General features: G+C 37.5%; 8 protein-coding genes across 11 annotated transcripts; 4 read left to right on the top strand and 4 right to left on the bottom strand.

Moving 5' to 3' along the window:
- Nucleotides 1-6,725: 6,725 nt before the first annotated feature.
- Nucleotides 6,726-7,238, bottom strand: LOC137728254 (uncharacterized). The gene has a single exon (XM_068467095.1). The coding sequence runs from the start codon at nucleotides 7,236-7,238 to the stop codon at nucleotides 6,726-6,728; it is 513 nt and encodes a 170-aa protein (XP_068323196.1).
- Nucleotides 7,239-14,790: 7,552 nt separating this feature from the next.
- Nucleotides 14,791-17,301, top strand: LOC137728923 (probable polyamine transporter At1g31830). 2 transcript variants are annotated; one of them, XM_068467727.1, is made up of 2 exons: nucleotides 14,791-15,005; nucleotides 15,708-17,301. In XM_068467727.1, the coding sequence occupies exons 1-2, from the start codon at nucleotides 15,003-15,005 to the stop codon at nucleotides 17,145-17,147; spliced, it is 1,443 nt and encodes a 480-aa protein (XP_068323828.1). In that variant the 5' UTR covers nucleotides 14,791-15,002; the 3' UTR covers nucleotides 17,148-17,301. The 2 variants fall into 2 exon arrangements, with proteins under 2 accessions (XP_068323828.1, XP_068323829.1); XM_068467728.1 differs by having other exon boundaries at nucleotides 14,791-15,120.
- A 5,925-nt stretch (nucleotides 17,302-23,226) lies between these two features.
- Nucleotides 23,227-25,461, top strand: LOC137728253 (serine/threonine protein phosphatase 2A 57 kDa regulatory subunit B' beta isoform-like). Its single transcript, XM_068467094.1, has 2 exons — nucleotides 23,227-24,315; nucleotides 25,108-25,461. Exons 1-2 carry the CDS (start codon nucleotides 23,227-23,229, stop codon nucleotides 25,450-25,452), a joined length of 1,434 nt encoding a protein of 477 aa, XP_068323195.1. The 3' UTR covers nucleotides 25,453-25,461.
- Nucleotides 25,462-31,025: 5,564 nt separating this feature from the next.
- LOC137727888 (uncharacterized) lies at nucleotides 31,026-33,701 on the top strand. The gene is made up of 6 exons (XM_068466749.1): nucleotides 31,026-31,178; nucleotides 31,675-31,715; nucleotides 31,813-31,916; nucleotides 32,011-32,165; nucleotides 32,322-32,403; nucleotides 32,580-33,701. Exons 2-6 carry the CDS (start codon nucleotides 31,676-31,678, stop codon nucleotides 32,691-32,693), a joined length of 495 nt encoding a protein of 164 aa, XP_068322850.1. The 5' UTR covers nucleotides 31,026-31,178; nucleotide 31,675; the 3' UTR covers nucleotides 32,694-33,701.
- Nucleotides 33,702-33,809: 108 nt separating this feature from the next.
- Nucleotides 33,810-46,567, bottom strand: LOC137727889 (transportin-1-like). The gene is made up of 29 exons (XM_068466750.1): nucleotides 46,203-46,567; nucleotides 45,378-45,665; nucleotides 44,571-44,660; nucleotides 44,256-44,333; nucleotides 44,087-44,167; nucleotides 43,790-43,840; nucleotides 43,348-43,433; nucleotides 42,472-42,538; nucleotides 42,313-42,369; nucleotides 42,192-42,221; nucleotides 42,043-42,102; nucleotides 41,767-41,880; nucleotides 40,906-41,019; nucleotides 40,205-40,303; nucleotides 39,150-39,275; nucleotides 38,985-39,059; nucleotides 38,799-38,870; nucleotides 38,612-38,722; nucleotides 38,070-38,153; nucleotides 37,063-37,170; nucleotides 36,622-36,723; nucleotides 36,333-36,395; nucleotides 36,178-36,252; nucleotides 35,573-35,644; nucleotides 35,367-35,491; nucleotides 35,048-35,099; nucleotides 34,887-34,955; nucleotides 34,741-34,800; nucleotides 33,810-34,531 (listed from the first exon to the last, which is right to left on the bottom strand). The coding sequence occupies exons 1-29, from the start codon at nucleotides 46,386-46,388 to the stop codon at nucleotides 34,442-34,444; spliced, it is 2,685 nt and encodes an 894-aa protein (XP_068322851.1). The 5' UTR covers nucleotides 46,389-46,567; the 3' UTR covers nucleotides 33,810-34,441.
- Nucleotides 46,568-48,806: 2,239 nt separating this feature from the next.
- Nucleotides 48,807-50,426, bottom strand: LOC137727407 (uncharacterized). The gene is made up of 2 exons (XM_068466275.1): nucleotides 49,353-50,426; nucleotides 48,807-49,258 (listed from the first exon to the last, which is right to left on the bottom strand). The coding sequence occupies exons 1-2, from the start codon at nucleotides 50,022-50,024 to the stop codon at nucleotides 49,070-49,072; spliced, it is 861 nt and encodes a 286-aa protein (XP_068322376.1). The 5' UTR covers nucleotides 50,025-50,426; the 3' UTR covers nucleotides 48,807-49,069.
- A 3,459-nt stretch (nucleotides 50,427-53,885) lies between these two features.
- Nucleotides 53,886-57,798, top strand: LOC137729580 (probable hexosyltransferase MUCI70). Of its 2 annotated transcripts, XM_068468555.1 has the most exons (9): nucleotides 53,886-54,060; nucleotides 54,169-54,283; nucleotides 54,412-54,518; nucleotides 54,679-54,855; nucleotides 55,477-55,554; nucleotides 55,643-55,842; nucleotides 56,154-56,569; nucleotides 56,657-56,841; nucleotides 57,018-57,798. In XM_068468555.1, exons 3-9 carry the CDS (start codon nucleotides 54,437-54,439, stop codon nucleotides 57,434-57,436), a joined length of 1,557 nt encoding a protein of 518 aa, XP_068324656.1. In that variant the 5' UTR covers nucleotides 53,886-54,060; nucleotides 54,169-54,283; nucleotides 54,412-54,436; the 3' UTR covers nucleotides 57,437-57,798. The 2 variants fall into 2 exon arrangements, with proteins under 2 accessions (XP_068324656.1, XP_068324657.1); XM_068468556.1 differs by lacking the exon at nucleotides 54,169-54,283.
- A 379-nt stretch (nucleotides 57,799-58,177) lies between these two features.
- On the bottom strand, nucleotides 58,178-63,489 carry LOC137727771 (V-type proton ATPase subunit B2-like). 2 transcript variants are annotated; one of them, XM_068466586.1, is made up of 15 exons: nucleotides 63,361-63,489; nucleotides 62,604-62,668; nucleotides 62,291-62,346; nucleotides 62,084-62,182; nucleotides 61,803-61,862; nucleotides 61,565-61,676; nucleotides 61,263-61,477; nucleotides 60,616-60,744; nucleotides 60,358-60,495; nucleotides 60,000-60,150; nucleotides 59,826-59,908; nucleotides 59,306-59,353; nucleotides 59,153-59,206; nucleotides 58,976-59,059; nucleotides 58,178-58,874 (listed from the first exon to the last, which is right to left on the bottom strand). In XM_068466586.1, exons 2-15 carry the CDS (start codon nucleotides 62,659-62,661, stop codon nucleotides 58,689-58,691), a joined length of 1,473 nt encoding a protein of 490 aa, XP_068322687.1. In that variant the 5' UTR covers nucleotides 62,662-62,668; nucleotides 63,361-63,489; the 3' UTR covers nucleotides 58,178-58,688. The 2 variants fall into 2 exon arrangements, with proteins under 2 accessions (XP_068322687.1, XP_068322688.1); XM_068466587.1 differs by having other exon boundaries at nucleotides 63,365-63,442.
- Between the last annotated feature and the right edge of the window lie 6,419 nt (nucleotides 63,490-69,908).

Below are 69,908 nucleotides of genomic sequence, written 5' to 3'. Positions count from 1 at the left end.
TATGAATCTTTAATCCCCATCTTTATTTCACATACTTAACAATTTTGTATTGAGAAGCATGCAAGTAATTCTCTTAATCATACCACCTTCATATCCAACGTATGAGTTTTCTGTAGTCATGAATAAAAACCTTTATGATTTGTAAACTGACTGGATTCACACGTTGATATATGAAGTGTTATGCCACTTCGAATCCAAGACATAAACAACTGAACTTCTTTAGATGATCAGTGTCAATGTTTCGAATCCTAGTGCCATTATTGATGTATATATATATTGGTATTGATAACACCTTCGTCAACACAGACAGCTTTAGCTGTCATGTGTTCACAGACAGCCTTCTCTGTACAATATATATATATATATATATATATATATATATATATATATATATCAGTTCTTTAATCTGCAACACAAAACAATTCTTGATGCTTTCTTCTTAGGGTTAATTGGTATGTGAAAGCTCTGATACCAAATGTTAGATTAATAAGAACATAGTCAGCGGAATAGAATAATCACAGTACCAAAAGTAACCACTAACCTGAAGAAGACATCTCTTGGAAACTAAGGATCTTCTGCAGCTCTCCTCTCTGAATGCAATCGCTCAATGAATGGGATATGAGTTTTCTTTATGTTTGCGTGATTGAGTGAGCGCAGGGACCCTTGTTTTTATACCGTATACGATGATGATTGATCAGGACTCTTCCCATTATGCAATCCTTATCAATCTAACCCTATCACCGATAAAACCTCACATTCACATCCATTATAAGTGTTTCAACACTATCGTGATTGTCTTTGCTGAGACCCCTATTATACAAAATCCTTATCAGCTTACAACCTTAGTTAATTCTAATCTCTTATATCCTCACGTTTCCAAACTAAAGATAATCAAGTGTTCAGCTCTCATTAGAACTTACAAGTTCTTGTTTCCTGTAGCCTCTCCATAATTTTCTTGTAACACCTCCTCAAAATTTTCAACCCAAGAGAGATATGAAGATTCATCAAAACCAGAACTGAAACTAAGAGAAGCGGAACTTTCTCCTACAACACAATTATGTCCATCCAAAACATCTACTGGATTGGGCTCAAATTCCATCTCACCATCAATAGCTACTTGTTTATTCCGCACTACAATTACCTTCTCAGCCATAGCATTTAGTTCAGACACCTCAAGCACACCAGTGTTGATTTCCTCGGGATCAAGAGAGGTAACTCAAATATAATGCGTTGTAAGTCATGAGGCTCAACTCCATTTGTTCCTTTACCTTCTTGGTCCATAGCATCATTTCTCACAACATTGTGGCTAGGCTGCAAAATATTCAGCACCATATCACTTTTGTTCCCAAATTTCATAATAAAACTCAAGTCATGCACATCAGCAATGTTTGCAGTTTCAAGCATTGGATAAATTCTGACCAAACATTTGATGTTGTTCTCAACACCATTTATTGCTCGATGACATGTTGATCCCTTATCACCTGTACAGAGAACCCTAAAATTCCCTGTTGTCTAATGAACATCATCAACAAAAAACTCAATAACAAGTTGTTCCACAGGGTCCTTATCAATTGATATATCTAAGAAGACACGACGGTTCTTTTTCTTGCTCTTATCTTCAATGGACGTTGACATTCCTTGTAATTTGATACCGTGAAGAGCCCCATCACCTCTCTGCAAAATCTCAGCAACCACAGCTTCATTACCATATGAATTTATAGAGCAGGCAGAGTACACCATTCTTCCACGGTCTAATGCACCCGAATGCCCGCATGCAGATCTTACACACACAACAATTTCCGCGTCTAAGTCATCGATAACCCAAGGTTGAGGTACAAGGTTTTGACAACTAACTAAAAAGGACATACCCTCCTTTGAGAGAACTTCTGCAAGCTGTGCATAACCGAGATCAAATATATTTCCAGCAAATATTCCTCTAATCGGATTCTCTACCCACTTGACTTCATCTTAAATAGCATCACTAAGGTCCACTACATTCTCAAACAGGGATATGACCATGGCATTCTCTTCATCCATATGTGATATGTCCCAACCGGTTCAAAGCCTTAATTCTTGACAATGCTGAGATCACATCCCCAAGAGTTGAAAGAGATTTATTGATGTTTTGAGCTTCCTTAAGGCTTTCCCCTTGAACTTCAGTTTTTGCTAGACTCTCACTGCCACTCAAATTCACAATCCAAGGCTTGCTCATTGTGGACCCTTCATCAAACTTAAGCTTAAGCTCATCCGACTCTGTAACCATCGCTGGAATTGCAGAAACCATATTGTTGAATTCAGAAATCACATCAGAAAATTTATGCACTGCAGAAAAGAGTTGAGAATAGCCTTCCTCCCTCAACTTGACTTTAGTTTCTATATTGTCAACAAGAAATATATAATATTCACGAGACGGAAACTAGTCAAGAGATTGAAATCTACCCTCACACATCAATCGTAAGGAAACTATCAAACTCAACGGGGAGGCTTCTTTTATTTTCTTGAGATATACAATATCAATGTCTTAATTGCAGTCTGTGTTGGCCAGATATGCAGCAACTTGTGCAGCAACCATTGCATCACTGGCAGATTTTGAAGCTGCTTCAGCAACTGATGTTGAGTCTACAAACTACATATGTCCTCCTTCACAACACAGCATGCAATTCGCACCACATCAGGGACGTACATCAATAGCCGCATATACAAAATCTTTACCATAATTTTCCTCAAAAATAGTCCTTAGTGAAATCAGTTCCAAAATCTCAGAATACCTAGAAGAGGCAAATATAAAACTAGCAATTCCCCCTTTGAGATTAGGCAGACACTCTCTTTGCTTTGTGATGATAGAAAGTCTGGATACTACTAATTCACAGAAGAGCTCAATGAACTCATTGGCGGCCAAAATTTTCTATTCTCTGAAGACAAGTTCAACCCGGATTCGAGTAGTGGCATCGTGACCAGATTGTAGGAGCAAGGCAATGTCATGCCTCATTTGCTTCACCACCACCTGCCTCTTGTTCCACAACATCTTTATTTGAGCCACCGCCATCTTCAATTGCATTTTGTGGAATTTAGAGCCTCCACCCTTATCCCGAATGCCATTGCAGTAGCACATGTCACGATCGAGAACAACATAGCAACTTGAATCTGGAATTTCATCAAACAATTTCCATGCACAAAAATACTTCCTCACAAATTTACCCACAAGATACCAATTAACCCATCCAAATTTATCTTTCAGGTATGCACCATAGTTATCAGTCAAAAGATAAGGGAATTTAGCCTCCGAAGTTACCTAAATGATAATCAATTTAAGAACTACCTTAGGTCCAGATTTCGTAGTATCGGAGAAAACATTCATCGATAGGAATGCTAATTGGGCTTCAAAGTTTAATTCTCGATAGGTGCGAAAACCTTGAGTTTGTCCCAGACAGCGTATACAGTTTAAAACATCTTAAGACGTTGAGCTTTGCTGGCTGCCTGAGTCTTAACAATTTAAATCTTTTAATCGGTTTGTGATCTTTAGAACTAATAAGCCTATGTTTCTGTGTTAAATTAGAAATCCCGGACCTCCTCATGTTTTTACCCTGGTTACGAGATTTAGATCTAGGAGGAACCGAAATTGAGAGCATACGTTCAAGCATCAAACGAGGTTGTCAATTGTCTCACCTGCAGTTAAACTATTGCAGAAAGCTTCGATCTTTACCAGAGCTCCCTGTACTACGTAGTCTTGAAGCAAATGACTACAGGTCACTGACGACAGTGTCAAGTTCAAGAAATTCACTCACACATTCACTGATGCACATCTAAGAATTATGCAAGTTGGATCATAAGGCACGGAGCAACATATTCACTGATGCACAGCTAGGAATTATGCAAGTTGCAACTGCACCAGCGAACTTTAAAGAAGAAGAATGTTATAAGGTTTCTCTGGTCTCACAGGTGCACACACTGTCTATTTCATTTCTTCCACTTTATTCAAGAGTTTACTAATTTTGATGTGCATCACTGTCGCAGGATATCACTAGTGGGACTTCAGTTAGCATTGTCTATGAGGGGAATGAAATTCCAAATTGGTTCAGCCATCAAAACAACGGATGTTCTATAACTATCAAGCTTCCTCTAGATTGGTATGGTACAGATTTCTTGGGATCTGCCTATTGTATGCCCAAGATGCTGAGAAATTAAAATTTGATCGTAAGCAGAAGTTATGTGCTTGATTGTCAACCCAATTATGGATATGATCGATTGATTCAATTGGGTATCGAGAATTTTGGCGGAGACAACTTCAAGAAATGAAAGATAGAAGCGTATATGACGAGCATGAAGTGAAAGATTTTATTTTATTTTTTTATTTTTTTTTATTTGGGTTATGAATCGACAAGAACGTCTAATTCTCAGTTACTTTGATCTTGGTAGGTACATGTATGGAGCTGATGCACAGCTAAGAATTATGAGAGTGGCAAGTGCTCCATCAATCTTTGAAGAAAAAGACATTGAAGAAGCAAAATTAAAACGCTCCACTGCTTTCTATATGAATGGAAAATAAGAGTCAGTTAAGTGTTTAAAGGTGCAAACAACGAGGAACCCTATTGGAGGGTGAGTCAATCAACAGCTATGCCATTAGACAAGGGTTTCCGCTCATCATATCAATTTGTATGGTGGTGCAACAACGGACATTTGGTCACCTAATTGTAAAAAACTTGATATCAAACAACTCGCATAATTTGTAAGATGCTAAAAATGATCTATCTAGGTGATTTTTATAGACCATTTTTAACTTCTCACATATTTCTCTTTATTTATGGTCATCATCAAATTGAATAAATCAAACAAAATTAAAGAACAAAATTAAACACGAGTGTATAAGAGGCTGAAAATGATCTTATGATCCCCCAAAATCTATAAATGGCACACCCGTGCATTGAATTGAAGTGGTGCATAATTTCTAAAGCAAAATTATATAAAGGGAAATGTTTAATGAGTAATTGTGCACTCAAAACACATAAAAGTATAAAAAAAATAAAATAAAATACAATTGGAACAAATGTACAATGATTTTTTTGAAGTGTCCTTTTAGCCCCCTTATATAAAATGTGCTGGGCTAGCGTGCCTAATTGGAACAACAGGTATCTGGTAATAGGGTTACTTAAAAAAATATTGGATCATAAGACGGATAATGTTAGGAAAATTATTTATTTAAATTATATTTTGTAAATTATATAATGTGATTATTGATGATTGAATGATTATTTAAGTGTTAAACAACATACTTATTTTTTCATTGATGATTGCTTATTTTTTGTTGATGACATATCACATGTTGTATAAATTTTTATTTGAAAAATTAGTCTACCTAACATTACTCTTACAAAAACCACACGTCTTTTCTTAGGTGACGTATGTGCATCCCTCACGAGTCGGTTAGCACCTAGAAGTGATCACCTCCGACAATCCTAGTCGGTCATGATGTTATTATATACTAGTGACTAAGCTCCCAAAAATGTCATAGTCGGCATGGTCCCAATACAATTAGTATGCATACTTCATGTTGGAAAATTTTCCATATTTGATACTCAAAATTCACTACCACAAAATTATTTTAAGTTTGTTTGGCATTCGAACCTTAGTAGGTTGCACTGTAACAGTGTAATTTTTATTTTATTTTCTTCTAGAGGAGTAAAAATACTGGTGAATTTCATGAGTGGCAATAAAATCTTATAATTATGTGTGAACGCTCATGTATAGTTAGTAATGAATGTGGTTCTATGTTCTTAAAATAGTCATGGAAGTTTGAATACTTGCTCAATTTAATAAGTTTGAATATTTGCCGGAGAAAAAGTTTAAATAAAATAATATTTGTAATTTAAGAGATTTGTTATTAGAGAGTTTTAACAAAAAATTCACGGTACTGTTCATTTTAACGAAAAACCACATTTTTACACTAAAAAGTCAAACCTGGTACTATTCACTTTACCCCTTATTTTGTTCTTATTATTAAAACTCAAAATTTTCAAACCATTTTCATTTGTTTTCCTTTGTTATTAAACCTCTAAAAATGTGAATATGCACTTCTTTTGTGTTTGTATTTAGATATACAAAGACAAATCGGTGCTGTCACTATGCAATAGAATCATCTTACTTCGGTTAATAACATTATCACCAAAATACTATAGGATTTAGATTACAAATTTAGTCTTCAAAGTCGAAAACCTTCATACTCTGTATTCTTTTTCATTCGATATCGCAGATCCATCTCCAAAAACTCCATCGCTAAAGCTACTAAGTACTCAACACGAAACTTTACTCACGGCAATCATACACCATAAAATAAATAGAAAGTCATAATCAAAATGTGTAAAAAAACAAAGCACAAAATGTGGTCACTAATCAATCTAGAAGCAAAGAATTCCACAAAATCTTAACTGACAGATCGATATATTACATTTGACCAAAAAATATATACAGCACCAAGAAAATAAATCTCAATAACTTTTTCTTGAAGAAGAAAAATCAAATTCTCTCCCACCAATCATGTGTTCGGTGATTAATAAACCGAGCACAATGTATATCTACTTACAAAGCGACCCATCAAAACTCAATTACAAAAAAGAAAAAAAATTAAATAAATTCTATATACAAAAGCAAGGTCTCACTCAATTCTCTCTTTACCATAATCTACCAGTCAACCCCTAACATTCCAAAAATACCCCTCTCCTTCACTCTCGTCAGTCAACTTTCAAGCACTCCTCCTCCTCCTCCTCCTCGTCCTCATCCCCAATCTCGCCAAAACTATTCGTACAACCACAAACGCCACCAAACACGTCCCTAACTGTCTTGAAAACGACGTCGCCGAACCAACCGAGACACCCGAACTCACAGTTGCACTTCTCCCGGATCATCCGGAATAATCCCTTATCGCCGACCTCTGGCGGCGAGGACATCGGCTGGAGGTACGCCAGTGCGGCGTGCTTGACAAGCGGGTTCTTGATCGGAATCTCGTCGTGCCAGCTGGAATTGTGAATCGGTGACATGATCGATGGCTGCGTCGACGCCGGGAGGAGGTCCCTGAGGCTGGTGTAGGTGACGGTCTGGATCGTGATCATCTCGATGTCAGACACATCGACCTCGTCGCTGAAGCCGTTGTGGAGGAGAAACGTCGGGGAATGGGAGTGGGAATGGGAATGCGAATTGGGCTTAGGGTTTTTAACGGCGGAGATCTCCATGGAAGGGGATTCCATCGACAATTCCGACTAGAAAAACATGAAAAAAAAAAAAAAAAAAATTGGGATTTTTCAGAGATGGAGTAGAAGACTGAATCGGGAAGGTTCTTGTGTTGCGTCGGGAGCCTTTGTGAAGCGGGAGTAGGAGATGGTGCACGCGCTTTTTGGGGGCTGGATCCATGTGGGGACGGCACGTGTCTAGTTATTATCGGATTGAGTCGATGAAATTTTTTGATTTTGTTAGATTAATCATCTATAAAATTCGAATCTACGCCGTCATCATACAAAATCTCAACTCCTTTTTATTTTTGTGGTAAATGATCACTTGCGAATGAAATTTCCTTTTGCTTTGCTGTTTTTGGGTTGTATATTCAATTAGATTCATGAACAGTCCACTATAAATTCTCCTTTTTAATTTCACTAAAGAAGAACTTAAATCATATTATTAATAGTTTATTATATGATTAAGCTTATTTTCTTTTTTAAAATAATTTCGTTTGTTACAAAAAAAAAAAAAGAAAAAGACGAATTAGATTTATATTTTTAGGTCAACAATTCTCACTTCAGACTCCATACAATGATTGCCAGTTGCAACCGATTTTTTTTTCCAAGCAGAAGAAAAATTATTTCTTCACCGAAAATTTTATCATATGAATTTATATTTAATAAAAAAAATATTTTATTAGCCGTTGAATTGATAGGCTTTTTTTTTTCATGGTTGGATTTAGATGAATGAATATCTTTTGCATTTTTGTTGTATAAAGTCATGAGAAAGTATAAAGTGTAACTTTAGGTTACACATGAAATTTCACTACCCAAAGACAAGTTTCCCTTATCATTTAGTACCATAATTTAGTAGTATTCTTTTTTACTTGTAAGTGAAAAATCTTAGGTTTAATTTTAGCTAAAAACGAATTTGAACTATATTATTAATAACTCATGGTGAGGCTAAACCCACCCCTCCCTCTTAATGTAATAAGATCGTTTGTTTAAAAAAAAAAAATTCAAACAAAAATTAAAAGACAAGTTTGCCCTTAATTATCCTTAAGCCATTTAAGGCCCCGTACTTTCAGTCCAAACAGGTGCCTTTAGTTTTTTACCCTGTCGCCGTTAATTCTATCCAGGACCGTCAAGTAGCATACGTGGTGGGGTGTTTCGGCCAGTTTAACCGCGGATTTGGATCCTCTTCTAAGCAAGGGGTCCGAATCCTCCTGATTCAATAACACAAGCAGTTAAATTTTGATTCAACGATTACAAATCTTTTAAAAATTATAATAATTGTAATCAAAATCCAACAACTCATGTTATTGGATCAAGAGAATTCAAACCCCCTGCTCAGAAGAAGATCCAAATCCTTTAACTGCACCATCTTGATGTAACCGTTTCTTGGTTGCCACATGTATACTGGCCCACATTTCTCCCTCCTTTTTTTTATTTTTTTATTTTTATGGATAAATTACATTTTACCCATCAGGTTTAGGGTCGATTGCAACCTCATACAACATCTTTAAAACATTTCAATTTCATACATTTACTTATCATTTTATTTCAATTTCATACATTTACTTATCATTTTATTTCAATTTCATACATCCGTTAGAAAATTCGTTAAGTAAACCATTAAGAGATGACGTGGCTAAGGAATTTATAAACCAAAAAAAAATATATATATATATATATATATATATTTATATTTTTAATTAGTTTTTTATAATTTTACAATTTTCTAATAATTTAAATTGTGGTTGAGCCTTGCGTCACATATGCAAGGTGCTAGGCCAGGTGATAATTGTCTGACTTCTCCATCTGGCTCGCCTTGAGCCCAATTGCTTGAGTGAGCTGAAGTGATTTGGGGAGGAAAAAGTTGATTGGGTTGCCCATCCCCCAAACAATAAGCAACCGTAGGGGTGGGCATAAAAACTGCCAAACCGCAAAACCGCATCGAACCGTAAGAAAAAAAACCGAAAAAAACCGTGTTGACCGGAAAAGTCAACTTTGAGTGAAAAACCGAACCGAACCGTTCAAACCAGTTTCGGTTCCGGTTTCGAATGACCAAGAACCGGCCGAACCGAATCGAACCGTTTTATTAATAATAAATAAATAAATTATATATACACACACATGTCATGGTATAATAGGTTGAAAAATTGTGTACAGGAGCTGCTGCTTCTTGCTTGCTCTCTGAAGTCTGAAAACTTGCAATTTGTTTCATCATTTTTTTGTTTGTTGACTGATTGACCAGTGCATATGTATTTTAATTGTCTCTTTTTGTTGACTTGGTGCCACTACCAAAGACATTTGCATTAAAAAAGATGTGTTGTATGCAACTTTATGTAATCAGTTTTAGAAGATGTATTTGAATGCATAATGATTTGGTGTTCAAATAATTTATTATTAGGAACCGTAAACCGGCAAGAATCGAATCGGAACCGGTGTAGACCGAACCGTAATGTTCTAGTCATAAATTTAAGTGGAACCGCACCGAATCGAACCGTTAATATATTTCGGTTCCGGTTCCAATTTAGGGGTGGAACCGCACCGAACCGCACCGTGCCCACCCCTAAGCAACCGTGAAATTGTTTTTAAACACAAGAAATTGCTCGACTCATAAAATATCTATGTGAAAGTTTAATAATTTCATTCGTCATCACAAAATGTTGCTCATAAAACTTACTTTCGTTGCCCTAAGATTAATGCAGGACATCCCAGGACAATATAGATAACAAAACTCCATATGGCTACATTTTGAGCTCCATCAGTAATTTTTTCTGACCTTAATTGTCCAAATGGCTTATACATTTTAATTATGGGAAGAGATCCCCTTCGGATCTCTCCCACAAAGTCCCAAGGATCTAGAGATCCGAATTCTTGAAATTTGGTTCAACGGCTACAGTTATTATAATTTTTAGAGGGGGCGCCCCCTATTTGTAACCGTTTGATCAAATTTCAAGAGTTCGGATATTCGAATTCCTAAAACTTGGTGAGAGAAATCTGGAAGGGATCTCTTCCCTTTAATTATGACATGCAAAAGATCATGTGAAACTCAATAGTATGCTGGGGCTTGCCTCCTTGTTTACTTTGACACATTTCTCACATAAATTAATAGGTTTTGTAAAATCTACGAATACCACCTTTCGTGGCATTTTTGTTAAAATTAATGTTGAACATTCCTAACACCATGTAATAAATGGAACTCTTTTCTAAAAACGTGATTGGTATTCGCCAATTCTTTCTTTAAATTTTAATTTTAAACGATTACCTCTAAATTTTTATAATTTGTTAATTTCTCGATCTGACATGAGATTTCAAAATTTTTCATCAATCTTAATCACGTGCACGTCATATGACAATTGTCTGAAGGCAAAAAAGTAATTTTATACCACAACAAAACCTAATCGTTGCTAGATAGAAGAGGAAGGCATGGGCGCCACAGAGAACGTATATGGGATTGGCGGTGGGCATTCTAGGGTTAGAATCTAAGATGGAATATGAAGCGGCGTAATCAACAAATTAGTAGAAAATTCGAAGGTATCTTGAGCTTTGAAGCTCATAACAATGGGTATCGTGGTAAAAGACGGTGGGCATCGTCCAAATCTCCAAGATACGGCAAGTCTTTACTTTTTTGGTTCTTTTCAGTTTGATTAATATGCAAAAAGGTTGCTTTGTCTGTTATTTTCAGCTTTAAAATTCTAATGATGTGTGTATATGGGCTCCCTTGGTTGTTTTCTATGAAGTATTATCTCTTACTTCAAGATTTCATAGTTTGTGTCACTGTTTGGACTCAAAATTACATCATCGATCTGAGTAATCGATGTTGTTGAATGAGTAGAATTTTAGACCGTTGAATGACAAAACGGTTGAAATGATTTTCAATTAATATTGTGATTTTAATTATGATATTATCTCTTAATATATATTAGGATATCTACACCTAATATTAGGTATATCCAGCTGGTTTTTTTGAAAAGAGATGATTTGATCCATAGTCAAAGGATTGCACGAAGACATTCGAATGTGCTCATCATATCAAAGCCCCAGGTGCATGCAATCTCCTACGTGGCTAATTATTATCAAAACCAAGTCCAATCTTTGATATTGAAGTGGGTGGTACAATTCAAATTGGCTTGGAATTCATGGGCGTGTTGGAGTGAATGGGGTTGTAGCACGTGACTTTATCTTGAGATATGGTATTATATTTCATCAATTAGAATCACTTTTCAGAGTTTAATTTGGTGAAGGAACTATCATGCATGTACATGGTCTTCGTCAGAGGAAATGTGCATTATGAATTCAATTAGTGACATGATTTGATGGAATTATGATAAGGTAAGAAGCCTAGGTAGGCTAGGCTTTTGGTTATGATGGGATAAGCCTGCCACGAATAGGCTTTTGGATGGGTGATGGGACAGGTTTTTATTTTGTTTGAAAAGTCAACCATCTGGAAGATAGGCTTTAACCTATGCCACGAATCAACCTTAATTCTACGAGTTTGAGTTTTGGTTGGTTTCTACGAAATTATTAGGCCTTGCCAAGAAAAAAGTATGGATGCTATAAATACAGAGTCGTAGGCAATATTGAGGCCTTCCAATTCAACACATAAATTGTCTTATGCAAAGCTTCTCAACAACCTTTGAGATTTTATCCTCTTTCTTTTTCTTCTCATCAACATATTTTCAGTTTGGATAAATAGTACTGTGAAGGCAACTGGCAACATCTTCAGTTTGAATAAACAACACTGGAGTCATAGAATCAACCAATCAAGGAGCACCTTCAATTTGGATAAACAGCACTGCTTCGAGACCGACTAGTTATTTATCTAAGTCTCAATCGACAAAGATTTTCAAGTCCTTTTTGGTAGATGTCATCTTATCGGCCTTCTCGGTGAAGTGAGGTGTTACAGGTTACTAGGCTCGACACGTTGAATGCCGAGTTGTTTTATGATTGGATATTTGCAAGTACACTTTAGAGTTCGGCATTCCGACGGCCGAACCACATTTACCATCAAGTCATACATCTCCTTCGAGTATTTGTGTCCATATAGTCTGGTGCTAGTTCGACGTGCTTATACTCTCATGGATATAATCACCGTGACCGAACTTGACGCTGACGATTTGTGAACTTTGCAGAACTAACAACCTTGTCTTCAAGCTCTAGAACCCGAAGGTCGAGACATGTTCCTTGCTCGGCCGCAATCGCAAGATTAAGAAGTCAGCAGTGCGCTTAACGCGACATTAGCATATTTTACTCCCCGGCCAAGCTCGGCCATCGAGTTGGCATGCCCCGTACACAATCGAAGGATGCAGTTAGCTTATTAATTACTCGACATACGCACCACGTAGGCTTGGTAGTTTTTAGAGTCAACAGGTACCAAAACATGTATTTTATGTATTTGGTTTGTTGCTCCTTCTATTTAATTTAATAAATACAGATATAAGGGAGCTAATAAACAAACAGGTATATTAAGTGGCATTAAAAATGATAGCAAAGCTTGAAAGAGATATCTAACAAACAAGCAAGTTTTTTTTTTATTTTTTATTTAACAAAGAGACAACTGGTGGCAAGTTATGGTTATCCACTCCTTCCGGAGGCCAAGAAGACTCACAAAGGCATTTCAACCTCCCCCTGGCCACAAGTTCGACTTCCACACCAACATTAGATTTTGAACCCAAGACCTCTAATTTTTAGTTTGAAGAAAACCTGGCAATCCGTTATTTACCACTGAACCACCAATTTGTGGTTAAACAAGCAAGTTTTTGATAAAACAAATAAAAAGAAACAAAAAATAAAAACAAGCAGATTTTACTAAAGCTAACATATGAGTGAATAAATAGAACTCATTTATGTACCATATTAACACACTAACATAAAATTTGATGAAAAACTAATGGAATGAATGACCAAATTGATATGTAGGATCCATTTTCAGGAATCAGATTAATTGATATTTTATTTAAGGGTCCATTTTGATTGGAAGGTCCTATTTCAAGATCAAACTGTGATAAGTATTCAATATTTTATTGATTTCTATTTTCCAGCTTAAAAATTCACTGAAATGTACTTATGTGACCCAATGAATCCTAAAGGGCGCCAAAACACCATCTTCGGAATATCCCGCATGAATTAGGTGAGCTTATAATGCAGTGACAAAGACACGATAATAAATTTTACATTCCGCCATTGGAATGTTTTACAGCCAACTAAAAATATAAAGGGATACTAGTTTCAAGGCATTTTATATATTTTTACTGAAGATGCTCTATACTAAATAATGAAAAGAATGAATTAACATTAAACTCGTCATTCACGAAATTCAAAATTACATCTTTCTTAAAAAAACACTAACTCGTGATACTGATGTCTAAGCATGAGCATTATTTAACAAACTATTATGCATGTTAAGCAGGTGGGGGATTATCAACCATGGATCATTATAAGACTCGTAGTTACTAACGGTCCAAAATCAACCACGTCTCGTTGGTAACCCGATCATCAGTAAAACTCCTTTTTCCATTTCAATCAAAAACGATAAACATGCTTTTGCATATCTGACATTCCATCTGCTAACGGTCCTTGTAATAAAACGCAACACTTCAAAATGGAAAATTTTATTTAAACTTATGTAATTTTTTTTTACACTCAACTTAAATTTTAAATGTTAATTGTTATTTTTACCTTATTGCATAATTATCATCAAGTACAAGATAAATTAAAAATAAAACTAAAATTTATCAATAAACCCACCCACTATGATTAAACCATACATCATTCCTTGTTATTCTACGTTTATTTTAGTTAAAATCCTAATAGTTTTTATAGAGAAAAATAAGTTTTTTTATCGATGGACGGTGATTTTGAAGTTTTGATTTCTTCAACTAAAGTATGACTCAATTTGTTGCCATGCTTGTTTGTCAATTTGTTACCGTGCTTGTTTGACAATTTGTTGTCGTGCTGGTTTGGTTGGTCTTATGGCTCTTCTTATACTTGCATCTGTAAGCACTTGGTTTTGCAGCTTCTAATGGTTGCAGCTTCTCATTAGAATTTACAATTAACTTCTTCATCCATTTAAACGATCAATTAACTCGTTGATTATAATCCAACAAATTGTAGAAACAAATTGATCAGAAAGTAAGGAAAAGATGAATTGCCTAATCCCAGATAATTAGTTCCAGAGCTAGGAGTGCTTCAAATTTTTGAGAAAACAATTGATCAGGCAAACAATGACAACTTACATTAACAGTAGAGTTGTTTTTTTTTTTTTTTTTTTTTTTCCGAAAGAACAAAAATTTGCGGAGAGGAAAGTTGGTTTGATAAGAGAAGGTGATGGGGGTTATTTATTGTGGTGGTGTTGATAGCAACCCGCATGTGCCTTGGTTTGGTAAAGAGAGCAAATATCTTGGTTTTGTAGCAGAAAAAAACAGTAGCTATAACTTTACATTTTTAATTGAGTTTAAGGAGGTAATTTAGGTAATAAATTTAAATTTAAAAAGTTATTAATTTTTTAATAAAAAATAATATGAGTGTAGAAAGTAAGTTGAGTTTAGAAAGACGTTATATAGTTTCAAATAAAATTTCTCCTTCAAAATCTGTGTTTGTTTTTACCTTCAGCCGTGTCCAACTGTGTCGGCGATGCAGCGCTCTCACTCTGCAGCTGAATCAGATTCGTGTGTGTCCACTCAGACCGACGCGTGGTGGAGACGCAGATGCTCGCTTCTCTGACATCATGACGCATCGATAAAGCACCGCAAATCCGATTAGGCCACTTCTCTCTCTTGCCTCCTTTTCATGGTTAGCTCCTTCTTCTTCTTCTTTACTCAACGCCCCCGCCCCCCTTTTGGCCTTTTTTGTTTCTTCGCTGATTTGTTCTTGAAATCGGTCGGGGATTGTTAAGCCAGAAAGAGAGGTACATTTCCCCATTGGGTTTTTTTAATTGATTCATTGATGCTGTATTAATTTGGAATTTGCCCAATTGGGATGTGAGATTTTTGCTTTATATGGCTGCTTTGAGAGAACCCACATTGTTATTTTGTTTAGTTTTTATCAATTTGAAGTGATAGTTTTGGTCGGTGTTTGTATTTTGTGATTCTTTTGCCGGTTTGCCTGTATTTTGTGGCTGAAATTCATTGCTTGATGGAATGAGCGTTTGTGATTTGGGTAAACAATTTTGTATTTGTTGCATGACAAAGACTTAACAAGGAATTTATCTTCTTCCCAATGAATGGAATTCTGGAATTGTAGAAAATTATACTCTTTTTGTATAGTGTTTCTTAATCCTGTTGTGAATTCAGTTAAATTTATGTTTTTTTTTTTTTTGTTACTGTGAAAGTAATTGTCTTTGCTTGAAAGTTATGGCTTGGCAAGTGATGGCTTTAGATATAATAACTAGAACAATGTTAGCTTCTGCAGTATTCGGTTCCTTTTTCACTTTAACAGTCGAAATCTAGTAATCCATGGCATTTCGTAAGAGTGTGTTTACTACATTATGCGCAGAAACATAGAAACTCACCTATTAGGCAAATGTTGGACAACAATATTGCTGAGTATTCTGGTTTGGGGGAAGGATCCTCTCACGACTTACATAAGTATCAAAAGGTTTCAATCATACCTCTTGTGTTCTTGATCTTCTACGAGGTCTCAGGAGGTCCATTTGGTGTCGAAGATAGTGTCCAGGCAGCTGGTCCCCTTTTAGCCCTTCTTGGTTTTCTAGTTTTTGCAATCATATGGAGTGTTCCAGAGGCCTTGATAACTGCAGAAATGGGTACTATGTTCCCTGAGAATGGGGGATATGTCGTTTGGGTCTCATCGGCTTTGGGACCGTACTGGGGCTTTCAGCAAGGATGGGTAAAATGGCTTAGTGGGGTGATTGATAACGCTCTATACCCTGTTCTGTTTCTTGACTATCTCAAATCAGCAATTCCGGCTTTAGAAAGCGGTCTCCCTAGGACGGTTGCCGTGTTGGTTTTGACAGCAATGCTCACTTACATGAACTACAGGGGTTTGACAATAGTGGGTTGGGCAGCTATCTTACTGGGGGTGTTTTCACTTCTTCCTTTCATATTCATGGGATTTATAGCAATCCCCAAACTAAATCCTTCAAATTGGTTTGTGGTAAACCTGGAGACTGTGAATTGGACTTTGTACTTGAACACGCTGTTTTGGAATCTTAATTACTGGGATTCAATTAGTACTCTTGCAGGGGAGGTGGAAAACCCTGGTACAACTCTTCCGAAATCTCTCTTTTATGCGCTTATCTTGGTTGTCGTTGGATACATTTTCCCTCTTCTGATTGGTACCGGAGCTGTTCCAGTTGAACGTGAACTATGGTCAGATGGGTATTTTGCAGATATTGCTAAAATGCTTGGAGGTGTATGGTTAAGAACCTGGGTCCTAGCAGCTTCTGCTTTGTCAAACATGGGTATGTTTGTGGCTGAAATGAGCAGCGACTCGTTTCAACTTTTGGGTATGGCAGAACGTGGGATGCTTCCTTCAATCTTTGCCAAAAGATCTCGTTACGGCACACCGCTTACCGGAATCTTATTCTCTGCGTCCGGTGTGATCTTGCTTTCCTGGTTGAGCTTCCAAGAGATTGTAGCTGCTGAGAACTACTTGTATTGCTTCGGAATGATAATGGAATTCATCGCGTTTGTGAAGTTGAGGATGAAACACCCAGCTGCATCGCGGCCTTTTAAGATACCGGTGGGTACAGTGGGAGCAATTTTGATCTGCATTCCTCCGGCGGTGTTAATCTTTGTAGTTTTAGCTCTTGCTACTCCAAAGGTAATGGCTGTTAGCATCGCTGCGGTGATCATCGGGCTGCTTCTGCAGCCTTGCATCGAGTACACGAAACAAAAGAGGTGGTTTAATTTCTCCACGAATTCTGACCTTCCAGACATCCACAATGCATATGATCAGTATAGTGTTGTAGCATGATTCCATCAATAAATGTAACCATTTGGTGTTTGAAATAATTGGTTGTCTCTGAATTTGACAAAAAGTTTAGAAGAGCTTTTAATTCATAGAAAGTGTTTTGAAAAGAAGCACTTGATAGATGTTAGTTTATGAAGCACTTCCAAGCGTTTTTCAAAGAGCACTTGAAAAGTGGTACAATAAAAAGAACAAGACTTGGCTGCCGAAATTTCAGCAGCCATTCCTACTTACAATGTGTCCACACGGGATTGGGTGTAAGTAGGAGTGGCTGCTGAAATTTTCAGCAGCCAAGTTAATTCCCAATGAAAATACTTTTGTACTAAAACTACCACACTCTGATCTGCTTTGCTTGCCAAACAGTCCCTTGGAAGGAGAGTCTGCTTGTATTTTGTTCCTACACTGTGGACTCCACACAAAAATGTTGAAGACATAGGTTGGTGAGGCACATGCGAATTGATATGGAGGAGGATTCTCTCCCTCCTACTCTTCCTCCCCCTTCCTCCCCTCCTACTTGAACGGTTACGGTTAAATCACGTTAATTCTTATATTGATTATAAAGACAATAAAACAAAAAACAATGTGTGAAAGAAGGGGAGGGAAGATGATGAGAATAGGAGGGGAGAGAATCCTACTCCTTTGGATATGGGCGCTTCAGTTTTGAATTTTTTAGATCAAATATCCATGTCTTTTAGTGATTTGATTAAACTTTTTTTTTTATCATAATTTTGGTGCTATATGTAACAACCCGACCCAAAAATTTACGTTTTTATTGAGGGAATTGACGAAAATGCCCTAAAGGCAAGGATTTTGACTTTTGTTGACCATCGTCTAGAGGAACGTATGACTTATTCTTTCAGTGTAGTTGTGTAGTACTCGTTAATCCGAACGCATAGGCGAAAGCCGCTTGCGAGTCCGAATTATAACGATATAGTCATAGACGTTTGAAAATTTTTATTTAAAGTTAGTTAAATAATTGGAGCTCCCATTTTGGTGGGAAGGAAGCTAACCAGATTTTAAGGGAAGGTGAGGGGACCAATTAGGAGGAGGAGAAAGGAGGGAAAGGAGAGAGGAAAAAGAACAAGGGATTGGCCGGATCCCCTAACCCGCGACCTTGACCCGTTTTCACCATATTTTCCGGTGGTTTTCCACCAGATTTCTCATGAATTAGACAAAGCCACCACTCCCAATCATTTCCTAATCCTTCTTCCATTATCACCCAAATTTGGAAGGGATTTGAGGGTATTTGAAGGTAAATTCACGGGGTGCATCGGAGGTGGTGTGGCGGCGATTCGCCATTTCCGAAGTAAATCCCATTAACCACCACCACCATTAGACTCCCCTAGAACCCAGGAACAAAGCCCAGACAGTGGTGGAGGCGTCGAAGAAAGTTTGGAGGTCGAATCGAATCACACCAAATTCTAGGGTTTCGTACGGTTTTAGCAAAATTGGAGCCTTTCTAGGCCAAATTGGATTTGGCCACAGGTATAAAGTTTACTCTACTCTTTGAGATCTTCAATTCTGTAATTTTTGAGAATTTTTAAAAATAATTGAATTTTCCGGCGAGTCAGGGCGGCCCACCGCCACCCACTGCAGCGCGTGCGGCAACGAGTGGCCTATGGGCTGATTTCTTTTAAGTACTATTAGATGCCCTGGTTTCATATTTGATATCCGTATGACGTAATTTGATTGTTTGGACTTAGTTTCATTTCGATACGTGAATATGTCAAAATATGAATCGACGATCCGACCATTGGATCGTCACCAAACTTGAATATGTTATAGTACATAATATTTGAAGAATGTAGAAACTTATGGATTGGGAATCTGACGTACGGATCTTCCTGACTTAGATTTGTAATTTCGTAAGATAAAATGTTGACCGCCATTTGAATTGGCAATTGGCGAAGATCCAACCGTTGGATCGTAATATAACTTTAGTATGATGTTTTTGAAGCACAATGTGATTTTTTAGAAGTTACGGATTGGAAATCCGAGATGCAGATATTCCGGATTGAGTTACGTAGGGTTGTGGACCCTACCGTCGATCTTTGACCGACGGTTGACTTTTGATCAATGGGTCTTAAATCATTCTAGAACGTCCTTAGGGATATTTTTTATGTAAGTTACATGTTATATTGATACGAATTTTGAGATGTTATTTGGTAATTGTTCTAGGCGACGATGGTTCGTGATGCCTTGATTTTCGAGCTAGAGAATCGTAGCACATGCTTCAGGTGAGTGGATTTATTCTTTTTATTATCTGTGTGTGTGTATATATATCCATATGTTCTAAAGTACTATGAGATGATTGAGTTTAGATTATGTTATGGTATATCGATATGCTTGTCACCTACAAATAATGGATGTGAACTACGAATGGCTTGATCCCTGTTTAGGGTAGGTAGGCAGTCTAACGAGACGTTAGATGCATCCATACAATAAACGTGACTAAATAATTGAGACAATAGCCTTGTTTGAGGAATTGAATAGTGTGAAGAAGATTGGTAGAAAATGCGAGATATAACCTTAGGTTTTGGTAGTTAAATGCTGGTCATAAATTAAGATGTAAAGAATCAAGAAATTGAAGTAAGGAAAGGTAAGTAATGATAGTTAATTTAGTTAGTGTCTAATTGGACCTATCACTGATGATTACTCTCGAAAGTAAATAGTTCGGGAGTGGGGTGTTATAGTTATGCATTTCATGCCATTTGTATATATGTTTATATATCTAGAAATATTATGATATGGTTGAATTTCAGATTTACATCATGGCATATTCATATGTATATTACCTGAACCTAATTATTGTGAATGCTTTGAAGTGCCAAATGATGTTGCGGACGTCCAAGTAAGCTTCAGGTGAGTACATGTTGATGATAATGATGGTAGTGAGTACGATTGTGTTGAGATATGTTAGAGCTCATAAACCTGCACCCCGGTGTTAGTGCTCCCGCCCGTGGCCAGGGCCTAGCCTTCACGTGATCGTTCACCTCCCACACGACACGCTCACCTTGGATCCAAGGTAGGTGCCAGCCTGTTTTACAGACCACATTAGGTGGTTCCGACTCATAGGTGATTTGCGATACTTCGCACAGCCTTCACGTGATCATAGCACTTGAGCGTATTTATTTACACCCAGCCTGTCGTACAGACCACTTTAGGTGGTTCCAACTCGTGTGCAGGAATTGATTGATGAGCTATATGTGCTAGCAATGATTAATGAGATATGGATAAGTCGTGCAGGTCACTATAGGTGACTCCGACTTATATGCTAGCTATGAATGATGAGATATGTGATGGGATATATAATGAGATATGGATAAGTCGTACAGGTCACTATAGGTGACTTCGACTTATATGCTAGCTATGATTGATGAGATATGTGAGGATATATGATGAGATATGGATAAGTCGTACAAGTCACTATAGGTGACTCCGACTTATATGCTAGCTATGATTGATGAGATATGTGATGATATGTGATGAGATATGGATAAGCCGTACATGTCACTATAGGTGACTCCGACTTATGTGCTAGCATTGATTGATGTGATATGTGTACAGTTGTACAAGTCACTATAGGTAATTCTGACTTGCATGCTAGTATGGTTTATTAAGCACGTGATTATTTGTAGTGCTAATGAGATGCTGGATAGTGGTATAATTCCGGGTTTACTATTAGTATACTTTTGATTTAATACTTTTATGTAGTATGATTTGTTGGAAACTATACAGGTCTTACGGCGAGGGGTTACTACCTTTGATAATGGAAATGATTTTGAAAATCATTGTTTCGACCACTCACTCTTTCTATTTTTTTTGCACCCCTTCAGGTTCTAATAGCAAAGTTCCGTATTGACGAGGACTTGTAGCACTCCCAGTTCAGGTGGCTCCTTATGATGGTATAATCATTATCTTACCTTATTGTGCTTACTTATGCTCTGTATCACACGTAAAATGGGTTTATACTCGCTCACCGAGTATTTGTGTATATAGGCACTTTTAAGTTTAAATTTATTCACATTTTACACATTATCACATTCTATGGCTTCGTCACCTTCCAGGTGTCGGCCAGCACAGCTTGATTCGAAATCCTAGTGGACTTTCCCGGTCGAGATGTGTCATATATGCACATTATATTGTAACAAATTTCCTATAATCTAGCTTTTTTATTACACTCTCCTCCATTAGAGATAATTAAAAAAAAAAAAAAAAAAGTTGGTTAGATTCAATTTATTTTCACATTAATGCTACAATTTAGCAATAATTATCTACAATTTAAGATATTTTCTTTCCAAAATAGTTTAAAATATTTTTAAATCCCACAAAATCGAACATACTGAAATAAGTTTTTCTTTTGGTATGTTAAGAGAAAATAGGATTGAGAAAAATATTAATGTGTACAAAATAAAACGTACCAGAATAAAAATAATGTACCAATATTAACAATATGTATCAAATCAAACATACCAAAATTTCAAATAAACGTACCAATTAATGACTTTTGTAAATTCAAACGTACCCGCATATAATATATACGTAATGTATTATACCTAATAATAATTCGTCAACAACTATACATAAAAAAACAGCAAAAAAATATAATTTCACAAAAAATTGAAAAAATTACACGGAGCTTTTATGTTGATCACCAACTATTTGAAAATAAAAAACCATTTGGAAAAAGATATAATATTAAATGTGTCACATCTCGGCCTAGGGTCCACCACATCCCAGACCCGCTCCACCACCGTAGCACAATATTGTCCGCTATGGGCCCCGACCACGTCCTCACGGTTTTGTTTCTGGGAACTCACACGAGAACTTCCCAGTGGGTCACCTATCATGGGAGTGCTCTCATGCGCTACTCGCTTAACTTCGGAGTTCCGATGGAACCCGAAGCCAGTGAACGCCTTGTGTTAGGTAGGGATGAGAATATACGTAGAGCGCTGCTTCGCTGCTGAAGTTTCAGCAGGAGTTCTTGCTGAAACATTCAGCAGCCAAGTATTTTCCATATACATATAAGGATCACTCCCCTGGGCGATGTGGGATCTTACAAAATGTTTTATAACAAAAAAAAAAAATGTGATCGAAAAAACATATCTGGAAGAAGATAAAATATAGTTTAATTGCTAATATCTCCACTAAATAAGGAAAAGTGCATCGTGAAGATAAAAGGATAAATTCAAAAATTATATTAATTAAAAAAAATATAATAATGACATGTAATTTAGCTTGAGGTGGCTATTGGTCAAAGCACTTTAATCAAATTTTAAAAAGGCACAAATGTTTAATTTAAATAATATAGAAAAACTGTAAGGGATTCTAATTTTCTCTAATATTTATGGAATAGGATCCTCTCTGGATCCTCTTTGTGAAGATGATCAGTTTATCCTATTCGTTCATTATATTATCATGCGACAAGAAATTATTTTGAAATTTTTATTTAAATTGAACACAAATAATACCTAACAAAAGTTAGCCGTACGTACGATAAACGACTAAGATAAATTGATCCTTAAGATCCTCACAAAGAAGTCCTGAAGAGGATCCTCATCCTATGTTTATGACATGTTGTCTTGTTGCTTAGCAGTAACATTATTCCACGTGGCACACACTCAAGAGCGAAGAAAGATCGGTAAACTCAATTAGTCCTTAAACAAGTTGTTAGTTAGCTCCTAACAACTGTTAATATTAGTGAGAAACACTTTGACGATCACATTGTAAAATCCTCTATCAACTTTTTGAGCTTATGTTCAGTAATCTAATCATTAAAGAGAGTATTCCGAGGCTTATTGTGAAAAATCCCTTAACATATGTTGGCTTAACCTTACCTTACCAGCTAACTAGGTTTATGTCAAAATTGCAGTCTTTTGGTTTTTTTTTTTATCAACAAATTGCGGTCTTTTATTAACCATCGGATTTTACAACACTTTGTCTATATAACACCGCTGTCGTTTTGGCCCTTGTTTCATCAGCTAGTGAAAAAAAAACTAACCAAAGAAGCACTTTTATAAGCAGTTTGGGATGAGGTGCTTTTCTGGATAGAGAAAAAGCTTTAGAGGAAGAGAAGAAAAAAAAAATGGGAGTTCAAAACGACGCTCCAAGAGTGTCACCAAGGGCTTCGCCAAGGGCTTCCCCAAGAGGAAAATCCGCAACCCTTCAACACCTATTTGATCTCGATGCCAAAAGCGCTTCTGACTGCGGAAAAAAGATTGCCAACTCCAATAGTACTATTGGCAGTCAATCTTCTTCCAGTGTGGAAAATGAAGAAATCCTATCAGCAATCTCCGTCTGCCATTTTATCTTCACCTTCACCGATCCAAGCGAATGCCCAACGCAACAAGAACTCAAAGGGCAAAAGCTTTTGCAGCTCCTCTCAATTGTCAAAACCTCGAAAAAGCCTCTGCATGATCATGTCATGTCGTCTCTCATTTCCATGATATCGTTAAACCTTTTCCGGCCTCTCCCTCCTCCTTCCAATCCCACAATCGCTACGGACTTTCCCGATGATGAGGACCCCATATCCTCCTTTTCCCCTGTGTGGTCGCACCTGCAGTTAGTCTACGACATCCTCATCCGCATCGTGATCAACAACGATCCTAAGTTACTCAGAGGATACATTGACCACCAGTTTGTTGTCAACCTCCTTGTCCTCTTCCAATCAGAAGACCCGAGGGAGCGTGACAGCTTGAAGAATGTGTACCATAAAATATATTCTCGATTCACATTCTACCGTTCCTTCATGAGGAAATCTATGAACGATGTGTTCTTGCACTATGTGTTTGAGGCAGAGCAGCATTGTGGGATCAGAGAGTTGCTTGAGATATGGGGAAGCATAATCAATGGCTTCACTGTGCCGCTGAAGGAAGAGCACAAGCTGTTTTTCATGAGAGTGCTTATTCCTTTCCACAAGGCTAAAGGGATGCAGAGCCACCACAGGCAGCTGGCCTATTGCGTGTCGCAGTTTGTGCAGAAGGAGCCCGTGCTTGGCGGGATAGTGGTGAGAGGGATTTTGAGGTATTGGCCCGTGACGAATTGCCAGAAGGAGGTTTTGCTGGTTGGGGTGCTGGAGGAGCTGGTGGAGAATATTGACCCTGATCAGTATAGGAAGTTGGCTCTGCCTTTAGGCCTACGGATAACAAGATGCTTGAACAGTTGGAACTCACAGGTACATAGTTTTAATTTTGCTTCTGGCTTGATGATTTTTTGAATAGCGCGATTCACAAATTCAGTGTTCTTTTCCTTTGCAAACAAACAGAAAATCAATGCTAATTCATAATAGTTTAGTACTATTTTTTTTTAAAATGCTTGACTAAGGAAGGTTTAGTTTTCGTGCTGACGATTTGGTTACATCCATTAGTTTTTAAGGAACTTGAAGAACATCAAGACGTTATATCTTGGATTGGAATTGCCAAGTTTTCAATCACATATCAAGATTCTAATATCTGTCTTCTTTCCTATGCTAACAGAAAATAATTAACAAATCCTAAAAAAATTAGTACTCTCTTCTTTCGAATGCTTGAAATTTAAATCGAAATGGTAAAGACTGCGTGTGCTGAATACTACTTTCTTGAGTCCTTTTTAAGGATGAAACTGTGCCCCTGTAAAACCCTCTTGAAATCAAGCCATTGCGGTTAGCCTAAGTGGTGAAGGCGTTGGTTGGCAAATGAGTTATGATTAGGCTATGTCAATTGCTCGATTCCCTCCATGTACTAGAGAAAAGAAATCTTGGAATTCTACTATGCTTTGAACGCCCTATTTGAATTCCCTTGGTAAGTATTATAATCTCCGAAATTAAGGAGACATTCCTCCTTATATGCAGAACAACGCCGCTTGGCTCTTTACAGTTGAGTTGTTCCTCTTTATCTGCCAATCATAGAAACCACATTATTCCTTTAAGTTTAAATGTCATGTCTTTAACTATGGTCTAAAAAGGTGCTATATTGTTTTGTACTCATAGGTAGCAGAGAGAGCCCTCTATGTTTGGAACAATGAGCACTTTGTGAAGATGATATCTGTGGCAATGGAGGAAGTGTTTCCGGTCGTGGTTGAAGGCATGGAGAAGAACTTGAAGTGGCATTGGAGCAAAAGCGTCCGGCAACTGACCGAAAACGTGAAGGTGATGCTTGAAGAAATGGATCCAGTTTTGTACTCCAAATGCCTTGAAGAAATTGAGCTAAGAGAATCCAAGGCCAACCAAGCAGAAATCAAGAGGAAGGAGAAATGGGACAGAATAGAAATGGCAGCAGCAGCCAAGCCTCAGTTCCTCCAACCACAACATTTCTTGTGTGTATACAACAAGTAGTCTCTACTGGCTTTTTTTGGGTTTGGTTTCATACCCATTGAAGAAGGTTTATTATAAACTCAGCTCCTTACATGTAAATAGTTATTCTTCGTTGCAGATCAATCAAATTACAACGTGTGGAGAAACTTTATATTTTGTGGTTAATGAGGGCTTTAGAAACAAGATACAACTATTCTATTCCCCACATGAAACCAAGCTAATTACTGTGTGTATCGCAACTCGATCGCATGATATTATCACTTCATGTATTATAATCTGAATTGGCAACAGATTAATACTTGAAAGTGTAGTATCATAAAATAAAACACATAAGACTTATATTAACGTGTAAACAAGTCACTTTACATGATTTCAAGGTGGTGGATGAGAAGGTGGTGAAAAATCGAAATTGAAAGACGAAGACAGGTCAAATTATATTAAAGTTATTACCTAATTGTTTGTTTGTTAATTAAGTGCAATATACGAAGACTGCTCAGACTGGCAAGGATATATTTTCTTTTTGTGAGGATTACAAGGAAGTTGGAAACAAGGCAGGCAGGGCGGCAGACTTTGAAGGTTTGGGTAGATGAACATACAACGTAACACGTTTTATCTTCTTGTTTTTTTTTTTTTTTCTTTTTTTTTAAATATATTTGGGAGATCCTGTCTCCGAACCTATACGTGTTTTTGTAGGTCTTATTGTAACAAGTTTGTCTGAAAATATGCGTACCCATATTTTTCCACCACAGCGTGCATTTTGTGTCATTGCTCACCACTCTGCTTCTATTTGTCTATAATTTTATAAGGATTTATATATGTGTGCTCTGCGGCTTCAAAAGAGATTAAACTTATCAACAAACTTTAAATCAAGTAATATATATATATATATATATATATATATATATGTATGTATGTATGTATGTTTTTTTAATAGAATAGGTTTCAAGTTCGACTCTCCTTTAGTTACTAAAAAATTCATAATTTTGACCTAATTCTGAGCATATATAGTCATGTTACACTTTGCTAAGCCTTTGAAACGTGCCTAAAATTTGCTCATGCTCTTTAGGTTTTGGTTTTGAAGATCTCTCCTGTATAAATAAGTGAAGGTTACATTAGGATTGAACACATGCTTATGTTAATGTGTGTGATATCCACACATATCTTTTTAATTCTCACACATCTCTTATTAATTTCTGTCATTTGATGTTCTTCAATTATTCGATATGATGGCCGAAAATTAAAAAAGTGTAAGGGAAGTAAAAAGGGGTGTGTGGATAGCATCCCCTATATTAATAACAATTTTTCCATTCTTGCTCGCTCTTTCTCATCGTTTAGGAAGTCCTTTTAGAGAAAATATTTTAAAATCAAAGCTTAGTAGAATTGCAAGTTAATCTTCGAAAAGCACTTGAAGTGCTTTTTGTAATAAGTACATAACTGGTTATTCGTAAGCATTGTATACATAAGGAAAAAGATGAATCGAAGTCGGGACTTTCAACGAAACATTATTATTATTATTATTTGACAATTTTCAATTGAGATCACTTATTCAAATAAAAATTTGAGATTTCACGGTACATGTGCATTTATTTCATACATTCATCATCTATCGATCATATTTGCAACTAAAATGAGAGAATATTATATATGATAGTTGGATGATGAATATATTAAGTATATGCATGCACAACTTGAATTTTAATAATACATAATCAACTTAATATTCACAAAAATCGCATTCTCTCTATTTTAACTAATACATATAGTTGGTTTGGGATTGTGGTGCTTTAAAAAATAAAAAATAAAAAGCTTATTAAAAAATTTGGAACATCAAATATGTTTGGTAAAACAAACAAAAAATTGCTTTTTAAAAAACTCTTGTCAATGACGGTAGAAAATTATAGAAAATCAAAAGCAGGATCTGCCATGCTTCTAAAACAAGTGTTTTTTTTTTTCAAAGCATAGTGATCAGTGCCCGTTTAATGAAATTTTCAAATGGCAAGTATACAACCGCATATTTTACAAAATTACAATCTCAACCCCTACATTATTTTCTTGACAATAATTATATGACATTAAATACAGGAAAGTGTTATTGGCACTTCAAAAATCTCATTCTACACTCCTCACAAGTGTATTTTTCTTTCCAAAATAGAAAGTTTGGAGTGTAGAATGAGATTTTTGGAGTATCAATAACAATTCCCTAAATACAATATCATTTTTAGTCATTTAAAATATCACAACGTTTATATAAAAGTTTATCAAATACTCAGACACTTTTTTAAAAGCACTTTTACAAAACAAAACAAAAAAAAAAGTTTGTCAAATATTCAATAACTTTATTTTACAGCTGTTTATTCTTACAAAACAACAAAAACAATTTCTTTTTGAAAATCACAACAATACCAGACTAGCTCATAATCAAATCTAAAACAGTCCTAATTACCTAGTCTAAAGAAGGTTTTTCAATTGCACTGTACAAATGAATAGTCTTTGGAGCAAAATTTCACTTTATTTATGAGGCTGCCACTGACTCTCTTTGCCGCTGATCTTCATGCCACATGTTGACGATCGTGGAAAGGTAGGGGTGCGATGGTCATTTTAGTCTGTAGGGTTTCAAATCGATTGGGTGGGTTAGAGACCTTCATTTCCTTTGTTTGTGAGCTGCAGTGGGACTCGATGAGAGCATGCCGTCGGGAGAGAGATAGGGATTTGGTGGTGAGAGGAAGGCATGCAGCTTGCAGGCAGACAAAGTCACAGGGGGTGCACGATTCGAGGGAGAGAAAAGGGGTTGGTTTTGAAAGCTCTACCTAGGATTGTTCCTGCAAGATTTCAACAGTGTTTTCCCTCTTCTCCACTATTTTCCTTCATTCCCTTTTCTCTAAACCAGAAAACTAGATTCCTCTCCTCGAGTCTCTCCCAGTGTGGAACCCCCGCCACCACCAAGCGCCACAGTTGCGACAAAGGTTTGCGTGTTGAATTTCACATCGACGGCATCTCCCTATAACTTAGGAGCTTGGTTCGGATCGGGGGATTCCGGAGGCCCTGCCATCGAAGTTAGTCTGAAGCGATTCCTATCCTATTGACTTATTGCGTGTCAAAATCTGCTTCAAATTTGTGATTTAATACAATTGGGCTGTAGAAAAAAAATTCATGATTTTGTCTAATCCAATTGAATGATTAGAAAAATTTTCATTAAATTTCTAGGTTCCTAGGGGGTTCTGAATCGTGATGTTGAGAGAGCTTGGTTGCTTTAATTGCTAATGAAATTAGCTTCTAAAGAAGGCATAAAAAAACTGGACATTTTTATGAGATCTGGGTGTCACATCCCGGCTCGAGCGAGACTACTTTCTGGATCCGACTCCACCGTAGTATGATATTGTCCGCTTTTGGCCCCCAGCACACCCTCATGGTTTTGTTTTTGGGAACTCACGCGAAAGCATTCCTAGGATGGGTGACCCACTAGGAAGTTCTCGTGTGAGTTCCCAGAAACAAAACCGTGAGAGTGTGCTGGGGGCCCAAAGCGGACAATATCGTGCTACAGTGGAGTCGGGCCTGGAAAGTGGTCCCGCCCGGGTCGAGATGTGACAATTTGGTATCAGAGTCTAACCTTGGTCGTGGTGTGCCGACGAAAACGTCGGGCCCCTAAAGGGGTGGATTGTGACATCCCACATCATTCATGGGTGTGATCCTTATATGTATATTCTCATCTCTACCTAGCTCGAACGTTCCATTGGAACTCCGAAGTTAAGCGAGTATGCTCTCATGTGAGTTCTCAGAAACAAAACCGTGAGGGTGTGCTTGGGGGCTCAAAACAGACAATATCGTGCTACGGTGGAGTCAGGCCTGGAAAGTGGTCCCGCCCATATCAAAATGTGACACTGGGTCTCTATGGGTGAAAAGTGAAAAATTACATGTGAATTTTCAACTTCCGATTATTTATTTATTTGGGTATGATACGGGTATGCAAACATATTGTTGATCTTTGACTTCCGATTTATTTGGGTATGATTGACTGCGAAATATATTGTTATTACATGTGAATTTCAAAAGTAGGCATAAAAAACTGAATATTTGTTTTAAGTCTGGGATTCTCTCTATTTAATTGTTGTAATTAAGTTTATTTTCAGCGGTATGCTTTTCTAGCACTGTTTGTGACATCCCACACCGCCCAGGGGAGCGATCCTTAAATATATATTCCAATCCCTACCTAGCACGAGGCCTTTTGGGAGCTCACTGGCTTCGGGTTCTGTAGGAACTCCGAAGTTAAGCGAGAAGAGGGCTAGAGCAATCCCATGATGGGTGACCCACTGGGAAGTTGCTCGTGAGTTCCCAAAAACAAAACCGTGAGGGAATGGTAAGCCCAAAGCGGACAATATTGTGCTACGGTGGTGGAGTGGGCCCGGGAAGTGATCCGCCCCGGGCCAGGATGTGACAAATTGGTATCAGAGCCTAACCCTGACCGGAAATGTGCCGACGAGGACGTCGGGCCCCTAAGGGGGGTGGATTGTGACATCCCACATCGCCCAGGGGAGTGATCCTTATATGTATATTCTCATCCCTACCTAGCACGAGGCCTTTTGGGAGCTCACTGGCTTCGGGTTCCGTAGGAACTTCGAAGTTAAGCGAGAAGGGGGCTAGAGCAATCCCATGATGGGTGACCCACTGGGAAGTTGCTCGTGAGTTCCCAAAAACAAAACCGTGAGGGAATGGTAAGCCCAAAGCGGACAATATCGTGCTACGGTAGTGGAGCGGGCCCGGGAAGTAGTCCCGCCCGGGCCGGGATGTGACAGTTTGGTATCAGAGCCTAACCTTGGTCGCGTGTGTGCCGACGAGGACGTCGGACCCCTAAGGGGGGTGGATTGTGACATCCCACACCGCCCAGGGGAGCGATCCTTAAATGTATATTCCCATCCTTACCTAGCACGAGGCCTTTTGGGAGCTCACTGGCTTCGGGTTCCGTAGGAACTCCGAAGTTAAGCGAGAAGGGGGCTAGAGCAATCCCATGATGGGTGACCCACTGGGAAGTTGCTCGTGAGTTCCCAAAAACAAAACCGTGAGGGAATGGTAAGCCCAAAGCGGACAATATCGTGCTACGGTGGTGGAGTCGGCCCGGGAAGTGATCTGCCCCGGGCCGGGATGTGACACTGTTTGTAGCTGTGTATCAGCGCATTACTTTATGTATGTTAGAGTACATGCGCCATCTATATTCTCGTATCTACCAAAGCAACATTCCCCCAAAGTTAGTTTTTAGCAAACTTAATTTCATATTAAATTGTACACGAAATTTCACCCACTAATGCTATTATTTATCAAAAATTTCAAACCAAACTATTCGCTAATGGTTTGTTTGCAAGTTCTTTGAAATGACTAAAATGGTTTTTAGAGAAAATGTTTTTAGATTTCAAAAGTACTTAAAGTGTTTCGTGCTAAAAGTACTAGTTATGTGTTTTTTTTTTTTGAAACACTTCAATATTTTTTTCAAAATTAACTTGCAGTTTTACTAACGTTTGTATCTAAAAATATTTTATCTAAAAATGTTTTTCGTTATTTAAAAGCACTTATTAACGAGTTCTAAATTTTACGTCCTATTTTACTCATTAACTAGTTACAACGCCGCGCATTGGCAGAAGGAGAAACAAAACGGTGGCAGTCCGATTGTCCATCATTTTCTGATCGTCCTTCTCTATCTATACAACTAACGACAGTGTGCGTGCGCGCGCGCGAACCAGAGCGACCGGGTCGAGCAGGTAAGCACCACCTCTTCTCTCTCACTTAGGTAGAGCAAAACGGTGCGTTTCGGGTGCTATCTTACTAGGGTTCTCTCAGTAGGAGGCTTTCTGTGTACTTCGCGAATTTATTGTGAAATTCAAATTTTGATTGCCAGAAACCAATTTTTGATTGAAGATTTGGTGACATTTTAGATTTGGTTAGGTACAGTAGCTTCCTGGTTTTCTCTACCTAAAAATTCTACATTTGAAAGAAAATTGAGTATTTGGGGATGGGGTGGCTAAGAATTTGCTATAAGATTAATTTTGAATAGATAAATAAGAATCCCAATTGAAAATTTGTTTGGGGGTTGTTTTGTTTTTAATTATTTTGGGTTGTGGGTTTTTCATGTGTTGTTGATGGTAGATTTTAGGACTCAAATTGCGTGATTGTGTGTGTAAGCAAGCACTGCTGCCATTGGTATATGGATGTGAGTTTGTATTTTGTTTCTCATAATTTGTTTCAAATTTGACCTAGGATGGCGGCTGTTTCGCAGTCGGTGGCAAGCTTCTGTTCAGGTTACTATCCCTGGACTCTTCTTGTTTCTTTTGGGTGGTACTTGGTTGGAAATTCTACTGAATCTACATTTTCCGTTCTTTATCTGCCACATTACAGGTTTGGTTCGTCGTTCCAGTCATGCTAAACTACCGTTTGGAATCAGACAGTGTAATGGGGTCAAAATCAATAACTGCAATTATGTTTCAGTAACTTCCAGAAGGGTACTTTTTTCTTCTTTTTGTTTTGGAATTTATGCTCTCTGTCCAATTATCTTGTGGATGCTTGCATATTGAGGATAGAGCTTTGTTATCGCAGATTGTTAGAGGAGGAAGAGGGATTCAATATTTGCCTGCACGTCGTGTAGGCACCATATGCGCTGCATCTGTGGGAGGGGACCATAGTCAATTGAGAATTGATGACGATTCACCTCAGGAGCCCTACTTTTTAAGTCTTGTCAAAGAAGCAGTGTGGTACTTCCTTCCCCTCTTAGATCATAGATTTGTCAATTGCCTTTGATAACTAAGACCACAAATTGGTGGTCTTGCATATGTACTATTATCATATGTGATAAACAAAACATTGCAATTATCGTTAATTGATTGGGGATGTTTTTCTACTTCCTTTAGGGGGTTGAGATTGTTATTCGTTTTTCTGGTTGAGCAGCCTAGTCAGCTGAAGTACATCGAATGGCCAGGCTTCCGTAGCACGGTATGCACAAAACAAAACTACACTTGAAAGGTGTAGAATTTTGAATCCTACGTTGTGACTTTGCAATGTTTTAAAGTCAACCAGTGCATACTTATTTCTCCATCTTTCATCGAATTCAAAAGTGATAACAATTCCTGGTAGTTCAAATCTGAGGTTGTTTTATTGATTTTGTGCAGCTTAAGACTGCTACACTTACACTTGTTCTTGTGGCGCTACTCATCGTGGCACTTTCATCAACAGACTCTGCCCTCAGCTATTTGTTGGCTTTAATTCTCAGGCGAACCCCCTGATCACCAGAAGTACGACCAATTATCAATACCAGAATTATGACTGAGCTCATCTGTTGGAGACGCTACATTGCACATTCCACGGAACATCGCCCCTTTGGTGTGTTGCTATCGAAACAACACACCAAATTATGTGAGTGCCGTTTTAGCATAATCTGCACATTATCATAGTGTACCCTGTTCTTTTAGCAATTAGAGATACCTATGAAACAAGATAGACCTTCACTATTGTTTTATTTATGCTTGCGTCTAGTAGGCAATGAGGGTCAAAATGCTGGTAATTGAATCATTATAAGCTAATTTTGTTGGTGAAAACCCGAACGAGCGATTTCAACCAGCCCACCTATTTGGTTTAGTGGTTTATTTGTCTCTTTTTTTCTCTTCTTTTGCTTCACAATTTATGTTCTTTATTGGTTTTGAATTGGAGCTTCCCTCCAGAGTTAGCTAGGTTTTTACTTGGGCGACAAGTATTGATAGATTTACATGTTCTCTACTTTCCAGTTATTGCATTCATCGTCTATATTTTTGGAGCTACTAGTCGCATAATGGACCATGGATTAGTCTTCCTTAAAAAGAAAAGAAAAAATGAAAATCAAAAGACTTTATGAAGTCCTTAATGAAAAAGTGCTTTTGTAATCCACGTTCGTCTTAAATTTCTTGACTAAACATCGTCAAAAACACTTTTAATGCTTTTAGTTTTGATATGGCACTTCCAAACAGGTCGAACCTAAATTGCTCGTTCCTTGCTTCCAATGCTTTCATGAGCACTTACGCCATAGGTGCTTTCATTAGAAACAAGTTGAATTTTTATTACAAATTAAAGTGTTTTTGACCTAGATGTTTTGAAGTTGTGAAATAGATCTCTTTCATGATCCAAAAAGTGCTTTTCAAGAGAGTGCTTTACTGACCCTGAAATTGTGACCATAGAAAGTGTTATAAAAGCAATTTTCACACGAGTTCTAGTATGCGCTTCGCCAAAATTTGCATAACAAAAACCATAACCTAGACTCTTGCCAGTCGATGCATTTTACCTTGCAACTCAAACGAGGAATCTCCATCCAAAAACCTTGCTGCTATTACAACACGTAAAATTTAGATGAAACAAATAACACACTCAAATCAATTCGCAATGCAAACCGTTACAGAACATTTTAGCGTTCGGCCGTTTCAAATATCACAGCCGCTTAACACAGCAAGAATAAACTGCGTTCCATCCTCAAATATAAAGTTTACAGCTTTCTGAACAATATACGAAACAATGGAAAACTTTAATGCAAAATTCTAATAGCTAAATGGTACCCCCTCCCCCCCGTGGGCGGTACCAAATCTGCGGGAATCACCGACACAAACCCTAACCTCCAGAATTGTGCAAAACTCTAAATCTAACACGTAAAATCTATTGATACAAGACGGGAACAAGATACTTCTTGCCTCTCTTTAAATACAAGACAACAAGAACAAACACACCTTCAGCACTGTACACCATATCGTCCGAAGCCTATGCAGATTCATTTGTCCAGCCATGCGCTGTACAGACCAATTCCAGGCTAACTTCAAGCTTTCATTTGAGTCAACAACAAAACTTTCCCAAAAATTATGGGACTGAAAATTTGGACCTGGCTTGTAAAAATCCTGACCACAATGCAATGTTGATGCACAAAATCAACAGTTTGGACGCAATACAGAGCTCTTGTGAGATCTGATAAGAGGAGAGAGCCAGGCGGTACAATACATCAGCTATGCGTACAGTACTACACTTGGTATATTTTTGAAAGCTTTTCCCTCACTGGTGGCTCCAAGGCAGACATACACTGGTCCCATGCTCCGCCATTCACAAGCATCTGATGGATTATATATTTGAAACAAATAATCAAAATGTGTTGGGCTTATTCTGCATCATCTATCTCAAAATGAAAATTTTCACTCCCACTATGAAACTAAAATATTTTCGGCAAGGTTTCATATTGTTTGTGTTTATAAAATTTCCACGAAAAATAAAAAAATAAGTAAATAACAATTCAATTTCATAATCTCAAAAAGCAACACTAACCTGCTTATAACCATGCAACACCTGGTGAACTTCATTATGAAGCCCTTCGCTCTTTATTTCCTATACAACATAACAAATCACAACTTTGAGCTTGTACAAAAACACAAACACTCATACATCTAAGATGAGAATAGTAAGATTCTTACATGCCAACTTGCAATAGCATTGCAAAGATAAATGAGTGAATTCAATGCTCCGGATGGATTGGTTCTAACCTGAAAAATTAATGAAATCCAAGCTAAAGTGTAAATAGAAATTCATGTGGCACATACATGGAAAAGAAAAATCAAGAAAAGCAGATGCATACCAAAGCACAAAGACCTCGGAAGGCATCCTCCTTTTCTATATCATCACGTATCCTGTTACAAACACTTTTGCATGTCAGAAGCAGACCATTGTTATGACATAATACTTGATTCACTGCCACATTTTCAAAGAAAAGTGGACAATATAGTTTCTCAGGCATTCATCTTGTCTATTAACTTCAATATGAGAAAGTATATTGTCCATTGCCCAATCGTCAAACTGGACAATACACATTACTTATAATACTATATTACTACAACTGGTGCTGCGCTACTTGAGTGCTGTGATTAATATGCCAGATGTAGATATATAGAACTTACATTGACAAAGCAATGCACCATCGTTGCATGAAATGCTCCATATGGGGAGCCACAAGCTCTGGACAGACCCACGCAATCCTCCCAAGGGTGATAGCACTGTTTTCAATTAGTGACTTGTTCAGCTCCTGCTCAGCATCAAGAGATTCAATTATAAGATGGCACATCCTCCATGGTACATATTGCAATTATAATGGAAAAGAAATGACCTCTGCGTGTTGAAGGATTTGAACTAAGCAAGATATAACTGTCATAACAATTGGAGAAATTTCTTGACGAACCTGAAATTGAAAGAAACATAAGAAACCAACCCGACTATACGAACAGACAAATGCATGTGTATGTGTGTGTGTTGATAACAAAAGTTTGCTAAGAACTTCAAACCATGTGTTTGTGCACGGAATCAGCTTGCTTATATTTAGAAAAGAATACAGAATTTAATAAAATCCCCACCGTCTATCATTACATCTAGAAAAATAAACTACCAGCGTGTGTTAAACATACGTAGAGCTCTCTCTGCTTGTCTAAAGTAGATATATACACAAAGCTGAAAAAGTTCTGTGCCAGTTTACCAAAGCATGGGAATATGATGGCAGACGCCATGACCTCCCATAGATGAGAAAACATTATGCACTTCTAATGATCATCTAAAAAGAGTGCAATCAACCACAAATTTTCAAGTCATTAAATTGCAAAAAATCTCAGCTGAAGCTTTACAATCTAAATCTAATATCTACCCAACATCATGGCATGTCCGTACAACCAGATTTTAATGTGGTATTGGGAATACTCCAGTATGAATGGAAATGTTTACCTTAACTGCTAACTCTCCAATGGCCCAACATGCATTGTTTGCAACTGAAACAGTTTCTTGCAGCTTAGGAGTATTCTGTACCACAATATATCAATTAATCAAGATTCATGACTACCATGAGCAATAGTAACAATCATCGGATAATTTTTACATACCAGTTGCTTGGCTGCGATATCAAGAAATTCTGGCAAACGAGGTTGCAAATGAACTGGGCATACCTACTCAAATCATAGACAGCATGGTTAGGCATTAAAAAATACATTCACATATAAATTAACAGCTATTCGTATCTTCCACTACAGTAGCCTTGCAGCCTTACATTATTTAGTAGTTTCCTCCTTGGGGAAGTTACTAGACCTAAGTTCTCAAATTATGCACACCGATGCGGCAGAAACCCAACCTGAAGAAATTAAAAATCATTGGGTAGATATATTCTCAACTTACTCTTGCAAGATCCCCAAGTAGTGCAAATCCACTCTGTCGGACATCCGAAGCCTCATCCGTGCAACATTGCAAAAGCAGGTCCCTCAAATTGCTTTGTGAAACCTGGAGCAGAGCAAATGAGAAAACATGAAAATCCATTTCTATGTGCAAGCTATATTGTAATTGAACAATGGAACAGGCCAAAACATTAAAAGGGGAAGCAATATGGACTATTGAATAAGAGTGGATCCATGTAATTTTCAAAGGAGATGCTGCACTAGTTTTGAAACACTATAGAGAGGTCGATGCACAAACCCTGGGAATACATTCGGCAAATTCCTTTCTAGGAACCGAATATATAAATTTCTGAAAAGAAAGAATTCAGGCAGAGAACCTTAATAATGAAAAATACCATTATCCCATATTTATTCTTGATAAAGAAACTTGGAGAAAGAAGAATACCAAACTCTCTATCCCACTGCCAAGACCTTCCGCAAGTCCAGAAAGCAGATCAAGAGAGCAAACAATAAATTCTTTATCATACAGGACCCCGGAGGGTACAGGATTGACCTGCAAAAGAAGTTCTCATGTGAACTTGCAAGCTGAACCACCAATGTACATATTTTTCATGAATCAAGCATTTCGTGTAGAAATATATTAAAGGCACCTGAGGGACTACATACAAACTTTAAAAAATAGTGAGACATTTACAAGGATCGAAGACATCTATCTAAGGACCTTTAGTGTAGCAAGTGTTTTGAGTTAGCATAACCTGATACTTACTAGGGTTTGATAAAGGTTTTGCTTCGAACCTTTCTCATTTTTAAAAGTTTATGTTTCCTACCACCACCTAAAGGAAAAGAAAATAAAAAACCACTTATAATAGAGATACCAAAGGTGGCGCATACAGAATGTAGTGAGACTTGGGAACATTTGGGGCTTCCACAGTTTCCAGACAGACATATTGAGGTAATCGTGTATAAATTGATTTCTCTGAATGCTCAAATAAAGTTATGAATCACAGGATAAATATTATGCCTTTTGATGTCACATATGCATGACGAGCTGTTTAGGAATGTTGATTTCTCCAATTTCAAGAGATACAAATTAAGCTATGACTTGAAAGCAAGAACGCTATTACTCCCCCCTTTGAAAACATTAAGAGGCAGTCAAGATATAATTTTTAATAGAACATCGTATTATGGTGTGTATATGTAACCCTACAATATATGAGACATTCCACATAGCCACTTTTTCAAACTAGGAAAGGAACACATTAAGATGGATGACACTACTTAGATGGCCTAGAAGTCACTTGTAGAAAGCACATGGTAGAACTAAACAGATATATTGTCAGCCTAGTAAAAGAAACAGAAGTTATCTACATAAGAAAACAGCCAGATATTTAATTAGTGAAAGGCTCATTCTTATCACGTAATTCACGTACAATCAAAAGATCAGGAATGAACCTTTGCAAGTTGTTGGGACTGGATGATGCTTATGCATCTCTGAAATACAGGTTCAGCAAACTGAGAGAACCCAGCATCCAATGCCTGTAAATAAGTAAACAAATCAAGCTTTGTACCCGCTAGATATAACACTTAATATTATTTTTCAAATCAATGTTACTTCAGGCTGTTAGCTCATAAAGTACTCATTATTAAAATGAGAAAAATTAATATCTATTGGACATACATGTCACATGTACAAAAGACAATAACAAGAGTAACAATAAAATGCACTTCAGTTACTTCCCAGGCAGATAATGTTCCTAAAAAGTTATTATTCATGGCAATGACATTTTAAACAAGTCGTCCCTAATCATATTCTCTATCCAAACTTCGTGATTCCATCTACTAATCAGTAACCACTAATAAAGAGTAATACAAATTACTTTTCTTTCATTGTGCCTTGCATATATACACATGTAGTGGGTTAAATTACACCTAAAGAAAGAACGGAATAAAAAAAGCAAACAATCAAAAGACAACTGAGAAACAACGATATGTACCTGTGATATAGAAGTAAAGCACTCTAGCAATGGAAACAGATCCTTATCTGAATTTGAAAGTTGTTGCCACTTTGCAATTAATGGTGGCATCAGAATTTCAAGATAAGTGGGCTGCAAAGCAATACTACGGTCAATTGGCACAATCATTCGCATTTGATAAACTTAATAACTCATCATTCAAAAATACCTGATTCAACTCTCCACCAACAGCATCTGCTAGAGTTCCAATAGCATCGTATACAATTCTGAGGTTCCTCCTCTGAATGACAATACGGAAATGTTATATATAATCAACTAAAGAATGGGAAAAATCAGTGTTTAATCTCTAAACGTCCAAATTGTAGAAACTCTATGGTACAGGTCAGGAAGAAACCTGATATTTCCCAAAAGCACACATAAGGTGTTGTAAAATCATTTCCAAACGCGGTGCCAACTCTTCTGCTGCCTCCTGCAGGTTATAAATAATCATTACTTAAAACCAGATAAGTAATAGCTAAACAACATTATTGGAAGAACTGGACTACATTTATATAAGAACCTCTTCTAGAGTTGCAAAAGCAGAGCATGCGGCCTCTTGCACCCGCTTGTTATTATCTAGTATTCTTCTTAATAGACCCACAAGAACTTTGTCAAATTGCTCATAACCTTTTTGATGTCCAGCACTCTGAGACAGGAAAAATGGGTAAATGCCAAATTGCAAGTACAATATCTATAATTAAGCGAAAACTATATGATTCATAAATATCAATGTTTCAAAAGGCAAAGGCAAAGCCAAGGCGTTTCATGGATACCCTCGCCTAGGCGAAAGCCTCAAGGCGATAGTTTCACGGTACCTAAAATTATTTTAATACACTATATATATATATATATATATATATATATAATAGCCAAATATTAGTTTAATATGATTTTATGATGTGAATTCAAGAAGAAGTAATAAAGGTCAAATATTTGATTGCTTGGCATTGATTGCTTGATGGTTTTACAAAGTCTTTCTATATATATATATATATATATATATATATATAATTCTTTGTAAAACCATCAAGCAATCATGCCAAGCACTCAAATATTTGACCTTTATTATTACTTCTTGAATTCACAACATAAAATCATAGTAAACTAATAAAAACTAAGTTAGAAACATAAAATTAGCATGAATTTTATAATAAAAATAATAAAATAAAAAAAAAAAAACCTGCCCAAAACGGCATTGTTTTGCGTTTGGGCTGTTTTTAAAAAAAGAAATTTTGATGCCCAGGTCACCTAGGCGCCTAAGGCGATAGCCTAGGCATTTGGGCTAGTCTATAGCCCATTCCCACTGGGCAAAGTCGTTTTCTTCATAGCCCCGCCCCATAACCGCCTAGGTTAGTCTTAAAACTAGTTTTTTTTAAAAACTGATATATATTCGGATAAAGAGAGAATTTTAAACATAAAAAATTCAAGTACGAATTAGTGGAATAAATTTCAATGCATGAAAATCTGCAAAGGAAAACATGTGCTCTCCAGATTTCCTTTTTCAAATTACTAGAAATAGCAAAACTGAGTGATATACCAGAACAAGAAAGTTAAAGCATAGGTATATTTACATACCTGAACAATGAACTTGCTGAAACGAGAAAGTGTCCAACAAGAAATACTCCTTATAAGTGGAAACTTATCGTCTAAAAGGGGGATTAAAAATGCAACAATCTGCAATGGAAATCAATTTGTACTTGAGCAGTTCAGTAATCAAGAACGTGTACACAGAGCAATATAATAGAACATACAGCTTTAGTTTCTTCTTATTTGGGTAAACGTACAGCTTGCATATTTGTGGAAATGTTTTCTCATACTAGATAGTTTTCAAATTGTCAACCTGAACAATTGATAGGGGAGATTATTATTTAAAAATGTAGTCCAAATTCAGTGCGGCACCTAGAATGCAATATAGTAGGCATATCTAGAAAGAGAACATTGATCTACATCTACATATATAAAAAATAAAGATGACAACTCTTTTGAAATTTTAAAATGCTTTAAGCATGGAAAACAGATAAGCAGGTGTGACTTGAAACTAATCTTCTCCAGGAAAAGTGGTAAAAGGAAGCCAATGGACAGCAAGCACACAAATGAAGAAAATCTCAAAAGCAATGACAAAAGAATAGGACAATCCGCTTCAAAATCTTTAAATAAAACTTTTGTTTTTATTGGGTGTATTTATAAGTGAAATTCTCGTGTTGATTGAAGCTTATGGTAATAAACATTTAATTCTCTTCTAAATAAGGAAAAAAAATCAGGCCAGATGATATTACCTCATTCAAATGAGGATAAAGACCACTGATGCAACCTTCAGCTATGGCGCCAAGAGCCAAAACAGCAGCTTCCCTTCCTTTCCAGGTTTCATCATCACTGGTGGCCAACTTGGCCTGCAAATGTTTGAGATGTTACAACATGTATTTAAACAGTAGTATTCATTAGAAAAGTGAGAACAATTTTAGCTACCCCTTATTCAAAACCTTACAAGGCAAACAATTTTAGCTACCCCTTATTCAAAACCTTACAAGGCAATTAATCTTACTATTACATTGACCTTTATCCAATCGTAAGATTCTACTAACTAACTAAATCTACTTCCTTCATTTCCTTTTGATGAAAAGCAGGTCCAGATAGCCCTATTCTATACATGTCTATTTTCCAATATTATAAGGCAAGGCCAACCCATACAGCAATAGAGAAGCTGTACAACTACAATTCATTCTTGTTGCAAGTTGGCAATCTATTTGAAAATCTTCTTCAACTTACTTAATCATCACCTGCCCAAATACAACACAAGTCCTGCCAGTGCATTTCACATAACAGAAACTTGAAGCATAATTTTCAAATTACTTCACGAAGAGATTACGGAGAAAAATAAACATGAACATGCATGTATGAGCTAAGAAAACCAAAAGACTACTGGAACCTGCATTTTTCGGAGGGGAACTGAGTAACTTTCCAATTTAAAGATCTGTGTAATCCTCTAATGAAGAGAACCATCCAAGTTATTTTCTAAATCATCCAAATCTTTAAGAAAAAAATGGGAGGCTGAAAAAATAAAATTATTTTTATAGGAAAAAAAAGAATAAAATCTTCACAAGTAATTATTTTACTTTAACGCCAAACAAATCACTAACCTGAACAAAGGGCATCAGCGTTGGGAGAATCTCATCGCCAAACACATTTGACAGGATATCGAGAGCTGCTGCACTGCATTTGCGTAAATTCCATATACCAACAATATTATCATCCTGTCATTATCCAAAATCATGTCATTTAAAAGATTTTCTACATGCTGCCCTCATACTTAAACCCAACATCAAGTACAAAATTTTCAGTAATATTTAATGGAGTCCAAGTAATCTAACAAACAATTTTAATAAGAAACAGCAAATACTGGTGTGTAAAATTACATCATCTTCCCCGTTCTCAGATCCATGAAGGCGTGACGAATGAAACCGAGGTTTGATATCCTGCAGTGCAAATATCAGCTCCATAAATCAAGGGTGCAACTTAAGATACCAAAAAAATCATAAAACAATCAAAATACGTCTGTATGAACCTGATCACGGTCTGGGACAGATCCATCTTCCTGCAACAATGAAGTATTGCCAAATAAATATCAAACTACAACAAATGCCAATCCAAAATCACCCAAAAACATAAATTAACCCAGAAATAACCTCAGCATCAGCAAGGGACTCATCATCATCAGAATAAACCATGTTTGATAGCAAAATCTGCAGAAGTTGTACCAGGTGTGTTAAAAAATCATTCCAAAGACTCCATAGTAAGTATGGTTTATCAAAATTTGATAAAGTTCAACAAACTATTAGCTCTACCGGAATTAGGCGTGGCAAAAACTCTCTTAAGTTCTCAGACGGTAATTGAGCTTCACAATATGCAGACCTATGTCAAACCACTGAATGTCAAATGAAAATAATATACAATAACATAGGTTGAGTACATGCCAACCACAAGAAGAGATCTTTCAAGTAATAATAACAATATATAAGCAAGAAAAGTATCTCCAGGATTCACGAAAAACGAGAAACAGATAAAGCTATGGAATCCAAAAAACGCCATTTTACATATAAGGTAGTCATATCATGCTCTTCCATCATCACTCATCATCACTCATGGAATTTCATCTCCGATCTGAAATGTGGTATTTTTACAAATATCAAACATCACTCTTGTTCCTTGTCAAAAAACTACCTCCTTAGCTCACCAACCACACTAGCCCACCGCATTCGATTCTCCACCACCCATACTATTTCTCACCACTACCTCAGCCTAGTATTGATATTAACAATTAGCAAGTTATGCGGAAGAAGCTTAGATAGAGGGAGTATAGAGGCAAATAACTTGGTGTGTGAATGAATAGATACTAATTACTAAGTTGATGCTTGAAACCTAGTGTATATTGGTATGGTAATGACATCAATGTCATGCAAATGATCGAAATGTTGTCAATTCTAAAAGTAACTCTTATTTCTTGGGAGCAGAATTATTAGAGACAGCAAAAGGCTGACACATACATTAAGACTAAATAGAAAGCAGAATTATAAGAGAAGTGAAAAGGCTATGAAACGTACATCAAGACTAAACAAAACCTAATGAACTGACCCTCGTAACCAAACCAACTTTTTCACTCAATTTATGAAAACCAATGAATCATAAGCTAATGCTGAAAATATTCAATTAAGAGAGAGTACCAAAATTCACAGGCTTCAAGAGCGACTTCTTCCTCAGTGTCGTTGTTGACTTGCAGCATGTATTCAATTACATTCCTCAAATGTGGCTGCAGTACCAGGTAAGAGTCACTTCAAAGTATGATAAGGACAATGGATGACAATAAGAAAACCATGATCAGAGAAATATGAGAAAAAGATCAAAAGTAAGGTTATATATGTGTGTATGTGTTGTGATGTGTTTGTGTGCATATCTACACACACATATATATGCACACACACATGTATATACATATACACCAACCCAAAATATTACAGATAGAAGTATAAAGTAAGATGCCTGATAGAATGCATACCGGATTAATACAATTTTGTTCCATATTATACACAACATATGCATGTAGCACAGACATAATGGAAATAACACAAACTAGGGCAAGACTATAATGACAGGGCAATATGTCACCTCCAAGAATGCCGAACGGACTTCAATTAGCTGCACAAATGCTGCACTAACCTGTTGAACAGAGAAAACGAAAGCAGATGAGAACAAAGACAACTTATGAAAGCAACATTGTAAAGCCATTATAGTAGCGTTATTTGATTGTAAGACTGAATAGCAAGCAAATTAAATCGTAAATGGAAGTTAACTTTGAAGGAAAATTTTTTGATCTGAAATGTGGAACTGCTAATTCAACTTCCATGCGGTACCTTTAGCTTCAGAATTAACCCAAATAAGATAAATCGATGCTTATGCACTCACCAATTTCCTCACTTCTGAAGACGGGTCATTAGCAAGGATAAACAAACCTTGAAGATACTGATCCATGGATGCATGCAAAGCCTGAAATCAAATAGAACACATAGCTTCTACCACCCCCAATCATCAGAAAAAGGTTGAAAAGGTACCAAGAGATTTGAGATATACTTACAGCTGGCAACAACATAATGTATTGATTTACAGAACCCAAGGAAAGCTTTCTAAGCGATGCATGTGGTGATTGGAAAAACTGTGTAAAGGGAACGCAGGTTGAGCCAACCAGACCAAAAGAATAAAAAAAGATTATCAGTAAAAGTTCATATATAATATAAGTTCAGAGAGAAAGTGGGAGGGGAGGCAGAAAGTATTAACTTTAAAGTCCTTTGCAACCAAACCTTTCAGTGGTATGCGGTCAAATGCTAGAAAATTCATTTATAAGGAATAAAAACCACAAAGTTCTAACACAATACAGCAATCTTAATTTTACCTTAAGTAATCTCGGAAGGAATACGTTGATGGGACGTTCAGGCAATCCAGGTACATCTGAATCAAGCACTTGAGGTATATCCTCACATATCTGTAATACATCACAACATCGATGTCATAAAAATAAATAGGTTCTGATTGTGCCATCACTATTAAGAGCTGCAGTTAGGAGCTACTATAGTTGTTACAATATCCGTTCTTGTTAGATGCTATCAGAAGGTGATACCAAAATAACATAAATGGTCTCTATAAATAACTTCATTGAATTTAATCTGATAAGGGGTGAAGATAAAAAACAGAGGGTTTGATGCACACAAAAGCTAGAGCACAGAGTCTTTTCAAAACCACTGACAATAAGAAAGGATACTCTCTCATACCAGAAACAATTAGCCCTTTGTAGACTTAGAGCAGGGTCCTATTGAAACCTATTCTCCCAGCATGAGATGATTCAAGATAATAGAACCTCTTTATAGGGAAAAGATAATAGCATTACAGCACTTAAATTACTGCGTGACTTTGTTTAAGTTAATAGCACTTCTTGCAAGAAAGGCCAATTGACAAACAAAAAGCTGCACCTGGCAGAATCTTTTTTTCCTCAAACAGAAAGCTACAAATGTATCAAGATATGCATACAAGCAACTAGCAGGAAAACATTTGCTTATCCTTCACCCAAAATTCTTGATCAATCATGAACCCATAGGTAGAGTTGATCACAGCAGAACAACGAGAAAAAAACACTAATGTATCTCCACAATAAAGGAACTTTGAGGAAATATGCATGGGAAATGAATGTAATCATCGCGTTTACCTTGGATAATGTGTCCATAGCACCTTCCATGTGATTTAGGTCATTACTGTCTAAACAACTTACAAGAGCTTGCAATAGTTCAGGCCACCCCAAAATTCCCCCTAGCTGAACAACAACGCTTATTATGGTCCCAACTGTAGACCTGATGTGTCGGTCTGCTACTCCTAAGCAAGGCAATAATTCCAATTTTATATATTGCTGGTATGCAGGAGCCATGGAAGTATAAGCATTTTTAAGATTATTCTTCAAAAGCAATCCCGCCGCCTGTCTAACCTCCACTGATTTACCCTGTCCATAATTTACCCAAATTTAAAGTTCCGTCAGCACATAGAAACTGAAAACTGTCTTGCTATGTTAACCAACCACCATAAACATGAAATCACATTTTCTTCACAACACATGTTACCACGCAACAGGATTGTAAACTATCTGACTATTTGATCACAGCAAACAGTTTCTACATAAACAAGGATTTGTGGACAAACGTCTGAAGTTTCCAAGACTTTTCTGGTCTTGCCAGCTTAAAACCACTGTCGAAACCAAGAGAACAGAAACCAAATGCAATCAGAACAATCCGAATTGCGAAGCAAACATTCTAACCCCTAATGTTCAGCACCCATAACTTCCATCAGACCAAAACCCGCAATTCCCCGATAATCTCGAAAAACGACTATCGATTTCTAATTATGCAGTCCAATCAGACACAATATCCATCCAAATCAAATCAAACCAAATTGAAATTGAAAACACACTAACACAAACCTTACTGATTCAAATTGGAAATGAATACATAATTGCGGGGAAGTGGAGGGAGGGGGAGCATACCTCCGCACGTGTGAGAATGAACGCAAGGTAGTTATTGAAATCGGGGAACTGAGAGTAATGTTGGAGCTGCTGCCAAATCTGAGACTTGTCAGCGGAGGAAGCCGAATGCGAAATCTGCTGCTCCAGCAGCCCGCAGATCGCCGCGAATCCTTCTTCCTTGGGATGCCACGGGGCGGTCGCCGCCATTGAAATAAAGAGAGAAGGCTTTGGTTTTCTGCAACCTGGAATTTGGAAGCGCACGCAGGCTCTGGGGGTTTTGAGCAGAGAGAAGAAGAAAATGGGATTTTAGGACAGCTTGGAGGGGTTTTGGTGGGCGGAGGCGAGGCAAAGGACGATGATCTCTGTTCAAGTAATAATACATTAAATTATCATATAATTATTTAATCATTTTCTTTTGAGTTCCTTGTTTCTCCCTTTCTTACGAAGAAATGTTCTTTTCTACGTCGTTTTTAACTTTTCACTTGCACACATTTTATTGTCTTCGTTTAATTTGTTTAATTTAATGGTTATAAATAAAAATAAGTATGTAAAAAGTTAAAAATAGTGTGTAAAAATTATATTTTTATTACTCATCTTGTTATGAAAAAATTTAAATTGAATAGCAAGCTGTGATTGCTCACATCTCAATGCATTTTTTCACTTGTGAATTATTCTTGAAGAAAATATACCATCTAATCCTTGAGTCTTCACAAGTGACTTGTATGTAACTCAGTAATTTAAGACCAACACTCATGCACTCGAGGTCTCGTGTTTGAATCTCCCTCCCATTATTTATCAAAATTTAATGTAAATTATTTCATCATTTGTAAAAAAAAAAAAAATTATCGTGAGTCTTCAAACATCTTCGCTCAAAAAGCTGGTAAGTGATTCGCTTCCATGACAACGTGTTTGAAAGAAATCTCTTGAAAGGAGTTATATGCTAGCTTGCTTGAGAAACACAATGTCAAATGCTCACTTTTAAGAGCAAAACATTCTATCACAATAGTAGTACCAAATCCAGTCCACTTAGGCCTAGTAGTAATACTACTTGCGCTCTTCCCGTAAAATTGCAATTCGCGACAATAAGCACAATCAATGATTCCATAGTTAAAAGATGCATAAAAAAACGAGTAAAGAGCTCGTAATTCAACTGATTAAGAGCATTGACCCTTACAGCAGAGTTTTTGAGTTCTATTTGTCCTCCCACATATCACTATCGTTTTGATAAACATAATAAGAAAATAGAAAGGTCCAAATCTTTTTCCTTGAGAAGGGTCGGAATTTTCAGAATCACGCTTTTTAAATTATCGTACTTCTCTAATATGACCTTTTGATTTTGCAACAATTATGAATGAATTAAGTTCCAATGTTTTTGTGGAGGTGTTAAACCTAAAGAGAGTAGAATCCACATAGTTACATGCCAAGCACCACCAACTCTCAGACACCTGTCCTTCAATCATCAGGACATAAATGTAATCGTATTAAGCAATGACTTTTCCCACAAAATATAAGACATTCAACTCTGCTTAACGAACAAGGAATATATAGTGGCGGAGGATTAACAGTGAAAAGTACGATTGCCAATCATTTGGTCTAACGACACTTAATCTTCACGTTATTTGAGGATGTTCTGAATGCAAATCTCATAGTGTTGAATAGAAACGAAAAACAGTGAAACAAATGGAAACCAAAGTGAATCATGAATTGATACAATACAAAGTGTACAATGATTTGTGAAATGGCACAACATGAAACCTCAAACTCTGTTGAAGTGAATCAAAAGGTCATATCTCTGATTATTAACCCCACACCCAATTCACAATGGCGACAGAAATAATTCCGTCCTAACCTTGAGAATGTAGAATGTTAGTATACAAGCACAAACTTCAACGCTAGTCCCGAGCTCTCAGTAACTAATGTGATTTATTACAATGGCAACACACCAGTTAATACACTTCTCTTGCACAATCTTGAGACTTGAGGACTCCCCACGACTTCCCCGCAAATCCAAGAATTATAGTATATTAGCCTGCAGGCATGTAAGAGTTCCCTATTTGTAAGTTTTCACAAATAGATTTTGGTTAAGAGAAATGCAGGCCCAAACAACCGGTTTCAAATGCCTTGAGCAACCTTTGCTCCAATCATAGGGGGAATGATAAGCTTTCCCTTGCCACGTGGTACCTGGATCCGTAGGCAAAAGCATATTGCTCCTATATATATATATGATTAGAAATTGCTTGTCATGCACCTTAAAAAATGTATTTGGAAAGCACAACCTATTTTCAGAAATAAAGTAACGAAAATAGAAACCGGGCTCCAACTGGAATATATATGAGTTAATGGAAATTATAGGTGGTTCTTACCATTTGCAAGATCATGAACCTTGTAGTGCTTTTGGGATCATCACACTTTCATGCTTATGAATACTATTTTTGCTTCTGCCCAGCCTACATTAGAGAAACGAGACAAAGACTGAGAACTGATGTAATAGAAAGTGCAGGTCACGATTTAGAAATAATAAATCAAATATAAAACCGCTGTCAGAGAAGTGAGCATCTGCAACTTTATTGTCCTTTTAACACTACAACTACATGCAGTATAACAGTCCGTGAATGATCCAGTTAATTCACAATATATTCTGCTTCAAATTGATAAGATGCAAAATTGTATAACAAAAACATCTAATAACAAAAATACAACAGCAGTGACAGTACAATCAAAAGATAAGAGAGGTAACTTTTCTTTTCGACAAGTAAAGAAAAGAGGTTATATCCAAGCTTTTGGATGCACGTTCTTAATGTCACATTAACATGACAAGTGACATTTTATTAAGTCTCATCATGATAATAGCAATCTTTAGATTAGGTATAAAGAAAAGTTGACCCGAGTCAAACCTTTTTCAGTTTCTGCAAAACAGAATCTTCAAACGATTGATATCCAGCCCCAACCAAATGGTTAAGTCGATCAGGTTCCTCAGGCCTCTGAACTGGTGGAGCATCAGTCACTGACACTGGTTTAAGAGGTATAACCAGCAATGGATTAGAAAGATCACCTAACAGAGTTCCCGTTGCAGCAACCTACAAATAGTAAACCCATCATAAGTAACTAGCGCATTAAGAAAATAAACGTTCAAATTAAAAAGGACAAATAAAAAAATCGTAGCATACTCACAGCTGCATCTTTAGTCGCCATCACAACAAGAGCCGAACCTCTCTTCTTCTTGCCCCTGATGACAATATCTTCAACCTCGCCGAATACCGAGAACAAACCTCTCAACCTCTCTGCCGTATAGCCTTCACCAACATTTTCCCACGAAACTTTAAGCATCTTCTCCTCATCCAACCCTACCTTTGCACCACCCACATTTCCGTTGCCAACTCCAACAGTCTCTCTCTTGGGAGCAAAATCAGTTGCCGCCCCTTTCTTTGCATGCTCCTTGCGTATTCTCTCAATCTCTTCTTTAAGCTTCCTAGATATTCTCTCCTCTTCTGCTCTATCTCTGGCAGCCGCATCCGGAGCAAAGGCAGATCGTTCTCTTGCTTCAAGATCAGAGACCATCCTCTGTCGCTTGGAATCGCGTTCCAAATGGCGGCGCTGCTGGTCTCTCTTAACTCTGAGTAAATCATCAAACAGTTTCCTGGCCTTCTCATCCTTGAGTATCTCATAGGATGACATGAGACTCTGGAAGTTGGCCGGGGCATCAGGATCATCGGGCCTCTTGTCAGGGTGCAACACCAAAGCCTTCGCTCGATAAGCCTTTTTAATATCATTCTCTGTAAGCTTGGAGCCTTCCTCGCCGGAAGGTAAACCAAGAACCTTATAGTGATCAACGTCGACATCCATATCTAAACCCTAATATCACAGTATTCTGTTAGGGTAAGAAAAGACAGCAATCAGTAAATTTGTCTGATAATTCATAAAAATAAAAAATAAATTAGAAAAATTTACACCAACGGAATTGGGGTTTTTGCACTAAACCCTAATATATTATATATAAGGAACTAGAAGAACAGTTTCCAGCACAAGGCAATTGGATAAAAAATCGAGGTCAAACAAGTAAAATCGACGGCATGAAAAACCACAGAAAATGTACAGAAATTTTAGAAGCAGCAATTTCTTTCAAACACTTAGTTCAGAACTTTACCTTTACCGAACGCGTTTCGAATTGGAAATCGGAGCGCTCTCCTCCGACCTCTTGCTTCAATTGTTGAAATCCCCAATTTTACTTTCAGCTAGAAAATCCAAACCCTAATTTGCCTTTACCCTCTCGGGTCAATTGCGCGTGTCGTGACTCGTGAGTACGTAATGAACGTGTGAAGTTCTTGCTTTTAATCTGAGCCGCCCATCAAGAGTGTATCTGTGTAAGGCGTGACGGAATGAATTTGAGCCATGAATTATGTAATGAACCGGATCGATTTGGGATTTTGATTCGTCCGGTTCTTGGCTTTGCCACTAGAAAGTTGAAAATTGACGGGTTATACGACGTCTTTATTAGAGAGATGCAATATATAATTTTCTATCTTTCGGTGGATATGAATAATTTATATTTGTGATTGTAGAGCTTTTTTGCCCCAAAAACAAAGTGATTTTAAGACATTTTGCATCTTCTAATATACTTTTCAAATAAAAAACATTTTCTTTTCTCGTATCTAACACGTCTCAACTCTCAATCTTCCTTACGAACTTTATAGTCTCACACCCTCCACCAACACTTTTAATTATCGTTTTCTCTTTTGAGTTTATTGATGAATTTGCATACAACGGTCGAGTTTGAGGCTTGAATTGAAGTGATGATGAGACATACTCAAACCAAATAAAAATGATAGGACTACACTAAATTTAACCGAGAATGACTATTTTATTAAGTTTGGTTTTTTACCTTGGGGTGAAATTGTGTAGAGCATCCAAGTGTCATTAGTATGGAATTCTCACAAAATAAAAGCAATTTTTATCATCAATGATTTTTGAAATTGACCTAAATTCTCATTTTGGTTTCTCAATTTCAAGATCCATCATTGACGTCCTTGAAATTGTTCCTTGGAAATTAATTTGTTGTTATGTTAAGATTCCATTAGGTATACTGACATGGTACACATGTGGGGTTTACAAGTCCAATAATACGATGGCAAATGGAATCTTAAAAATTATTTCTCTCAAATGATTTAAAGTTCTAAATTTATAAAAAGAAATAAAAGAAAAATAAACAAATCTAAAACTCGATCGGCATTGATTTTCATTGGTGTGGGACTAATCTTCTCATTAGGGGTTTGTCGGGGATTCAACCCTAAACACGTTATGCCCTCAATGGACCAGACAAGTGTTAGTTATACCTTAGTGGACTTACAAACCTCTATTTTGCAGAGCGCCCAAGAATTCCACAATCATCAGGCCTTGAATCCCATTTTGCCGCCAAATGGCCTTAACATGGAAGTCCTTGATATACAATCGGCCTGCTTGTCAGTCTCTGCGCTTGGCGAAAACCACTAAACTATACTTGAGACGTTTGTGTTGGGGAGCATCATTTGCAACGACCTTGCAAAATGCTCCCACATCGATGTTGCAGAAAAGATATCACTCTACTCCAAGGTTTAACAAACCTAGATGCCATGGTCTACTCCTTGTGAGCCTATAAATAGCCAAGCCTCCTTCCTTTTTCAGTGAATTGCTTTCTAGCCACAGTTATACAAACTTAGAATTCTCTCCTAACTTAGGTATCAGAGGCGCTTTGGCAAACACTATACCGGTGTTAGTCATAACTTCATTTATCTCTTTGATTTTGTCTTGCAGGTTTCTTGTCAATTCAATCTCTACGAAAATTTGCACAAGAAATGCCTCTAACTACTGTTTAGAATGGAAAAGGAGGCACAAACGTTTCAAAAGGGTATGTGTTCCTCTTCCAAATGAAAAGCAACCTTGTATTTCTAGGCCTAATATGCCTTCCACTTTGAGCACGTTTTCTTCTTCGTTCTTCATTTTGTCACTCTTGGATCTCTAGCAACCTCATCATGTTATAAAATTGGTGATTGATCTCTCTTTTTTAAAATCTGTGGATTGAGATGAAAAAAGAGGATATAGGTGACTGGTGTGAGTAGATGGGGTGGGTTAGAGGGTTTTTGTGGAAACATCTAATGAAATTAAAAAAATCAAATAAGAACATATGACCTGACGTGAATGTTTGAAAATTTTATCAAGAATTTGAGTAGAGATTTTATTGGACAATGACACATGACAGGCCAAGAGTAGTTAAAATCTCTTCGAAAATCTTAGGTGCGTGGAGAATAAGACCAACAAGGCATTAAAAAATTAAAAAATATATGGTTTCTCAACTTTTAACTCAATTGGAGCAATGATTCATCAACTAAAAATCCATGATACATTTGTTTCAACTCCGTTAGAACTTTCATCAAAATGAGTCATGTGTTACGCACGTGAGACTAAATCAAGGGGCAAATATGAGAAACCAAATGACAAAAATTGTAGCAATAATCCCTTAATTTTAACCCAGTTGTAGAAATGGTCATTTCACCATCACTCATTTTGATGGAGTTGACGAAAAAGACCATAGTTGCACATTTTGATGAGTTAAGGGACTAGTCATTATGAATTTTTAGTTGAGGGACCATTTCTTCAATTGGGTTGAAATTAAAAGGCCATTGCTACAATTTTCTCTATTGCCTATGGTAAAATGGGTGGAGTTGCACAAAGACCAAAACTTTTTCAATGTGAATAATAACAAAAATGGTTAAAATGCTCTTAAAGAGTGTCATCGACGTAGTTTGAGGTTGTTTTGGTTTATATTCTTGCTTTTAATTTTAGATGTGCATGGAATCCAAAGTTTCATAAGAGGCCAAATCAACTAATTACTCAAAAAACCACCTTCAAGTAAAGGATAAACTTTTCATTGTGTTGGGAACACAAGTTGATATATCAAGTGTTATAATACAATTGGTTAAATTTTTTTTTTTTGGTGTACTGAGCCATTTTGCTAGCGCAGTTAAAAGTTTACTCTCCTCTCCTACTCACACCATGTTTGGATGAAAAAAATAAACTAGGAATTTGACAAAAATCAAAATTTATAAATTAACTGCATCAATTTTCTTGTTTGGATTCATAAATCTAGAAGTTTAGAATTTCTGCATAGAAAAAAACCTTGACATTTGGGACGTCCAATTTATATTCTATGTAAATATGTATCGTTTCTAAGTTTTTATTAGTCAAAGTTTAAAAATAAGAAATTTCGTTTTCAAAGTTCATTATTATTTAAAACTACATTAATGAAACCTTATTTGTCAACTAAAAGAGAGTGAAAAGATATTTTTGTCTTCTACCACAAAAGTAAGGATAGTAACATAATTTCAATAAACAAAATTTTGCTTTTTTTTAAAGCTCACATACATGTAAGTTTATCATCTCTAATTAAAAAAAAAAAAAAAAAAAAAAATCCTCTCACCCTCTCTCTTCAGTTCCTAGTTCTCTCTCACTCTCTTCCTCTCTCCTTCAATTTTAACAACCAAAGGAAAAATTTCACACTTTATATGTGAGCATGTACTATTTTAGATTAACCAAACAAAAAAATTCACAAATTATAAAAAAAAGAAAAAAAAAGAAAAAAAAAGTTTTTTCTATTTCTGTAAATTCCTTAATAAACTTAAATTTCCTGGTCCAAAACAGTGTCGCTTTTTGTGTTCTCCGGGTTACTTCAATCCGAGCGAGTTTTTAAATTTCAGCTCTTTCTCTAATCAGGATACCCAGAAGAAAAAAAAGGAGCTTTCTTTAAGGTAAAACCAGAAAAAAGGAGCTTGCTTTCACGCTCAGGTGGCATCTGCGGCTGAGATTTGATCTGGGTTGTGAAGTTTCAAGCTTTTGGCTCCAATCCCTTGTAATTTATTAACCCTTAGATACTGTAAAGTTTGAGTAAGTTTATATTTACCACCCAAATTGCGGTTCTTTCTTATTTTTACAAATCCTGAAGCTTCTTTTACTGCAGAGAGGCTCCAACCACACCATCCTCAATTTTTAAGTCAGTTTTCACAACCCAATATTTCGTTTTTCAGTTTTCACAAACCAAACTTGAATTGCAGCCGATAAACTTGATCAATTTAGTGAGTAACCCAGATCTGGAATTCGCTTGGATTCGATTTGTGTTCACCAATTTATTTGCAATATGTTTGTTAATCTTAATTCGTGTTTTGAGGGTTTCTGGGAAGATAATGTATGCATTGTGCTGCAGTTATGAGAAGTTGTAGTGATTGATTATGGATAAAGAGAGTCCGCGGTCTGTTTCTTTTCGCACACATCGTAGAGGCGAAAGGAGTAATTTAAACCAACATAGTAAAGGTAAGCAAAGCCTACCGTCGCCCCGTTGTGAATTGTATCATGTTAAATATTGAGGCTAAAGATATTGATGTGGGTTTTTGGTGTAGCATTGATTTTCGTATCGACGAAATAGATATTTTGTTTAGCACGAAAAATGTGAGTAAGTTGTTTGGTGGTGCAGATGTTGAAGAGGGATTCCCTCTGGGAAGGGTGACGCAGGATTATCCCATGAAGATTGTTTGGAAGAAGGGCTTTATTCGATTGGTTCTTGTAGGTGGCATTTTGTGGATGCTACTAATTCTCCTCGCGTCATTATTTCATGTTTGGTCCTGCCAGTCTTCTATCTCTTTCTTCTCAGGTATCGTAATTTTTCTTATGGAACTATGCATGAAGTTCCTTGGGTTCTTTGTTTGAGTTCATGCTTTATAAATACAGAGCCTTGTATGTTTTTTGTTGCTGTTTGGCTCAGCCCTGATGCCCCATTTTTGAAGTAGGCTAGTTGATTGGTGCATCTTGTTCCAAAAAATGAAAAGTCCTGTGTTTAAATTTACTGTTTTTGGTATTCATACACATCTTATCGATACCGAACAGTGGATTTTAGGTATTCTTTGCCTACCATAGGTGGTAAAACATTCTTATTATGATTTTTTTAATTAAAACTTAATTATGTGAGTCAGGGATAACATATTTTAGTAAGCCTGTAAAGGTCTGGCTTGAAATTGAACAAATGCTGAAAGTATTGTTATTGTTGGTTTAAACTTTCCTGCAGTATGAGGGGGCGTAGTTGTCAACTTGTGAGTATCAAATAGTTCCTGATGTAGTATGGAAATCTTGTCAATATTTATTAGTACAACTTGCAATAGGTACTAAATACAATTTTATAATATTGTTAGCGCATGCTTGGTAAATAAGGTGTCTGTTATTTAATTTGAGGTAAACAGATACATGTTCTTAGTAGTTTGATCCACTTGAATTGCAGCTATGTGTAACAAAGAGAGCAAGGTCTTCTCCATGTTAGACTCCCTTGGGTTTGTACCAAAAGGACAATCGCAACACCGTAAGAACACTAAAATCTATTTTCATTGAATTATCGATAACTTATTTAGTTTTATTTAATAATGTTGTTTTGTTTTCATCTCAAATAGGCTGTCCGATTCCTGTTGTCAGTGATCCTGATAAGATAAAAATTCCAAAAGGAAGAACTCCCGATGAAATTGTCAAAAACTTAACCTACGTTTTAGATGATGAGATTTTGCCTGACGGAACTCAGTCGTCCCCACTATTCGGAGGACATCAAAATTGGGCACAGAGAGATGAGAGTTTTAGACTAAAATCTGACATGAACGTAAGGGCAAACATCAATACTCTGTTATCTTCAGTCAAAGCATGTTCTTTAATTATTTGTTTTCGTATCAGAAGTAAAGGAGTAATGGGGCCCGACTTCCTTAGCACCTTCTTATAAATAAACTATGGTTTACAACATGTTTAGAGTATGTTAAAATAATTGAAAATAATGGTGGTGGATATGGAGAAAATTGTCCACTTAATGTTGTGTTTCCCTTTCCTATGTATAGAACTGTTCTTTTTTCTGTCTGTTTAAGGGGTGTTACTTTTTCCATTCTCCATTGTGAGTTGGTTAATGTTTATATCCTGCAGTTGCACTGTGGTTTTATTCGAAACGGTGGTGCTGAAATGGCTCCTGCAGACATCAAATATGTCAAAAAATGTAGATTTGTGGTTGCATCAGGCATTTTTGATGGTTATGATGTACCCCATCAACCTTCAAATTTAAGTCCTCGTTCTAAGAAGCTCTTCTGCTTTCTCATGGCGGTCGATGAAACATCTCTTGAATTTATCAAGGGAAATGTGACAGTCAGAGAGGATAATGATGGGGGAAAATGGGTTGGTATCTGGCGTCTTGTTTTGTTGAAACATCCGCCTTACGATGAGCCAAGAAGGAATGGGAAGGTCCCCAAGATATTAACCCACCGCTTGTTCCCTAACGCCCAGTACAGCATTTGGATTGATGGTAAAATGGAGCTCATGGTTGATCCATTGCAAATTTTAGAAAGGTAATAAATCGACTTTTATCTTTCTCATTCTACATATTTGTTTGTGCACATATAGCTATAATCAAGGAAACTAAATTTGATGTGCAGATATTTATGGCGTGGGAAGCATACATTTTCCATTTCTCAGCACAAGCACCACCACAGTATATACGAGGAGGCTGATGCAAACAAGCGGAGAAAGCGATATGCTCGACCTCTTATTGATCTACACATGAAAATTTATCGTTATGAGGGTTTGGAGCCATGGGATCCAACCAAGAAAACCGTTAGTGGTAAGAAGGAACACCATAGATTTTTTGAGTTGTGTAATTTGTTAGTTCTGTTTATTTGTTTCTCCTCTGCTTCAAGTTACAGGCACATGCCAACAAAGTTAATGCCTAATATTATCGACATATATACTGGTACAACACTATTTGTTAAAAATATTGATGGAAACTATTGTATGCAGATGTACCAGAGGGTGCCATTATCATAAGGGAACATACTGCGATGAGTAATTTATTTAGCTGCTTGTGGTTCAATGAGGTCCACCTCTTCACACCAAGAGACCAACTGAGTTTTGGTTATGTTGTGTACCGGTTAGGGGGGTTGTTTAAGTTCTTTATGTTTCCGAATTGTGAGTACAATTCCCTGTTTGTGTTGCATCCACACATTAGGGAGCATTCTTCTCGTATAGAGTGGGTAACAAGTTGGAATCAGCTCAAGGGGAATGGATCTATTTCAAATAAGGGTAAAGATTGGGACCAAGCCAGTGCGAAAAATGGTTTGGTAGAGAGTAGGGGAGGCTTAGGCTTGTGGACTCCTTACCCTGCAAATCTTGATTCAGTGGTCCTACCCCCGGTAGCAAGAACATCAAAAGCTGGCTGAGGGGTCAATTGGATCCATTTGGTCTTGTGAACTTATTTTTAGGAGCTCTTCCTGGTTCTATTTTTTCTGTCATCCCAGAAGAGACTCGAACAGTATATAGAAAGCAGAGGAAGTGGAAGAAGAATAGTGGCATCGGTCTTCTAAATTTCTGGAACGTTACAGAGATGATTAACAAGGAAATGTGCAGCAACCTTTTCGGTACCACTAAGACTCATACTGGAAGTACAATGTGTACTCATTCGATACCATTTAAGTTCCGATGGTAGAAACGGAAGGAGAAAACAGATTAGAGGAGTATATTTATATTGTTTTATTTTGTATGAGAAATTAAAAAAAATGCAAGATTGATTCGTTATGGTGTATCTGAAGTGAGTTCGTATCTGAGCATCTACCAATTTTTGCCTTGTTCCCTTTGTTTTCTTGTCTTGGAAGGCATTAGTCTTGCACCAGTGGAGAAAATATAACTCCCATACTACCCAGGTTCTCGTCTTTTGTAGTACTGTTATAATTGCTGTGCGTAACGGCTTCTGCTTACAAGCACTTTTGCTAGAATTTTCTTTTTCTCTAAGTAAGGCAATAACATCGTAACTCTCTAATTTACGGGGTTTTGAACTAGGGTCCAAGGAGGCGTACACACACCTGCCAACTAGCCTAACTCACATATGCGATGAAACTTTGTTCTAATGGGGAAGAAGACCAACAACCTTCTATTGATTTGGTGAGATCTTAACAAAGGTGCAATGAATACAAAAACTCTCATTTTATTTCAGATATAATTGAACCAAACTTGAGCATGTTCGCATGTCTAAATACACAAGACAGACATAAAAGTCCGAAGAAAATATTAAATAGAAAGCCAAAAATGACAGATTACAAAATAAATAACGGTCCCGAAACAACGCAAATATATACTACTGCAAGTGTAAGGGTCTTTAGATCCTAGATGGCCCAGACTGTTCCTGAAACTTTCGCTTCGGGAGAGAAGATGCATAATCAAACCACAACCGGGTGACAAGCTAACAAATGAGACGCGAAAATACAAAGCGCTACAAGATCTCCAAACGTCCTCATTGAAAGAATTATGGACTAGTCGAGAACTTTTAGGGACTCGAACAGACCGCAACCTTTATTACGTATGCCGGTAAAGAAGAGATGCAACCTAGGCAGGCAGAGAATCAATAAACGAATTGCAGAGCTCAACGATGGCTAAATAGGCTGAAGAACTTCGACAAATGAGGATCTATGAACTCCATCAATTAGCTGCATCTCTGCTGTAGAACAGGTCAAGGGTCTTTGCAGGTATACGGTGGAGAAGCTCACGAGGGAAGATCCGCAGCAATGTCCATGCCAAATCAAGGGACTGGAAGATGTTACGGGTGTCATAAGCTCCTTGGGACACAAACTTCTTCTCAAATTTGTCCAAAAACTCCAGGTATAGCTGTGTTTCAATCAAACGAAAAAATCACATCAATTTCTTCCATTAGGCTGCTTGTTAATAAACAGAAGCACTCTTAATAAGAAGAAGGAAAGGTAAGAGACCAGGTCCTCTGAAGAAAGTGCTTCTTCTCCAACCACAGCTTTCATTGCCTGGACATCCTTCCCAATAGCATAATTTGCATATAACTGAAAGTTAAACAATGCACAAGTGGGAAACATTAGATGACGTTACGTGAAGACAGATTCAAAAAAGATACTACAATGGAATCCCAAACAAACCTGATTTGATACATCAGAATGATCCCGGCGAGTCATCCCTTCACCAATAGCACTCTGCAATTATAGCCAACAATTTTACTTAAACCCCCATGACTGTAGTAGGATGAAAACCCCCTCTCAATCTTTAGAGTTGAACTCAAAGTATCATATTACCTTCATCAGACGAGATAATGATGGGAGGACATTGATTGGTGGGTATATCTGCACAGGTTAAAGAACTTAATGGTTATTTTCAATTCATTTATAAACTCCACATATCTGATCGTTACCACTTCTTTGCACGTTGTCCAAACATAGAGATCCAACTTTCTAAACGCATTATTACCTACCTTGATTTAGCATCAAGTTAAATCGGAGTTTTTTTTTATTAATGGATTGATACAGCAACCACAACCAACAATTTCATCAAATTAAACCTTGATGAAAGAAGTCCAAAGGCCATGGAAAGACAAAGACAAACAATTAAAACCATGGTAACTTCCCTTAAAATTAAACCATGCCGCATGTTGTATTGTGTTTTGCATGCTGAATGCATGGACATGGTAGTGTCTATGTTACCATGGCCATAAGCAGATACTCAGACCTTCTTGTTTATTAAGTTAATACCGTAACAGACCCATCCTAAGATCATGACAGTGAATAATCCAATGACACATGATAGAAGTTTAGTTACCTGTCTGTTGTGGAGCTGCCTGTCAATGTATATCTGTCCCTCGGTAATATATCCCGTAAGATCAGGAGTGGGGTGGGTAATATCTGGCCAGACAAAGAAATTGAAGATTGTGTTAAGAAATATCATTTGGATGCACGATATGCGAGACCATCAATGTGTGACAACAAGCATTACCATCATTTGGCATAGTTAGAATCGGAATTTGTGTAATAGAGCCCTTTCGCCCTTCAATTCGTCCAGCACGCTCATAGATTTGTGCCAGATCAGTATACATGTACCCGGGGTATCCACGCCTTCCAGGCACTTCCTCTCGGGCAGCGGATACCTGCAGTAGCAATACAGTAGTTTTTGTTATGGAAATTATGCTGAAAAGTAGTATAACAAAGCAACAATGTTTTTCAAGTTCATATAACATTGAAGTCCTATTAAGTTTCTGCACATCTTAGATATCTGCAAACAATCACAATAAGAAAGAAGATGAAATTGAGGCATGTAATTTGTGAATTCATAATTAGAAACATTTTCACGTTACCTCACGAAGAGCATCAGCGTAAGAACTCATATCTGTGAGAATGACAAGAACGTGCTTCCCACATTCATATGCCAAATATTCTGCAGTAGTAAGAGCAATACGAGGAGTAATAATACGTTCAATTGTAGGGTCATTTGCCTGTAGAAGAAATGGTAAAAAACACACTTAGGGCAAATAGAAATCTCACAAGATATTTGAAAAGGAAATAAATCCACAAAACATTTATGAAATGCTCCATATGTTCACTTCAAAATATACCAGATTCAGAAAAAGGGTCACTCTCTCCATTGAGCCATTTTCCTCAAAATCCCGTTTAAAGAACTGTGCAGTCTCCATATTTACTCCCATAGCTGCAAACACAATGGCAAAGTTGTCGTCTTCTATGTCCTGTAATTTCACAATGTAGGTTAGTCACCTGAATGCCAGAAGTATATCAAGAAGGCACTACTAATACACGACAAATCAAGCACCTATCCATGTACAAATAATCCATTAACTTCAAACGCAAAAGGAACCTATTACTCTTACTTATTTTCTCACTGTTGCTTTGTTTTGTTTGCAATTACTTTTTACAAATTTCTATGAAAATACGAAATCTAAAAACACAAAGTGGCCCAAATCAAAACTCCTAGTGAAGGATTCAAACTATTTCGAGCAAGCTGAGCAGGCTCTTCTCTAGTACTTGCTCATTTAACTAGGAATTCCAATGTGCTAGCATCATCAAGATTACTATCTTATCAAATGATTAAATGTAAATGAATTTCATTTTGAAATCAAAGATATTTTGCCATAACATTCTGGCAATTTGCAAAATAATGTTGCACATGCATTTAAGACTGTCGGACATGAAAATAGTAGATATATGTGAGCTCTGCAGGCTAACAAATATTTAGCATAAAGTGTACCCCAGCATCAAGAAGACTTTCAGATTTCTCCAACCGCTTGACCAAACCAGCCTGGCGACATATCTGAGCAGCTATTTCATTATGAGGAAGACCAGCAGCAGAGAAAAGTGGGATTTTTTGTCCTCTAGCAATGGAGTTCATGACATCAATTGTAGAAATTCCAGTCTGAATCATTTCTTCAGGATATGTTCTCTCACTAGGATTAATAGAACTCCCTGGAAATGGCATACAATAGATTGACACACATGCTAATGCAATGAAACATGGAGCAGAACTTATTATCATTGAAACAAATAACGCACCAGATATGTCTAGGTAAGCCTCAGGCAAGATAGGGGGGCCATTATCAATGGGCTTCCCAGAGCCATTAAAGATTCGCCCAAGCATGTCCAGTGAGACTGGAGTTTTCAAAACCTGACAAATATGCAAGGGGAAGAGTCAAAACAGCATAACTGGTTCTTTGTGTTCATGTCAGAAAATATATGTTATTCTTGATTCCGGAATACAACGAATGAAGAATATAATTAAAAGGTTTAATACCTCTCCTGTAAATTGCACAGTAGTGTACTTGTTGTCAATTCCAGATGTTCCTTCGAAAACCTGGGCAGCAAATAAATCGATTATGTACACGGTAAAAATAATAAGCACATTCCAGAAAACCTAATGATGCTATTATTCAGAAAGGTTAAGACAATCATAACAACTGCTGTCCCAGAAGATGCACACAAAGCCCCAAGACTACAAATTCTCAAAATTATGCACCTATGCAAGAACACAGCAAAACCACAAGAAACCAACAAACAATGCTACACAGCAGTCACCTGAACAATAGCTTTCTCTCCATCAACTTCCAGGACTTGACCGCGTCTAGTTGTTCCATCTCCCAAACGAATATTAACAATCTCCTGAAACTTAGGTCCCTGGGGCAGTTTAAGAGAATATATTAGTTTTGGGTTCTGAAGAGGATAAGAATCCTCATTGAGAAAGCTTAACAACATTTTAAATGAGAAAGAGAGCAGATAACCAACCTTAACTTTTTCAAGGATAACCAGAGGTCCGGCCACACCAGACACAGTTCTGTACTCTGCAATGTCAATGTAAGGGGAAAAATGTCAAACTTGACACCATTAATGTAACACCATAAAACAATCATTGCAATGCTAACACTTTCTAGCAGTACATATTTGAAGAGTTGGACATTGACTCATATTGATTCTCATATTGATTCCATTACGACTAATGAGTTTTGACAGAAAACTGCATGCACACTATAGCTATTACCTCACCAATTTACTTCACCGTCCACCACAAAAATATGAAATAAACCAGTTCAAGACTTACCCATTCCAACCTCTAGGTTTCCCTCGTCCATGTCGTGATTGTTTTGTGAAACAGCCATTTGCAAGCTTCATGCAAAAAAAAAAAAAAATTATCACAATTACAGACAAAAACCAGTAGAAGTCATCCAAATCAACTACGAATTCTGAAACCAATCTGTAAGATGACAACTAATACCACTTCTTGAGGCCAAATTTCCAATTAATCCAATCAAATGAGTGAAGATTTAGATCATCGCAATACAATTGTGCTTAATTATCATCAAGTGGCACGCAGATTAATGAGAACATAAATTGTCCAACAACCATACTTTTCAAAGTCTTTTACTTTCTGTTTGGCCACTGGGAAAATAAATGTAACAATAGGGAAAAAAAAAAAAATCAGAAAAACAGAATAAATCACTGAATTGCATTAATTCAACTTGTCTAAATACTTAACACAGTTCAGTTAACAACGATAACTATAATCTTTGACATTCCGCTCTTCATTGCCTTCAATTTCCTCGGCAACCAAACAAGTCTCAAAGTTGGATTCAAACAAATCAAAACTAAAGATAAAAAAAAAACAAATCCAATTGCTGATTCCAATACTTGGTTAAAATTAACCAAATTTGGATCTGCAACAACAATTCGATGGACGCGGACTTCAATCACGTGAAGTTCGCGCCCTCTGCAGTCGACGATCAGATGGTTACAATCAAATTGAATCAAGGAAACTGCGATCAAGCGGCTGAGAATTGCGTAGGGATCTGAAAGCATACCTACTTTTCGATCTGTTGCGCCCGGAGCCAAGCGGAAGAAAGAGAGAGAGGAGCAGAAAGGAAGAGGAGGAAGAAGAGGAAGCCGAATAAAAAAGAGTGAGATCTAAATATCTGATTGACTAAAAAAAAAAAAAAAAAAATTAGATAATCAATGACACAGAAATAGTTATGAAAATTAATTACGAATGACAATAGATAAATTAGTATCTTCATAAACCACGTTTCAATTGATAATTGTTTTCTTTTAGAAAATTATTATTGGTATTTTAAAATTTTTATTTTGCATTTCAAATTTTCTATAAGAGCATTTCCACCTCTCTATAAATCATCTATGGGATAGTGGATTTATTCCCCTCCCCTTCCCCAAAAGCACCTCCAGCCGTCTCAATCTATTGGGGTCTGGTGGAGGCTCGCTCCTCAGCCAGGCAATTAACCATTGCCCAGCCTTTAAGCCATGTGACGCAATGCTGACATCATTAGCAATTTTTGGGTTATGCTCTCTTATCGAAGCAAACGTCTAATCGAGTAACTCCCGCACATAATCTTCGACCACGACAAGCGCTGGGGCTTTCTCGGAATCATCGTTGAAAACATCTCACCTGGCTTGTCACCCTCGTCTTAAAAAGTTTTGGTCTTTTGACGCCGAGATTTCGGTTTTAGATTGGAGCGAGCTTTGAGGTCAGGTTCCAAATCAAATTTTCTCGAAGAAGCATGGCAAGGAATAAAGAAGAAGAAGAAAAGGATCGAGAGGAGGTGGGAGACTAAGGAGAATTTTGAAGTGTTGGGGCCTAAAAATGTTACACACCAATCCAACCAAGTCTTAAGGCCCAATTGTCACAATGCCTACATTCAAGCCCAAATACATGCCAAGGCACGAAATCGACGAGGAATATATTTACAAACATGCCATGCTACGATGATTAAGCCGGATACTCACACCATGCTTATACCTATTCATCATGACATGCTTCCTCATGCTAATTACTGCTATGCTAAGCCCAAGTCACATATTCGGGGCTTGTCAAGTGGATTGTGGTGTGAATAGTTATGAAAAATTATTGGGCCTATGTGGAATAAGGGTCATGGAAGACTTTGGGTTGCTTGGGAGCCCAAAGATTGAAGCTATACCCTTTGTATCTCATGCAAGCATCATTGAGAAAAAATTAGCCTAGTTTACCCATTTCCTTAGCAAACTAACTCCCGTAGTTAGGGCTAAACTAGATTCATGCATTAAATGCATGTTAAGTCCAACAAGTCAGACATTTAATGTTGATTTTCCTTTCCTAGCCTGCAAAAACAACCAACGCGTGAAAGCCATGAGGCGCGCTACCAGAAGTAGCGCCTACGGAAGGTTGCCCTGGAAAAGCCGCATCTATCTTACACCAAAATGAGAATAATAGGAGGGCTAGGGAGAAAGAGAAGTCATAAAATGGGAGATTTTTGAGGAGTAACACATAGGGAGATTTTTGAAGAATAACACAGAAGGGGATTGGAAGAACACAAAGAGAAAGATAGAGATAACATAGTGAGAGACAACCACCCAGGAAGAAGCCCAAAAACATACTCCAAGCCTCAAGCATCATCATCCATGCAATCTTAGTAACTCTTGTCGATGCAAATTCTGTTGTCTTTAGTCTTGACAAAAATGCACCTACAAAATAATCAACATCTTTGATCAAAGACCTAAGCCTCATGCGCCCACAAGGTGGGGGGGGGGGGGTTAGGCCAATGGAGCTTCGATGTCTAAGTCAGTTTCTCTAAGAGAGTAAGGTGTTTAGGGCTTTTTTAGGGTAGCAAAAGCTTCTGAAATTTGGTAAAATACGGGGTATTTATAGGGGATGGGGCCGGTCATAGTGTTAGGGTTTTACCCAACACATGACTGCATCCTATTGGCCAATGTTTATGGAGAAATATTCTCAAGATATTAAATAGGAAATAATATCTTGAGATAATGGAGTAATTATCTCTAATTGATTTAAATTACTTGCTTGATTAGAGTTAATCTTCAATTGGGAATGTATTAAAGATAGGATTTAGGTAATTAATCCTTATCTTTAATGCTTTGACTTTTCCTTGCCAGGGGCAGGTGAGTTGTGGACAGTCGTATTTAGCTGCTGAGACATTCAAGGGTGTGAGCTGCGCGTGGGAGTATTTAAGGAGCTTGCCCATTTAATGAGGGCAATTTTGTCTTTCTAAAGCAAAAGTCCACGTGTCATCTCTAGAATTTTTATGATTATTTTAGGCTCCACAAATGTCCTCACACCTACTGGGCTGCACGCAGGAAAATGATAGTAGGTGTAGAAATCCCAAGCTGCATGGGCTTGTAAAGTTGTTTCCCAATTTGAACTTGATCTTCTTTCTTGATTTGGAGATAAACTTCTTTTAGGAAAAGGAAACCAATTGCCTCTAATACCTATTTAATTCTGCCTTACGCAGGTGATTAAATAAATTTGCAGAACGATCATCATTCCAACAAGGAAGAGAGAAGCCAGAGGAAAATTTTCCCCCTTCCCTAGCTTTCTTCTTCTCTTACCCTTGCAAATAGTCGTTTCTCGTTATTATTCATCATTTTTGTGTCGCACCAAGGTAAGAAAAATTTCAATTTTCTTCTTCTTGAACTTTTTAGAAGTCTTGGGACTTGAAGAATTGGCTCGGCAGAGGCCGAAGATGTGCGAAACATATGGCAAAGGTGTCATGGGGCTACTGCGCATAGTGGTGCGGTGTGGGAATTGCTAGTGTGGGCCAGGTGATCGACTTGGCTTGGGTCGAGGTGGCTGGACGTTGGGGTGTACGGAAGCTGGCTTGGGTTGGGCCTTCAAGGCTGCTAGGCAAGAGCCCGTGCATGCAAGATGTGAGAGAATATGAGAGATTAGTGTGGGCCAGCTCTTCGGTCATGGTGGCTTGGGCTGAGAGGGCTCGGCCTGCTTGGGCTTGTGCGCGAAAGGGAAGGGGAGGAAAGAGGCACGGGCCTCATTCCACTTTGGGTTGAAGCGGCTTGGGCCGCGTGTATGAGAGAGAGTGAGGGATGTGAGTTGGACCATGGGGCCTAGCGTTGGGACGCTGGGCTTACGGTCCTTCATATAGATATATTTTTTTTGTCTCCCTTCTCGTAAGCTGCCTTCTAACTATTTTTCTTTGTACTTTTTGTAGAGATTTTAAGATGTTTTCCTTTAATCGTAAAAGTGACGAGTATTCTCCAGCTTTGTACCATTAAGGTGGTTGTAAACGCAAAATTCTATAACGAATGAAATGAGAACATGTGTACAAAATATATTTGTATTGATTTGAATTTGTAGGGTTACAATCTCTGTTTACAATTTCCCTTCGATTCAATCTTCAAATTTGATGTAGATGCATAAGTTGTTGATCTAAGGATTGCGATGAATTGATCTCGGACGAACGATTGAATGATTGCTTCAAGTTTTGAGCTTAAAACAATGCGTAGATAATCTTCACCTCAGGTTGAGTTGCGGCTGTTAATGTAAAATTTTGTTGATTCAAGGGTCTTGGCGACTTGATCTTGAATCAAACTTCGTTACAAGTTTTGAGCTTGCAACAAAGTCTTGAAGGAATCAGCACAGATGCTTGTTCATTCTTCAAGAAGTGCTTTGGCTTTGGTCGACAGAAAGCTTCGACTTAGGTTGTGCGTTATTTCTAAGAGAGCTTTGACATCGTATTAGTCTTCAAAGATTTGTGTAGAGGTTCTTCTCAATGTGCCATTTTCGACCCCTTTGTGTGTCTTGGGTCCTTGAACTTATATACTTCCAAAGCCATGCCTTTGGATGGATTTGGCCTTGATTTATGTCTTGATTCTTCCATGAGAGAATTTAGGCATATTTTGAGTCTTAATTTTAGCCACCTTCCTCATATTGGCCGAAATTTATAGGCCTTGTTGTCTATTTGTGAGCCATCTTCAATTCTTGCTTGTTTTGTGAAGATGCTTTGGCTTTCTTTCCGATTTTGAGATATTTTGGGCCCCTTGCCGATTTTAAGGGGGATTTTCTACTTTCTGCCAAATTTTGGGAATGTTTTACACTTCCTTTGCTTGATTTGTGCCACATGTCATTGATGACTTGTCCATTTGTGATGAGGTATATGCCACGTGGAGCTTTGTGATGCATCATTTGTATACAACGAAATTTACATGTCTACAGTGGTTCTTCTGGCAAGGTGGGCTACTTCAAGGCTGCACATGTCAAGATCAATTCCAATGAGTTGTTTCGGGATTTTCTTGAGGTGTACAAGCATGCGATTCCGTCAAGGGTTCGCGTCAAGCGGGTGAATGATGATAACAACCATGAATCATGCGGCGAAGGTGCCACTGCTAGGAAGAGGGTTATCAAATTCCATCCATATTACTTCATGTTGGGGTTTACTTTTCCCATGCTGCATTTTTTCCAAGAGGTGATCTACTCCATGAAATACGTGCCTGTTCAATGCTTCCCGAATGTAGTTTGGGCAATGGTAGGGTTCTTGAACTTAAGCAGGTTTTTTGATCTTGGCTTGACCATAAATGAATTTTGGTACTTCTTAAAAATTAGCCACAAGAAAGGCGTGGGGTAGCTGAGGTTTCGCCATAGACTGCTTGATGCTTCCTGCAAAGGGAACCATAAGTGGGTGAGAGACACTTTAAAGGTTAGTGGAGAGTGGGAGTTTGACTCTTCTCCTGATCTGCGTGTTTCGACTATCTTTATCAGTGGTACGTGAACAGCTTTGTTCTTAGCCTGCTTGAGATTTTGTTGAGCTGCTCCATGACTTCACTTTACTGATCGTCCTTCTTACTTTATGTAGATTTAGAATTTGGCTCAACTCAAAGAACTTCGACGAATATGAAGAAAATGCACATCGCTTTGGACATTTCTGCTAAGTACCGTGAGTGGCGCAAGCTACTTAGTCATCTTCGTCAGGAGAAAGGTGGGCTACCCCTGAAGGAATAAATAAAGCAGATATAGGATGAAGTACTTGCTCGTCCGATCACTACTGTAGAGCTTGCTGCCAATGAAGGTGGAAAAAAGAGGTATTCCTTACCTGCTTGTGAGCCTTCGACCGAGAAGAAGCTAAGGACTTATTTTGCTGCTCGCAAGGGCTCGTCAGTTGCTGAGAAGCTTGTGAAAATTAGCCTCAAGGGGACGAAAATGTTTGTTGAGTTTGAGCTTGTGAAAGTTACTACTTCGAAGGTGGCTATGATCATTACTAAAAGGATTGCCCAGCAGAAAGGTTCGGTGGTGCCCCCGGTGTATGGGTTCATGTCGAAGTGTGCATTGGGAGCTAAGTCTGGTTCGGCTACTGAGAGATTCACCGCTATGAAGAGCAGGAAGGTGGATTCTGCTGCTAAGGTGGTCCCTGGGCTTGTTCCTCTTCTTGTTACGACTGATTCGTTTACTGAGAAAGGGAAATTTTCTCGTACGGGCAGTTGTGAGAGATCCATTAAGTCAGATGCTGGAGAGTTTCCTGAGGTTTGTGCACTGCTGAAGGCTAACCTGTTTGAGGATGTTGATGCATGTGCCAAGTTAGTTGACAGTGTTAGGAAAGTTGTTATCCGCTCAAACTCTTTTACGAAAAGTCTTGCTTACTCAAGGAGGTTCTCCCTAGTTGTTACAATGAACAAGACTTTGATCCTGCAGCTAAGTTTACACGTGTTGACCAGGATGCCATTAAGTGTGCTAAGGAGGCCGAAGTGGCGTTGAGGGCTCAGCTTCGCTCGGCTACTAAAAAGATCAAGAAGCTTAAATCTAAACTTGCTATTTTGAAGGGGTATGATGTCTCTACCCCCACTTCTATGTAACTGAAGACCGCTCATCAGGAGGTCAACCATTTGAAGACTAAGCTTAGTGCGACTCAGGCGATGTTGGAAGCTGCAGAGAAAGAAGTCAGTCGTGTTTCACTGATGGTCAAGGATCTTCAGAACTACAATCTGCTTGCTTTGCCAAGGACGAGGAACTGGTCTTCATGCATGCTGAAGTGTCTTGTCTCAAGGATGTTGCCAGTAAGCTTGAGTCCAAGGAAGTGGATTTGCAAGGTGCGTTGTCTGCTAGTGAGAACCTGAACAAGGAACTGGATAAGCTGCAGAAAGCTCACACTGTGTTTATTGAGAAGAATGTGCAGCTGAAGAATGAGAAAGAAAATCACGAAGTGGTGCTTGGTTCTTATCAGGCCGGTTTCTACAAGCTTGGCTATGTAGACCATCTTCTAGGTAGGCCATCGGATTATGAGTTTTCAAAGAAGGACTTTGAGACTTTCTCTATTTCTCTAGTTGATTTACTTGACTTCTTGTTTGAGGCTACCTTTGGTGGAGCAGCTAAGGGTCAGGCAGTCCAGGCCATGGTGGCTAAGGATGAGCTGATGAAAGCTTTGGCTGCTAAGAGAAATGCGGCTGCTGAAAGCATGGCAGTTGAGGGGCCAGTGGTTGCATAGGCTGCCGACGACTAGTCTTTTTGCTTAGACTTGGGAATTTTCTTCTTTTCCTTTTTGTTCTGCTTTATTTGAACTTTGTTGGCCTTCGTGTCGGTTTATCAATTTGCTAGAAATTTAATAAATAGCTTTCTTTG

This window comes from Pyrus communis, chromosome 3 (genome assembly GCF_963583255.1).
Source record: "Pyrus communis chromosome 3, drPyrComm1.1, whole genome shotgun sequence".
In the NCBI taxonomy this organism is placed as follows: domain Eukaryota; kingdom Viridiplantae; phylum Streptophyta; class Magnoliopsida; order Rosales; family Rosaceae; genus Pyrus; species Pyrus communis.
This window is presented reverse-complemented; position numbering and strand designations above follow the sequence as displayed.

Bases quoted from the DNA above. Each gene is read 5' to 3' on its own strand.
- LOC137728254 (XM_068467095.1), bottom strand. From the start codon at position 7,238: ATGGAATCCCCTTCCATGGAGATCTCCGCCGTTAAAAACCCTAAGCCC.
- LOC137728253 (XM_068467094.1), top strand. From the start codon at position 23,227: ATGGGAGTTCAAAACGACGCTCCAAGAGTGTCACCAAGGGCTTCGCCA. The intron at 24,316-25,107 runs GTACATAGTTTT...TTGTACTCATAG, and splicing joins TGAACAGTTGGAACTCACAG to GTAGCAGAGAGAGCCCTCTA.
- LOC137727888 (XM_068466749.1), top strand. From the start codon at position 31,676: ATGGCGGCTGTTTCGCAGTCGGTGGCAAGCTTCTGTTCAG. The intron at 31,917-32,010 runs GTACTTTTTTCT...TTGTTATCGCAG, and splicing joins TTTCAGTAACTTCCAGAAGG to ATTGTTAGAGGAGGAAGAGG. The intron at 32,404-32,579 runs GTATGCACAAAA...GATTTTGTGCAG, and splicing joins GGCCAGGCTTCCGTAGCACG to CTTAAGACTGCTACACTTAC.
- LOC137727889 (XM_068466750.1), bottom strand. From the start codon at position 46,388: ATGGCGGCGACCGCCCCGTGGCATCCCAAGGAAGAAGGATTCGCGGCG. The intron at 43,434-43,789 runs GTGACATATTGC...CTGGTACTGCAG, and splicing joins TCCGTTCGGCATTCTTGGAG to CCACATTTGAGGAATGTAAT. The intron at 37,171-38,069 runs GTTCATTCCTGA...CTTCTTTTGCAG, and splicing joins AGTCCCAACAACTTGCAAAG to GTCAATCCTGTACCCTCCGG.
- LOC137727407 (XM_068466275.1), bottom strand. From the start codon at position 50,024: ATGGATGTCGACGTTGATCACTATAAGGTTCTTGGTTTACCTTCCGGC. The intron at 49,259-49,352 runs GTGAGTATGCTA...TACTATTTGTAG, and splicing joins TGGCGACTAAAGATGCAGCT to GTTGCTGCAACGGGAACTCT.
- LOC137729580 (XM_068468556.1), top strand. From the start codon at position 54,437: ATGGATAAAGAGAGTCCGCGGTCTGTTTCTTTTCGCACACATCGTAGA. The intron at 54,519-54,678 runs GTAAGCAAAGCC...TTGGTGGTGCAG, and splicing joins TTTAAACCAACATAGTAAAG to ATGTTGAAGAGGGATTCCCT. The intron at 56,842-57,017 runs GTAAGAAGGAAC...TATTGTATGCAG, and splicing joins AACCAAGAAAACCGTTAGTG to ATGTACCAGAGGGTGCCATT.
- LOC137727771 (XM_068466586.1), bottom strand. From the start codon at position 62,661: ATGGCTGTTTCACAAAACAATCACGACATGGACGAGGGAAACCTAGAG. The intron at 60,151-60,357 runs GTAACGTGAAAA...TTGCTACTGCAG, and splicing joins ACGCTGATGCTCTTCGTGAG to GTATCCGCTGCCCGAGAGGA. The intron at 59,060-59,152 runs GTTTGTTTGGGA...TTTAACTTTCAG, and splicing joins ATTCTGATGTATCAAATCAG to TTATATGCAAATTATGCTAT.